Genomic DNA, 72089 nt, shown 5'->3' on the forward strand with positions numbered 1-72089 from the left:
AAGATGAGAAAAAGATATAGAGATGGTTAATCCACCACATGATTCGATTGACTATTAGTTTAGTCATCGAATCGATTGTTTGATCCCTAGTGAAGACCAAGTCGTCTCGGATCAAGGTTCCACTAGCATGAGAGTTTAACTCCACCACAAATATCTTTGATGGTGGCTCTAAACCCTAGTTCAACTCTTATGATATTTATCTCTAAACAATCATAAGAATCAAACTTGAAACGCTAATATGAAACAACAACCATACTAATTAGCTATCATCCTCACGCGACTTCATAAACCCCCTCTAATGGAGGTTTAGCCTTGTTTCATTGGAATCATTAATCTAAAACAGTAAATTAAAGACATAAATAATAAAATAAGAATTAAATATGATGAACTAAAGTTTTATTTGATAGGTTCTAATGGAGGCTACAACTAAACTAATTAACTAAACCTAAATTAAGAGAGAGAGAGAGAGAGAGAGAGAGAGAGAGAGAGAGAGAGAGAGAGAGAGAGAGAGAGCCCTAATTACAACTAAACTAATGGGGAGGAAGGAGAGAATAAGTTTGGCTTAACCCTCTTTATATAGGAGAGGGTTAGGGTTACATTTCGTGCATGGGACAAAAAAGGAGACTTTGGGCCTCTAATGTGAGCCCAAAGTCCATTAGGTTAAGTCTAAAGAGGCTACAGTTGCTAGAAATTACTTAAGTACCATTTTCGTCCACTTTTACAGCTCTGAATGGGGAAAGGGTGGGTCCATTAGAAAGCTTATTCTGAGCCGGTCGTTTTGACATAAAGTAGGCACAATTCTGAGGTTCGAGTCCAAAGTACGCTAATTTGAGTTCTATTGACTTTTCTGTTATCTTTCTACCAGAACTGATTTTGACTTCTCAACTTTGACTGGGCTTGAAAAGATTTTTTCTTCTTGATTCTTGGGCTTTAAACATAGAACTCTTCTAGCAATCATCTTGACTCGCTTTCCACCCAAAATGACATCCTTAAGCACATAAATAGCTTCAAGACCTGAAATACACAAAAACACGTAAACTATACTAACTCTTATTTATTATAAACATAATTGGCCTAAATGTAATACTATTAAAGGGGTTTAAACTATACTTTTAGGTGCTTATCAGTCGTCATCGTCGAAACCGTGCTCGATCTCTTCTACAGCCTCTGGGGACTAGTCGTGTTGAATGCAGTGAAAGTAGATAGGAGTAAATGTGGTAAAATTTACTACCACAAAGTCGCTCAGAATTGCTACTCCCCAACTAAGCATGAGCTTAGTTACAAGAGTAGGAAGGGGAGCAGTACTCCGTCTAGACTGAGAAAACTGGTCCCATAGGAAAGAACTAATATAGAACCCGTTGTTCCAGGTGTGTAAGATCCAAATAATGTGAAGGTTTGACTTACCTATATCTGAAGGTTTTGTCGTCCCTACTAGGTTGTGCGCAATCCAAGTTGCCACTGCCAGCTGGTTCTTCCTCAAAGAAGTTTGCCTCGCACAGGTGGAACCATTGACGTACTCGCCCTCTAACACAGTCGCATGCATCAAATTGAACACTGTGCCATAGAACTATTGACTCTCGGGGACCTCGTGTCGTGCTTTGATGCCCAAAGCCGACCCAACTAACTGCCTAGTCAACACATGCGAGCCACCTCCAAACAAAATGGTAACCAAACCTTCGTTATCGCGAGCTAACCTACGATAGAAAGCTTGAACAAGAGAAGGGGAGTAATGAGCAGAGGATTCTATCAATAGTGGCCTCCAACCTCTTCTAAGGATCTGTCCCTTGAAGAAAACATCAAAAACCCCTGAATAAAATAGATTTGAAAAATCTATTTCTGGTACAATTTTTCGATTGGCAGCCATGAGAGGATGTTTTTGTTAAATTGAAAGTGGATATGAGGTGGGGTGAAGGTTTCTAGAAGTAGTAGGAAAAGTTTTGGATTTGGTGAAGAAAGAGGCGCGACACGGGTTGAGGAGGTGCGAGCGCATGTCGGGTTGATTTTTCTGAGCTAGGGTTTTGTGTGAAAGAGACGGTATATCGGGTGATCGCGTAGTGGGAATATAAACCCGCGTACGATCGTCGGTTGTTGGGTTTTTACGGTTTGAAATTTTTCGCCCAAGCCCATATGAAATGTGGAAATACTGAAAAGGTCCTGTCCCTTCTCATAACTCGGAAAAATGCAAATCTAGCTTCGTTACCGGTCCGATTCGGACAAACGAACTGTGTAAATGATTAGCACGAAAAATCCTATCCAATGGTATATCACATGCTTTGATCCAAGGTTGTAGGATACACAAGATGATAGATGAATGCCTTGAAGTGTGAATATGACATAAGCTATATACACAAATGAGTTCTAAAAAGAAGAGAGTATGCCAACTTGAAAACAAAGTGCACGAATAGCGGAATGAATCAAAAAGAGTTTACGAGAGCAAAGGGAACGGATGGTGAAAAGAATATACAAACGTGAAATTAAAGATTAATTAATTTTTTTGGATTATATTTTGAAAAACTGTAAAAATGTGGGTCGTTTTTAGTTAGATCCCCAAGACTCGAGTCAATCCTAACCAGATGGTTTGATTACTCTATGAAGCTGGGCTCTATGTTTTGGTGTAAAGACACATGTAGACTATAAATATTGAGCCCTTGCTTATCGGCTGAAGCCTAGGGCAATATGGTGTTTGACATCTCAAACACCAGTTCTCCTTGACTGCACGTCGTTTGCAAGCGTAGGAACTTTTTCCTACACCAGGTGTGATGGTGTGAATTATCTTCCAAATATCATGTTTAATATAAATCGGAAGAGACGCAAAAACTTCAGAATCAGAGGGTACACGTCTCCTTTGAGCATTGCTCGGTGGAGAAGAACTGCCTTTAGACATTTTGAAAGGTTTGTAGAAAGAGGGGGGGGGGGAAGTTTTTGAAATAAGGTCCTCCATCTTTGGTCTTCGAATTGAGGACTTTGATTGTTGACTTTGACCATTGAGTTTGACTTTTTCAGCACTTTTCCATAACAGCTACTGGTCTTCGTAATAAGCGTGATTAATGTTCCTTTTGGTGTTAAGACACAGCTTTTATGATAAGTGGTTTGGAATACTCCTTAACCTGAAAAAGGCAGTAAAAGCTATGAGTTGTCTTTTCGTTAAGCGTAAGAAATGTTGTAATGCAGCAAAATACGAGTAATAAAACGCACATTTGGGAGCTGATCACTCACACACTTGAACTTCCTAAGATAATTAAAACTCTAATCCCTTGGTAAGTATATAACTTAAACCAAGTTTAACTCATGTTCATCATAAAGAATCAATTAAAAACCAATTTTTCCTATTTTTTTTTTTTTCGTTTTTCTTTTTATATCTAACTATTACAAACAAGTTCCACTTATTTCTCCTACTCTATTACAAAATATGGGTTCGGTGTGCCACTATTCATCAAAAACCAACTGAGCTGCCAAAAAACTAGACCCACGTCTATGGAGGTGACTAGGCGGTCGCCCCCTACCAAGCTCGTGGTCGCCTGCTGGCACCAGTGAAGGTCGGTCGTCTTTTGGCTGTGTCTTCAGCTCCTCTTCAACTTGTTGGTCCCACACCCTGATTTGCAAGAAAGTGGATCAGTACTGAAAAATAATAAAATGAAATGATGAAAAATTGAAAAAAAAAAATAGAAATTGAAAGATGAGAATGATGCTCCCTTCTTAGATTCTCAACCAAGCACTCTCACTCCATCAATCCCCGGCAGCGGCGCCATTTGAAGTTTTAGATATTGGTGGATACTTCAAAATAGTTTGTTTAGAAGTGAGGTTCATCTTAAATTGTTTAGAGTTTGAGTGTGGGAGTTGTGAAGAAGAAAGGTAGACTCTTGGTATAGATTAGATTGGTTCTAAACTAATGAAAACATGAAAGCTTTAGTTGTTGGTATTGAAATGACTTGAAAACATTGAAAGAAAGATTGGTTGAAGATTGAAATAAGAAAAAGTAAAACAAGATTGAAGATTGAAATAAAAACAAGTAAATAACAAGTTTTGATTGAAAGGAAATAAAACAAACAATAAAGTAAAAACTTGAATTGAAAAACTAGACAAGAAATTAAACAAACCAAATGGTTTGGATCCTAAGACAATGGATGCTTTCTCTCTCCCCTACTTTTGGATTATATACCCCTACTTTTGCCTTTTATAGATTTGCCCTTTTCCATTACAAATGAGACACCTCACACTTCACTTTTGCTTTTGCTTTTTGGTTTCTTCATGACCAAGGTAGGTTTTGGGAGAATGTCATATTTTGAGATAAGGGCCTTCATCTCTGGTATTCTCAGTTGAGGGCTTTGACTTTTGACCTTGATCTTTGGCTTTGATTGTTGACTTTGACTTTTTCAGTACTTTTCCATAGCAGCTTCTGGTCTTCATAATAAGCGTGATTAAGGCTCCTTTTGGTGCTAAGACACAACTTTTATGATAAGTGGTCTGAAATATTTCATAACTTGAAAAAGGCAATAAAAGCTATGAGTCGTCTTTTCTTTAAGCGTAAGAAAGGCTGTAATGCAGCAATATACAGGTAATAAAATGCACATTTGGGAGCTGATCAAGCCCCAATACCGACTTTAAAAGCATCAGTACACACTTCAAAAGGAGAGGCGGAGAAATCCGATAGTTTAAGAATTGGTGCCGAAATAAGCTTAGCCTTGAGAAACCAAAAACTCTCTTCAGCTGCCTGAGACCAAAGAAACTTACTACTACGCAAACAGTTAGTAATAGGAGCAGTGATAGTACTAAAGTGAGGAACAAAACGGTGATAAAAAGAAACTAACCCATGAAAATTACGTACTTCAGTTAATGTCATCGAGCTAGGCCAGGAGCGAACCACGTCAATTTTAGAACTATCCATAGAGATACCTTCTGCTGAAACCACATAACCCAGAAACAGAACTGAGGCAGTACACACACTTAGCAACAGCAGCAAAAAGTTAAGCTTGGCATAAGACAGACAACACAGACTGGAGATCCTGGAGATGAGATTGGATGTCCTTGCTGTAAATTAAGATGTCATCGAAGTAAACCACCACACAGTACACTTGCCCAAAAATAGCTTCAACACCTGGTTCATGACTCGCATGAAAGTACTGGGTGCATTAGAGAGGTCGAAGGGCATGACCAACCACTCATATAGGCCTTCCTTTGTCTTAAAGGCGGTTTTCCACTCATCACCAAGACGGATGCGAATCTGATAATAACCCGACTTTAAGTCAAGTTTGGTAAAAACAGCACCATGCACCTGCTGATCAAGAAGGTCATCTAACCTTGGAATAGGAAATTTGTACTTGGTAGTGATTTTATTAACATCCCTGCTATTGACACACATATGCCAAGTACCATCCTTCTTGGGAACTAACAAGGCGGGAACCGCACACAGGCTTAAACTTTCCCGAATAAAGCCCTTATCAAGCTAGCCGGTAACCTGTCTCTATAACTCAGCATGCTCTTTCGGACTCATCCGATAATGCGGACGATTGGGGATTTTATAACCAGGAACCAAATCAATTTGGTGTTGTGTATCCCTCATAGGAGGCAACCTAGCTGGTAACTCATCTGGAAAAAGGTCTGAAAACTCATGTAACAATCCCTGCACACACTCCGGTACTGTGACGTTCAGCGTGTTAGGTTCACACATTAAAATAAACACGCCACTAGCAGCTAGCAATTTGGTCTCAAAACTACGCATAGCCAAACAAGAAGATTTCGGTTTTGCTGGTGCTGTGGACACAGGTTCCTTACTTGACTAACACAATTTTAATACCCTCAAACATAAAGCTATGAGTGTTCTTCCAACCATCATGAGAAACCCGATGATCAAATTGCCAGGGGCGACCCAATAACAAATGACAAACATCCATTGTAACAACATCACACCACACCTTATCAATATACTTAGAACCAACAGAAAAAGGAACCAAACAATGATTAGACACTTTTACCTCTGTGCCCTTTTTCAGCCAAGAGAGAGAATAAGGTGGTAGATGTTTCTCAGTGGATAAATTAAGCTTGTGTACCGCTTCAGAAGAGATGACATTCTCACAACTACCTGAGTCAATAACCAGCTTACAGACTTTCCCAAGAATAGTACAAGTCGATTGGAAAATATGATTACGGAGCCAACCATCACCATCAGTCTCTTTAGGAGTAAAGAACAGTCGGTGCACCACTAGAAGTTCACCCCTGTCACCAGTGACTATCTCTTTAGGTATGTCGTCTGACCCCACATCAAATATGGGAGCACCAAGAAGACCACCAACGGGATTGTCATCAATATCTTCATTCTTAGCAAACAAAACCTTACTAGGAGCAGGTGGTTTTGAACATCTGTTAGCATAGTGACCTATCTCACCACAACGAAAACACTTAACCGCATTAGTGCCATGACCTACAACTTCTGGACCCTGCGGCCTAGTGATAGGAACATTGGGAGTGCGGGTAATAGGACCACCGCAGGGTTCAGTTGTTTCTCCAGAATTAAGGCACGTTGATGTGCCTCAGAGACAAAAAATAAATAGGTTCAAGGCATCCTGCAAGTTAGAACGGAAATCCCCAATAAAACGAGCCACAAACTGATCATCAGACTCTGTCAGTTCTACACGAGACAATAACTGATAGAAGTCCTTTGGTATAGTCATCAACAGATTTGGAACCTTGACGCAAGTTCTGAAAGTGTTAATATAGTTCACGAGTATAATTGAATGGTAAGAAATCTGCACGAAGATGTTTTTTTAGTTTCTCCCAAGCCACGATTTTAGATTTACCTCTTCTGTGATGAGTCGTCTTCAGCTATTGCCACCAAGCCATAACACGACCACGAAAATGAGTTGCAACAAACGTCACTTAGCTTGTTTGTTGTCTGGCACTTCCTTGAACTTCATAACCTCCTCCACAGTACCGATCCAATCAATCAAATAATCCGGTTGCAAACTACCATGAAACTCGAGCAAACCAATTTTAAACCAGATTCCCAATGCCTATTTTTCTCTGTGAGGTGGAACAAGCGATAGGTCATCTTCATCCTCCAGGCTGGCGAAAAGATTAGCATCCTCTGACTCAAAAATGTCCTCCCCTAATGGTGGTTCGCGATCTTGTGGGAGATCGGCCTGCCGATTTAGGGTTTCTAACTGGCGGGTTAGCATTGCAACCTACCTAGAAAGTTTGGCCATTCGCACACGGTCATACACATCTTGTAGAGTAGCTACTCTCTGTCATCTACCACGCCCTCTTCCTGCTATTCGAGGCATGTCCAGTTCGTTACTGATTCTGATACCAACTAATGTATGACTAAGAATGTTAGGTCACAAACAATCCAAATATATGTACTTTAACCAATAAAAGATAATAATTAATCAATCTTTAACCAAGAGTTGATTGAGTGAAGAATAATAATCGAGCCGTCCCTCTCAAAACCCTACACTTAGCCTTATATAGGCAACCTAAGACAGACTCGAAAATATGGACCAAACAAGGGCCCAAAACGACTGAAGGAAATAAAACACGTAATAACATCCACTAGAGGGCGCACGCCCCTTATTTGAACTAGGAATGAGGGCTTCTGCCCTACCTTTTACTGAACAACAACTAATCCTTTGACGCACGATCACGAGCATCCATGAACCCATTTGCTATAGCCTGTACTGCATCAATGAGGGAGAAAAAGATGGATGGACAACAATTACAAGACAGAAAAAGAGTCAGTAAGGAGTAATAAGGGAGACTGGCAAGGACTTGAACACAGGAAGCACAGAGCAGAGAGATGAGGACAATGGCAAGTCTGTGGTCCTCATGAGCAGTGAAAGTATGAGCAGATAATTAGATTACTATGAGCAGTGAAAGTAAAGGAAAATTAGATGAGGTTCGCTGTTGATACAGATGGAATAGAGTGCATGGTGGATAACGAGGAAGAGGAGCCGCCTCATTCTGAGCCGGAGGACAGTGTAGATTATGAAATTTCTCTTCGTTGGATAATCAAAGTTCTAATAGCCAGTCTCACATTGAATATGAAATTTCTCTTCGTTGAACATTTTTCTTATTTTTAGCGTAGAGGAATAATGAAGTAAAATTGGGAAGAGGAGAAAGAAAATAAGAGAATGAATATTTATATATATAAAGACTCAACTTCTTATACTCAAGAAAGTTTAAAAGTAATTTGGACCTTTGGATCTAATTTGATGCGTGATTATTAAAATAAGTCACAAACCATGAGTACTTAGAGCATTGGCAATGCAAGTCAAAATAATCCCCCCCTTATTCACCTCCACGTAGGCACTTATTCCCCTCATTTCACCAAAACGGTGAAAAGCAAGGTGAAGCTGTGCAATGCAAAAGTGAAAAAAAATCTCGGACGGGATGTTAGATTTCGTCTGAAGGCTTTTTGATCGAGACAGAATGTAACATCCCGTCCGGTATTTTGTCTGAAGTTAAAAAAAAACCTAAAAAACACGCGAGACGGAATGTTTCATTCCGTCCGAAAAAAAAAAACAAAAAAAAAACACACGAGACAGAATCCAACATCCTGTCCGAAGTTAACAAGTCAGCCACTATCTCAGTGGAAGGTTTCACCTTGATTTCAATTGGGGAAAATAATCACCAGTTTTTCACCTCTGCATTGCACACCCTTTTTTCAACAAAACTGGTGACTATAGTCACAAATCCCCCTTATCCACCTACATTGCAAATGCTCTAATATGGTTGCTCGGTCTCAAACTAAAGACAAAAATTGGTAATTAACTTTGTTTTTCAGACAAAAAACTGATATCTATTGCCTTTATTATTTACTTGTTAAAAAAATAAGTACCAAACCTTTAGTATTTATGTTTTGCAGTATGATCTACTAAATCACAATAATATTTGAAAAAACTAAAGTAGTAAATCACTTAACCAAAAGAATAAACTATAAATCAAAATAAAATTTGAAAAATCAAACAAGCCGATAAACTAAAAAAATAAATACTTGGAAAGTACTTCTAAAAAGAAAAGGATTATGAAGCCGATGCGACAATGGTTTAACATCACCTCACATCAACTACATAATTTCTAATTCATAGTGACTGCAAAAAACAAAAATTGACCCAAGATGAAACAATCAATATAACGTTGATGCACTATGGCTTAAAGACGCCAATAACAAATCCATAATCTATAAGAGGACGACCTAAAAGTGAGATCAAGCTTCTAGTTTTGCAGGTTGCTTTTCTTGTATTTATGAGGCTTTTTGGTTTTATTTAAAATGAATTAAAAGATCACCCAAGATGTACTTATTCTTTCAGGGTTAACGAGTATTACCCCCACTAGATGTTTTGTTTGGTACACTTCGTTGGTGCAATATCTTGGTATGTATAGAGCTACTCCCCTAAATTATTGTATGATTCAATAATAAGAATTTGGAGGAGTTCAGGATAAGGACATATATGTTATGCTCATGGATTCCGCCCATGAGTTGTTAGAAGTTTGAAGTCAAATGTTGATGGTTTTGTGAATGGGGCAGGGAATGGCCATGGGAATCATTAGGGACAATGAGGGTAGAGTTGTTTCAGCTTTTACTGGTACTGAGTGCATGTACGAACTCGATCTATCTTGTTCCAGGCTAGGAATTGAAAGCTATTGAGCTTGGGCTACTAACTTGTCTAGCTATAGACTTGAGAAGGGCTGTGTTGAATTCAGGTTCATTCAAAGCTGTGCGGTCTATCAACAAGATTGAAAAGCCACCTTGGTATGTATTGTAAAAATTTGGTAGCGGCTATAGTTCAGATGTCCAGGCACTTCAACTCCATTTCCTTTTCTAATGTGTTTAGAGAAGCAAATAAGGCTGCCATATCACTTAGCCTCCCTTCCACGTAGCAGAATCCTTCATGGATATGTAGAGGATGATGCCTCACGAACACAATATATGTAAGAAGTTGTTGATTTAATGAAACAAATGGGTGTTAGCAATTCAGCATCAACTTATATTCTTTTAAAAAAGGGTTAACTAGTATTACCCCCCACTAGATGGAAAATTAGGGTCTCCCCCCTAAACACACGGTCAACTTGATTTGACCGTTAACTTTCAAGTCAAACAATTGAAAATTACACAAATGCCCTCATTGTTTTCAAAAAGAAAATGTTCAATTTTAATTAGGTGGGGGCATTTATGTCATTTTTAGTTGTTTGACTTGAAAGTTAACAGTCAAACCGTGTGTTTAGGGAGGAGACCCTAATTTCCCATCTAGTGGGGATCCTAATTGGCTCATCTAGTGGGGGGTAACACTAGTTCACCCTTTAAAAAAAGGATTTTGGAGGAGCAGTAACTCTTTTGCGACACTGTTGATTTGTATCCAAATATTAATATTTATGGAAAACAAAACCTAGGGAGTCTCATAAAGGATTCCAGATTAAAAAAAACAATGGCTAATTAATAACAGTTCAAAATTATTTTCATTGGAGATTGTAGTGGAAGAATTGGTGACATGAAGGATTGGTGTAATATTGGCCCGAGGTAGGTTGTTGTAAGGGAAACCAGGGTGCAGAGGATCAATAGAAGAATGGGCCCGAGGCAAGATATGCGGAGGGTTCACGAGCACTGGATCAGGCCGCGAACTCTCGGGTACACAACAGAAACCCTACACGTGGGGGAAGGATGAGCGTGGGATGAGGGAACAGGTGGATGGCTATGATAGAGGGTTAGGGGTATAAAAAGAACAGTGGGAGAGAGAAGGAGGGAGGAGGAAAAAAAAGTGGGCGAGACCTAAGAAAAGCAGGTGAATAGTGTGAGGTATAGAAGGAGTAGATCTAAACAGTTGGAGAAATGGCAACAAGAGTGAAGAGAGGAGTAGGAAGGCCAAGGAAGGTGGCGGTTGCAGAGGAGGAGGTGGAGTCAGTGAGGAGTAATAGGGGAGAGCAAGGCGGAGAAGAGACCACCGTGTCGGTTTAAGAGGAAACGAGACTGTTACATGAGGAAATAGCGAGATTGAGGGAAGAGAATGACGGACTTCGGAGGGAGAAGGAGACCATAGAGGAGTCAGAGAGAGACGCGTCTGAATCGGAGAAAAGGAGGAGGGGAGGCCCAACTTGGTGGACAATGTGATGCCTGGACTCACGAGGGAGCAAGTAAGGGAAATGATTGTCAGTGACCTGAAAGCGAATCTAGAGCAAGCTAAGGGCATAAGTGGAGTGGCGAACCAGGTGGTGGCGGGGTTGAACCGCAACCCATTGGCTGACGCAATTTGGAAGTCGGAGGTTCCAAAGCGGTTCAACCAGCCCAAATTTGAGAGGTATAATGGGAAGGGAGATCCGGTAGATCACATCCACCACTTTCGACAATAGATACCGTTGTGGAAAGAACCTCGGTATGATGGACTACGATACATGATGTTCCCCGCAAGCTTAAAGGGGGGAGCTTTTGACTGGTATTACCAGTTGCCGTCAAAGAGTATAAACAACTTTCAAGAGTTAGAGCAAGCTTTCGTGGATCACTTCATACACCAGAAAAGGCGGGTAGTAGATATCACAGCTCTGTTCAATGTAAGACAGAGATCCGCAGAGTCAGTGAGAGATTTCTTATGCAGATTCAAGGCGGAGACATTGAAGGTAGAAAACTTGGACGAAAGAATTGCGGTGATTACATTTGAAAAGGGATTACGCCTGGGAACTAGGGTACATGAGTCTGTGGCCAAGAACGAGATCTCGACATTACAAGACCTATACCCGAGGGTGGAGAAATATATAAGTATGAGGACACTATGAAGAAAGAGACGAAGAGGTTTGGGAAGGTCGTATTGTCATTAGAGAGAAACGAGGATCGCGGAAGATACGGGGCGTCAGACAGGGGAAGCAGTGGATATCGGGGATACGTTTTGCGGCCCGAAACGGGGAGAAATGAAGTCAGGAGGGAGAATAGAGAGAGAAAACCGTATTGGGAAATAGAACAGACACCGTTAAACATGCCGCTAAGTGAAATATTGCCACTGATTCAGAATTTGCAGGGCTATGAAGGGCCGCGAAACAAACCAGAGGAAATACTAGGTAAGGCTTATTGTGCCTACCATCCAATATAGAACCATGAGACGAATGAATGCTACTTGCTAAAGTGGATAGTACAGAGGATGATAAGAGTTAATAGCGGGAAAGGGGAAAAAGGAGCAGGTACCAAACCAGGGAAGGATACTGGGGACAATCAATGTCATTTTCAGTGGAGAGATATTGAGTCCCAACGCCCACCGAAATAAGATAAGACTGACCGCGAGCATACAACAAGTCAATGAAACATTAGGACACTCGCGGCCAGCCCCATGATTCGCGACTGAAAGGGGAAGCATAGTGTTTACTGACGCGGACTTGAAGGCGGTCGACTCCCTGCACGAGGATGCGTTGGTAATCACAGTGGCAATGAGTAATTATATGGTGAAAAGGGTACTAATTGATTGCGGCAGCGCCGTGGACTTGTTGGTTAGAGGGACAATGGAAGAGATGAAGATCGATAGGAAACAGTTGAGACCATCGCAGACAAATTTGTACAGGTTTAATGGAAGCATGAATGAGCCTTTAGGAGAACTCTTGCTCCCTGTGACAACGGGACCGGTGATAGTGTTCTCTCGATTCAAGGTGGTGGATGCCAATTCGTAGTATAATGCCATTCTAGGGAGGATGTAGATTCACGAGATGAAGGTGGTACCATCCACTTACTACCAAGTGATCTGATTTCCCGCCCCAACAGGGATGTATGAGGTTCGCGGCGATTAGGTGATGGTGAAGAATAGTCATCAGGGGACAGTGAAGAGGTTGATCTGAGGGTATGAATTGAAGGAGAGACATCGAACCCTAGGAAGAGGCAGGCATAGCAATTACAGTGTGCCTCTGCGGAGGGGGAGGCGGAGTCATCGGCAGTACCGAAGACAATCGATGAGATTGAGATAGTGAATTTGGGGATGGGGGAGGAAGAGCAGTTTACGTCAATAGGGTTCAGTTTGCCTGAAGAGTGGAAGAACAAACTGGTACAGTTCCTCTCTGAAAATAAAGATATCTTTGCTTGGACAATTGAGGATATCACTGGATTAGACCCAGGTTTCGCCTGTCACCGTTTGCACATAAGGGAAGATGCTAAGTGTCACACCCCAAATTTCCAGAAAATTTAAAATAGGGAATTATCCACACCCTATTCCATCTTCTAAAAATCCAGGATGAAACCAAACCCTAATAACCCATTATCAACCATGATATTAAAATATGAGATCAAATTAAAACCAAAAGAACAACTCTTAATGTACAAATTCAAGAATTACGAAACAACTCTATTACATCTATTTCAAATCAAGACTTTATACTTCATATAACTTATACCAGTAAGACTCCAAGAGCAAATCCAAATCAAGCGTTTTCATCCACTGCATTCTACCATCTATGTTTCTAAGAACACACCCACGTTGCAAAAGAAAGTAAACATGGGTCAGCAAATTGAATTTGCTGGTATGAGTAGACCAACAACATAAAAACAATTCCATACTTTAATTATCTAAACAAACACTTTGTATGTACTCATAACTTAACCATTCTCAGCTTGGAAGATAGGTAGTTCCGTCATTTTAACCGACATAGTTTCTTCCCAAGCAGGACATCCATTCTATTAACTGATGATAATAACTTATTTTAATAACTTAGTAATTGAATTAAATCTTACCGATATCCCCTTCTGTACAAGGGTAGGACAGCGTCCCTGCACAAAATATCATTAAGTCCTACCCTCCTGCAAAACAAAGTTAGGTTTCCCAAACCTAAACATCTAATTCATATATCTACTTCTCTCATAATACCCATAAGAATATACAATCTGACATAATATATCATCAATACTAACATTCAAGTCCAACAACTCGCTCATACTTAAAGCCAATATTTTTCTTAAAAATCACTCGTCTACTTATGAGAACAAGGAAATATATCACAACTAGGGAGTACATTCATCCCTCATGAGTATTAACTCATATAAACCACATATACATTTCTCATAAGATATCATATACATCATAATACATAAATATTCATATGCAATAACTCAGTCAACGTAAAAATCAATATTTTACTTTGCTTATTAATTATATCGTTGACTCATTTATTAAAAGACACAGCCCAACCTTTAGTTCCTACTCTACGATTTGCACTACACACATTTACCAAATCACACATATCCGTGTGCCTCACTCACACCGAGTACCACTACAAGACATATGTCCCAAGTGGGGATATCGCCTCCAGGAAACATATTTTCATTTTGTAAACTCGTAACTTGTGAGTCATAGCCATCTCTGGGCTTCCCATACACACAATCTCAAAGCCTTTTTTGGGCATAACAAAATATCAGGTCATTCATGGAACATTCAATGAATACCTTGGGTCATTCCAGCCACATTCAAAGAATACCCATCATAACACTAACAGGTCATTCATGGCACATTCAATGAATACATTGGGTCATTTCCGCCACATTCAAGGAATACCCATCATAACACTAACAGGTCATTCATGGCACATTCAATGAATACCTTGGGTCATTCCCGCCACATTCAAGGAATACTCATCATAACATTAACAGGTCATTCACGGCATATTCAATGAATACCTTGGGTCATTTCCACCACATTCAAGGAATACCCACCTACATTCCCATACATTCAAGGAATACAACAAACCCGCAAGGCGAATGCCTTAGTTCCTCTCTAAGGTGGCTTTTCACATGACATCATTAGTCATAAACATTTCATTTCATTTCATTTCTTTTCATTAAAGAGGCATGGAGAGATCTAAAGATGTGGGCAACACATTAAATTTTCACCGGACACTTTTACACCGGATTTTAACACTCAAGAGTTCTCAGTTATTATAATATTTCATTACAAAACAAATATCGTCTCAAACAATAATTCATTACTAAAGATTCCAAACACAATAACTAATCAACTGACCTCATTATCAATTATATAAATCTTAGATATCAAAATATTCAATCAAGAATAACGCATTAGTTAAATGTCTCGTGAATACATTTTAAACAACAACAATCACGTACACAATTAAGTACTAACATTGTACACATATAATTATCACAAAAACTAATATATAATATATATAATATAGTGTAGTGTAGTGGCTACACTTTTACTCAAAGCTGCCTACGTATCCAAATCTTTCAAGATTGGAATCAAGCATTCGTAGTTCTTATTAGCCACATTGTCAAAGCTATAGTTTTTCCTATATTCATCCAAATGACATGTAACTTAATTATTTAGAAACTAGGGTATATAGACATACTTTTTCATGTATAACTCGAAGTCCCAACCTCAGCCCATCTAAAAGAAAACTTAGGTTGAAAACGGTAAAAATCCTAATTTCAGCAAACTAGATTTATGACGGACTATCTTCCGAATGTCACAACTCTTTCCACAGGAATCCAAATACATCAAGGCTTTTTGTGTTGAAAATATAACACAGAGAACTTATTTTTTTATGTTATAAAAATACTCAATCTCATCCTAAGTATACGAAAACTAGGTTAGAACACAGTGTACAAAAACTGATTTCTGATGCACTGTTTTCTGTCAGTCAAACTTCCAGACATCATATCTACCTCCACAAACCTCGGAATATTACGAGTCTAATTGATTTAGAAAGAAGACTTATAAAACTCACCTTTTCATGTTTTACAAAAGCTCTAACTCTCCCCCTAGCTTTATACAACTTGTGATCAAACCCTATGCAGAAAACTATTTTCTAACAAATAGAATTTCTGACGCATAGAATTGTCGAGGATATATCTTTTCCGTCACTCATCCAAATTAAGTGAGGCTTACTGCTTTGGATAAACGACTCTCTAAGGTTTCATTAGGTTTTGGTTTCCCACAAATCTACAAAGTATAGTGTCCTATACACTTCCTACAATGCAGCATATCCAGAATATGTGCACAAACAGTTATCATATATTGAAGTCAATTTTCATAATCTTAAACACAAGTATGAACTCAGGTCAAAGTATGAGGTTGTACCTCTGTAAGTCTAGATTCTAATGGTTTTGGAATCAACACAAAAGAGTAAATATTTTATTTTATATGATTTTATTACTGCAGACTACTCAGTTTCAGTCCCAGTTTCTGTATTAGACTTCAACTTAAATTTCAGTATGTAAAACGACTAGATATGAAATTTTACAAAACACAAAAGTTGTAGATATGCGTGTCTACAGTAGACAGGCGTTAGATTCATATAAAAAAGATCAACAACGAATTTTCTATGCTTAAATTACTAAGAACAGTTTTGAAATTCTAAAAATCTAAACCCTATAACATAAATCCAATGACTTCACATCATTCAAAACAGTTGCAGGCCTATATAATACTACCAATCAATCAATAAACACATGGTTTACTCACTACCGTATACAAGTACTCCTGAACACAACAAGACCTATATATCAAAGCTAAACTTTTGGTGTCAGTAATTCAATATATCGAAAGTCTCTGATTAAACAAATAATTTTGATCTCAAAGTTCTATATCATTATAGAGAATTAAATACGCAACTAATCTAAACCATAGTAATAAATCAATTATATAAAAATAAGGTGTAGACTACTCACCCGAAATTGAATTTGTAAAAGAATACCCATATATGCTTCCTTTTCTCCAATCCCTTTTCTTCTTTTTCCCTTTCTTTTTATTTCTTTCAATCAAAAATATTCTTTTTAATGGAGGCTAGGGTTTTGTTTTTGAATAATGAGATTTTTACAGAGGAAATTCGCAGGTAATGTTTATTCAATGTTTTAAGTCTGTTTAAGTTAACCTATGGGCCTCAAATGGGTCTAAAAACACCCAAGGTACATACCTATATCAATGGGTACATTTTAACAATGTTTTCAAGCCCAACAATGATTCTAAAATACCCACACAAGTTCTAACAAACAATTCAAGTAAAAACAATTTTGAAAAATCAACAACAACCAAACAAATTCTAGAACAAGCTAAACTTCATAATATAATAATTATTTTCAATTCAAATAATGCAATCTATGTTGTTTAAAAATTGGGGTTGTTATACTAAGCCTATGAGACAAAGGATGCGAAGCATTAAGCCGAAGTATGCAGAGGGAATCCGCAAGGAGGTTGCAAGGTTAAAAGGAGAGAGAATAATACAGGAAGTGGAGTTCACGGTCTAGTTGTCCAACATCGTCATGGTACCAAAAAAGAATGGCAAGGTGCGTATGTGCGTCGACTTCACAGATGTCAACTCAGAGTGTTTGAAAGACAGCTATCCTATGCCGCGAGTGGATGAGCTAGTGGACCGAACGGCGGGTTTCAAAATATTCTAATTAATGGACGCGTCGATGGGGTATAACCAGGTCACGATATATGGACCAAATCAAGAGAAGACGTCTTTCGTAGTGGAAGGGGATACATATTGTTATACGAGGATGCCATTCATTTTGAAGAATGCCGGGGCCACTTTTCAGCGGCTGAGAGAGAAAATGTTCGAGAGCAAGATCTGGAAGGGAATCGAGATATATATAGATGACATGGTGGAAAAGCAAATTACTGTTTAAACCAAAAAAAAAAAATTCTAGTAACAAGAGGGTGGGTGCACTCAGAGTACTGTTTTGAAAAAAATTCCAGTCGGCTTCTAGGAGAAAAAATCCTATTTTTTGTGAAAAAAAATAAACACAGTGAGAACACAAACAATTGAGTGGGTGGGTGAAGTTGGATATTGGTAGAATTGAAAACACTAAGGAAAACGAATTTAAATACAACTAAGATAGCAACGACGCCATTTGATAATTCTAAAAACACACTTTTACTCCTAATTAACTAATTAAACTCGATAGAAGTAAAAACATGGATTAGTCTCTATTTATCAAAGTTCTACTCTCAATTATCATGTAATAACAGGAGTCAGAATTCGTTCCACTCCTAGTTGTTTAGACGTAACAATTTCTCTAACTTAACCAATTCGACAATATCAATGAGAGCAATGGTTTAATTATACTAATATGGTGAAAATAACTAATTAAGATGTTCTAAATTATACTATGATAATTTAATGAGAAGGTGTGAATGAGAAGAAGAGATTAAGGGGATTTTATTCCACCTTGATTAATTTTTAATATGCTAGTATAGATTTGTTGCAACCCTGATCTTTATGTTTTAACATAAAAGTTAGGTCTTTTTATCCTTAATTATTCATGGCATCTCTACCAACTAATAATTAGCATGTAAGGCAATTGAAATCTATTCTCATGGTGAATTAACTACTCTCTAGAGTGGAATATCTTACTACAACTATTCTATACTAACACATCAAGTCTTCATCAAAGCTTTAATCAAACCCCTCTAATGGAGGTTTAGCTAAGATTCATTAGACTATCATAATTAAAATAATAATAATAAGACATCATAGAAACAATAACAATAACTTGGCTTTTATTAATGGTGGCTAGGCTAGAAAACAATAATTAGGTTTAGACTAAAGAGAAGAAAAACTAATTTATTATCTAATAGGAGAAAGTCTAAGAGAGTTAATTAACTGATTTTTAAGAGTTTTGCCTTAGTCCCCTTTATATAGGAGAGGGCTAGGTTTACAATTTCGTGCATAGGCTTTGGAGCTATATTTTAGGTCATTAAATCAAGCCCAAAACCTAATTACTTAAGTCCTAAAATTGTTTCTCTGTTGAAATTTCCTACAACATCCTTTTCATCCATTTTTACTCCTCTAATTGGATCAATGTTAGGATCATTAGAAAGCTCTTTCCGAGCCGGTCGTTTTGACATAAAGTAGGCCTAATTCCGAGGTCGGAGTTACTTTTTCTCCTTAAAATTTGGGCTTTAACCATAGAACTTCTTACCAACCAACCTTTGCTCCTTTCTCTTGCAAAAGTGACATATTTTTTCACATATTTAACTCTAATACCTAAAATACACAAATATACGTAAATAGTACTAACTCTTATTTATAATAAACATAATTGGTCTAAATGTAATATTATTAAGTGGTTAAAATTACAGTTTTTGACTCTTATTAGGGCCCTAGGCGTGCCTATGCTGCCTACCCCTCAGAGCCGACCCTGAATACCTTGGTGGCGTCTACTTACATTTAGGAACTTGCTTGTGCACCAAACTGATTTGAAGCCCCAAATCCTATCAAGTAATATATATACTAACAATCAAATTCGCTTCCACTGGTCAAAACTCCTTGGTAAAGTTATAAGCGAAATTCCGCTATCTGTAGTAGCCAATAATGTTTTCTAAACTTTGGAGTTGTTTCTAAGTTGTGTGTAGTACTTCAGGTTGGTTGCACTTCAAAGACTAAAAGAAAAGCCATAGAAATCCATAGGTTGCACTCTATGGTTTAAAAGAATTGTAATTGGCTTCCTCCATTATTGCTATGTTAATATCCTTCTTAATCATGAGCAAATTTATGTTATAACAATGACAAGCATAATATCAATATATATCATATTAGACTGTACATTCCTGATAGATCTTAAAAAATATCACCGTTGGCTTAACTTGCGCTTCTTTGCGTCTTTTCTTAACTTCTTCTCTAGCCTCTCCAATTCTTTGTTGTGCTTCTTTTGTTCAGGAATTTTGTTTTGGCCCAGACGAATGCCCGTTTCACAAGACGCTACACTTAATAGACATCTCAACTAGTAGTATCTCCTATAATCATTCTTGCCTCTTAAATTCATCAGGGTATTTTTCTTACGCATAATGCCCCTGAATGAGTAATTAAATCAAAACACCCAAATACCATTTACAAGGGCAACTTGGTCTTTTTTATGCTTTTATAAATATATTGTACCCGTATTGTCCATAAATGAAACTATTGCTTAGCCCTTTAATTATGAGTAATTGGTCATTTCATTTCATGTGCTGATGAATAAAAAAAACCCCACGGTGTCATTTCAATTGTATGCCACCATAAATGCTTTTAATTAGCAATTTAATTAACCAATTTATTAGACATTAAAAAAACAAAAAGTCCTTAAACTTCTCTCTCACCAACTAAAGGTTGCTCTCCTCTTTTCAATATTCCATGTGACTAGAAAAAAAGAATAGAAGAAGAAAGAATCATCATATATTCGTATCCATCACTCCGTCGATTAACAAGTTGCATAATTTGAAATCAGGTACGATTCTTTTTTTTCAATTCTCTTAGTCAATCTATTTTCAAAATCAATTAGAAGAACAACCTTATTTGTCTTGGTCCCAATTCAATACTAAACAAGTTTGAACCAATTGAATATTTCTGTGAGAAATTTTGTGAATTGGGTCTTCTCACTTCCTAATCTCACCTGCAATCATCACCTCTTCAATTTCTATCCTTTCACTTGCATAGATTCCAAATGATGAACCAAACCAAGTCTTGATTCGGCATCGTTACCTCATCATTTTTTTTGGGTATATAGGATTGGTTTGTTTATGATGTGTTTATTGGGCTTCGATTTGAAGATATGTATGACCCTAAGGAGGACATGGACATTAAAGAAACGCTTGCCAGGGTTCATTGTGAAATCATTGATGCTAGGAACGAGCGGCTTAAGTGTGCCATGGATCTTTCTGATGATTTGCAGGCATTTATTCACTTTTATCTGATTGTGTTTCTATTGATTGATTTGTCTAATTTTTAATCAAGGAAATGGTGGTTTGATTAATTTTGTAAAAGATTAATTAGTTTGATTTCTAGCATACCTTTTTCTTCCGAGAAAATTATTGGCTAACGTATTTTACAAATGGCACTGTGCTTTGAATATGGAGCAGTGTGAAATTACTCAACAATTGAGCAACAAACTTACAGAGGCAACTCTGATGTGCACCCTCAAAACATTTTGGCATTTCATGTGTCATTTTGATTTAGGTGGTCTACCATGGTCATTGTTATAGCAATACAATAGCAATTCCAAGAACTTTTTGTGCTCAGGCAAACCTCACAATATCCATTAACTAAATCAACTGCCTTAGCAATAATAGCATTTACAAGAGGGGTTTTATAAAATAATAGTAGTTCTTTTGGAGTTTGTTTTTCCTAAGGTACCTAAAGACCGGATTCTTATTGGCTCCACTTAACAGCAAAAGCCATAAGAAAAAGACTACAAACCATACATAGCAGACATTAGGCTTCCACCAGAACTTGACAAAGAGTCAAAGACTCCTTCGCATGTACTCTCTCTCTCTCTCTCTCTCTCTCTCTCTCTCTCTCTCTCTCTCTCTCTTTCTTGCAGTGTATAATTAAATCCAATAAGCATATACACATCAAATAAAATATTACTTTTAGTATCAAAGGAGGTGATGTTTTAGATGAGGATGGGAATACACTGGTCGAAATTACTTATATAACTGAGGAAGCTGTCGATTGAGCAAGCTTTCAAGTTATAAAATCTGGCTATATATTTGAGAGGTGTGAAACGTAGTTGTGGGAAGCGGCTAAGCTATAGGATTTGAATGTATAATTAATTTGATTAGCTCTTAACCTTGGTCTTAGTGAATTGGAATTAGTCTTAATTGTTCAGAAGTGATTGTGTTATGAATTCCACTTTCCCAGAAATGTGAATCGTGGGATGAATTTGTTCGTAAGAAAAATATGGTGAACATTGTAATACCAATAGGCTTTGTGTTAAATTTGGGTCAGAAGTGGAAACAGTTAAGAACACATGAAATCTCTTTAAATTTCACAGAGATTGAAGACACACCTCCACTCTACTATTCATTTCCAAATTACGATTTTTGTTTTTGTTTTTACAGAATGAGTATACAAGTAGGAGAAAAATGTTGTTCCAGTATGCAAACAAATAAACCATTTTCGCTTTTTCATGAATTTAGTATGTTTACTATTGTGTTTATTATTCGTATAATTAATTTCTTTGAATCTATTACTCACCAAAGCTATATTTTATTTATATATTTTTTTCCATTGGTTGGAATAGAAATGAAAGTTGTAAAAGTGATATGTGGTTATCATAATATCGAGGAAAAACTAAAAAGTGCATGTTGAAGTCTAATATTGCTATATGATCGTCTCGCTTAAGGTATACTAGAACTATATATAGTCAATACAAAATATAGTGTAATAGCTTTTTTACAAGCACACTCATTCAATTAGGCTATATTGTGATGTGATTGATTCTACGTTTGTTACGAATAAGTCTCAGTCGATTAGTCAATCCTAATTTTTTCTGTTTGGTTCAAGAACATAAATTTTGATTTAGTGCGTATTTCCATATAATTTTTATTTTTCTGTTTGGTTCAAGTACTCTATACAAACGTAGGTATATCTATGGGATTTTATTGGAGCACCACAAAACTACAAAGAGTCGCATTAGCATAAAGGAGTGTCAGAGGCACCTGGATTTTTTGTGCAGTAGGAGAGCATGATTCCACCAAGTACCATTGTAGGCACTTTGAAGTCTACTATATTTTTGTTAGCGCAGAAAATAAAAGTTGTTTGTCTTATTCATGTCTTTTTAAATGTAGAGAAGCCTGGTTTGTGTTTTAGCTGAATGAATTTTACTGAATTTGCTTGATTTTGAAGGATCGGTCTTTTGCAGGGCAACTTGGTTATCTTTTGCATGACTCTTTTGCAGAATGAATGTTTGCAGATTGCAAAACAACAAAGTGAAACATGTGTTAGGTATGGTTCAATTATTCAATTTTTGTTGTTTGTAGTTATGACATGGTGTGACATTTTCTGGGCAATTGCAGTAATGAAGTTCTATTTAAATTTTTCGTATATATATGCTTATTAAAAGAATGGGTAGTTGATGTACTTTTTATGGTATTAGTTTGGTATAGATATCTTTGTGATCTATAAAGTAGAGAACAATGAAAAGAAACAAAAATAAAATTGCAGAAGGGTGTTGACAAACATGGAATAGCTTGACTGATTTTTTTTCATTTTGTCTTATGAGTAGGAGATTTACCATGGCCAAGTGAACAACCTGTGGTATGCATACTAGCAAAACCAAATGATGCTACTTTACACCAGTTGTTGAATTTGTTTTGCATACGATTGAATCCATAATAGTCATGCAAGGTCATTTTTTCTCCATCCCCATTCTAACAAGCAACATGCATGTGACCTACTAGCAATCAGAATTTTTGGTTAATCAATTGGAATGGGTAGTGAATCAACCCTGTCATACTAAGAACTGTTAATTAGTATGAGTGAATTAGCTTGCATTTATCTATTTTTTTACGACTGAATTAGTTTGTAGTTCACATTTCTTTTACTTGGATTCATGTACCAGCAGGGTACTTACTTGAACATAGGCTAGTACACCTTTTCAGTTTAGGATCCAGAGTTTTTTTTAGCTTATATCGTTGATAAACTAATAATGTTTTGTTTTAGTTCCAGGTGCCTTTGATTGGGAATCATTTCTGAGATAGATTGAACCATATTGTCTTACCATTCCAATTTCAAAGGTGTGAATGGCAAGCATCGGTTAGATGCACTTCTTCCATTCAGAATTTCTTATATTGTTTGTATGCAAAAAAGGTAAATGATTGTTGTGATTAAGTTGCAACTTTGGTATCATGTCGAGGATAAGGTGGAGAAGTACAATTCACTAGAATTGTCCTAGCACGTATGGACTGTCACAGGGGAATCTAAATTAGTCTCTGTGTCCTTTGTTTTTATGCATATCCTTAATGGTGACAGTTATACAATCACCATTTATGAATCTATGATACTAAATTTTGGCCCGTTCTGCAAAATTCTACCCCAAAAGAGCCTAAAGTATGCAACTTGACAACATTAGTGGGTATTCGTATATCTAGTTCAGCGGACCTTAAGCCAACTATTAGCTAATTTAATATTTTAACATACTGAGTTGCGTATTAGATCTTACATAATAGAGTTATATATGTTTCTTGAGTCACCAACCTATTTTGTGGCATAATGATATTATTATGCACTCCATTGTTTGTTATTTGTTTTATTATAAATTTTGTTTTAGTGTGTTACTGTAGTATAAGTGCGAAGTGTGATGCCCTGGAGTGAGTAACTCCTACTACCCGAAAACTTCACCATTTTAGGAATAGCATTTGTCAAAGGGACTTTTCCAGTATTGAGATATGCTTATCTTCCATTTGCTTTTACTTAATATGTGTATACTTATATTGAATCACTAGCATAGATATGTAAAAATTCAAAGAGCAAGGGCATGGAACAAATCTTGCTCGAATTGGAGAAGCTTTTGGGGTTTGTATAAGTTCTTTTTAAGATTTGATAGTTAATATGTATAGAATTAAAAGTACTAGATAATTTTTGCAAGAAAAAAAATTGATATATTTCAAAGTACATACTGGCTATCTAAAGTGTATTTGGGGTGCCTTCGTTAATAGATTTAAATGTTTTCCTCATAGTTATGACTAGCTTCTAATAAGTTGTTTTAGTTGGCTTGAACTTATTGCTACCTTTGGTCGGTTTAACGGGAATTCCTAATTGTACTATTATGGTAGTTAACTTGCCCACAATAAGGCTTTTTGGTTCTTATATCTATCGCTATGTTTCAAATGTTCAGTTGTTATTATATTTTCATTTTATTTTTGTTGTTATGTATATAGTACTGAATTCTTAGTCAACATTAAAATTGATGTTATAAAATAAGGGTTGTGTTAATGGGTGCAAGAAATTAATGAGCTTCTTCCTGAATATATAGTTAAGTTAGAAATTTTAGTCTTGCTTAAACTTTTTACAGACAAGCGTACTAGAAAACTTGGGCAACCCACTTTGTGAGTTACACCTGAAATAAAGGACACACTTTTTGTCTTGAAATTCAAAATACTATGTAATTTATTGGAGTCTTATGATGAAAAGTGTTGTTTGTACTCAGGTGAAATGTATGCAACTCATTGAGTTAGCGGATAACATTGTACTCCTCTAATTAGTTAATTTATCAATAGTACGTAAAACCTCGAGGTTTTATTCTGCATCAATATTGAGTTTTAGATTAATAGTTTGGAACTTTGGATTGAGATTTTTTTTTTCTATTTGTGGTTAAAGGAACATCCAGGCCGCCTAATTGTTGGGCAGACTGTCACTGCATATCACCATGAAGAAGTGCTTAAGGTTGGGATCAATCCATCATTGGTAGGAAGTGAATAATTTTAATAAGTTTCTCTATATCATCTATCTTCTGTGCTCCACCGTTGCAAACTGCAAACTTTCGGGTGATGTTAGGTACTGTTGAGAATGTATTATGTATAGTTATTTATGTAAAAAATTTCTGAAATTAATTCGTTCATCTTAAACGTTACAAGAAGTCACCTTGGTTCTAGCAACGCAGTTTGATTTGTAACTTACACCATTGATGAATTGGAAGGCCTACTAACTTCATATCGTCTTTTTATCATACACCACACCGTCATTGACAGTAGAATCCCCATTCATTTTCTATATTGGCTCCACGAGTTAATTGCTTTCTTTTATCTTTGTAGAAACTTGATTGTGCAGCCAAATAATCATATCAATCCCAATATAACACCTCGTTTTTTTTTATATATTTTCCTAGTACAATAAATAATAAAAATAATAAGAATAGATAAAATAAAAAAGGATAAAGATTAGTGGAGATAGGAAAGGTAAAGATATAAACCTTCATCCTTGTTTTCGGGGGGTTTTAAAAAAAAATGACACATAGAGGAGTTTACACAGAAGTTCACATGGAGAGTTTTTTTTAACACAGAGGGAGTTATACACAGAGAAGAAAAAAGAGAGTTTTACGCATAGAGGAAAAAGGAGGCTTCTTGTTGGAGATCTACTGATAACAGGAGCGTATCACGAGTGAGTAGATATTTTTATCTTTCATTGAACCTAGATTTTTATGTCTGCTTAAAAACTTTATTGTCAAATATATAAGGTTTCTATTCATTATTTTCTGCTCATTCTCTTTAATGCTTATTCTATGTGCTGTCGAATTAGAATACATACTATCGAGATTATCCTATCGAATATCATTCTGTCAAATTGTTAAAAATTGTTAACTTTTGAGAAATTTATTTGTTGAACTGTTAAATTGTTTGGATATCATATGGGTTGTTAATTTGTGTCAGTTGGTTGTTGATTAAGTTGGATATGTTGAATTTTGTTTTGGTTGAACTGTTGAAGCTCTTTAAAGGTTATTAATGGAGTCGAACTCGATTTTGGGCAAGTGAGGAGAATCGAGTTTTGAGTATATCAAAGTGTTGGGTTTTGTTGGTGATCAAAACCCAACTATTTCGATGGTTTGTATGAGTGTTGTTGAAGCTCCCAAGGGTGTTAATGGCGTTGAGATCAAATTTTTGAGGAGTGAGGAAATTGGGTTTTGATTATACCTAAAGGTTGGGTTTTTGATGGGGATCAAAACCGAACCGTTTGTGGTGTTTGGTGGTCACGTTGTGGTGGTTGATTCGGTGGTGGTGTGAGCTGTTTGAGGAGGAAGAAGGAGACTGCGGTAGTGCTCCAGTGCTTTGATTTCTTTTAGTTGGGCTTGGGCAGAAATAGAACTTGTGGGCTTGACTTTGTTTTTAAGATATAACCTTTTGGGCTTGGGCCTATTTTAAGTTAAAAGACTTTTGGGCTTAAATTTTGTTAAGTTAGCTTGGGCCAGGTTATAAAGACTTTTGAACTTAAGTATTGTTTAGTAGATTAGATCTGTCAAATTTTAGTGGGCCGGTTCTGATCTTGTTTAGTGGGCTAGTTCTGTTTTGGTTTGTTTGATCGATTCCTATTTTTTTGTGGGTTGAGTCCTTAATATTTTAAAGTGGGCCGGTTCTATTGTTAAGATTTGGATCTGTTGGTCTTTGAATGACTTGGCGTGCTTTAGATATCTTAGCGCTGGTATGATTTCGAGCTAAATTTTGATTTAGTTAGAGTTTGAACTAGATTTTTATGAAAACATGAAAAAGTAAGATCTGGAAATCTTCTTTCTATTCCAATTGGCTTCATCGCATTCCGAGGCCCGTGGAACTAATTATGGCATCTGGAAGTTTGACTAGCAAAAAAGAGTGCGTCAAAAATCAGTTTCTGTGCACTGTGTTCGAACCTAGTTTTCGTACATTTAGAATGAGATCGAATATTTTTGTAAAACAATAAAAAGTAAGTTCTGTGTGTTAGCTTTTCAACACAAAGAGCCTCGATGTATTTGGATACCTGTGGAAAGAGTTGTGTCATTCGGAAGATAGTCCGTCAGAAATCTAATTTGTTGAAATTAGGATTTTTACCGTTTTCAACCTAACTTTTCTTCTAGATGGGCTAAGGTTGGGACTTCGAGTTCTATATGAAAATGTATGTCTACATACCCTAATTTCTAAATAATTAAGTTACATGTCATTTGGATGAATGTAGGAAAAACTATAGGATTGACAAGTTGGCTAGAAAACCTACTGTGTTATCCTTTATGTGCATGAACCTATTTTGGTAAATATGTCTAGTAATGAACTAAGAGTCTCTTAAAATCTTCTTGGGTGTTTTATATAGTGTTTGTAGCATATTTTTAGATTGTGGTTTTATTTGGAACTGACATGGTTCATAAGATCGTTTTTTTTTAGAATCAAAAGTAGAGAAATATCCATTTGTAAGTTTTTGGATTTAAAGGTTCATAGTGTATCTCTAGGTATGAAACTTTACGTATATGATTGTGGGAGTATTTGAAACTTATTGTATGTGATTCTATATAGTATAAATTATTGTTTTTCTTAAAGGTACATACAAAGATGTTGATATTTATTGGTTAAGAGTTACGTAAGGCTTGATTCTAATCTTGAAAGATTGGATACGTAGGCAGCTTTATGTACATGTGCAACCTCTATATTATATATTATATATTAGTTTTGTGATAACTATATGTGTATAATGATATCATTTAATTGTGTACGTGATTGTGGCTGTTTGAATTGTATTTGATTAATGACCATTCATATTGTGTTCAATGATATTTAAATACGTGATTGATTTGCATTGATGCGTGAAAATAACCATGCACGTGTGATCAATTGTTGTATATGATTAATGCTAGTACAATGATAAGTGAGCTGAGAATAATATTTTCAACTAGTCGACCACACCTTTAGAACTCTCCATGCCTCGGGATTTGGTAATGATATATTATGACTTGAGATGTCATGTGATAGGAAGGTATTAATTGAATGTGTCATGAATGACCTGTTAGTGTTATGATGTGTATTCCTTGAATGTGGTGGAAATGACCTAAGGTATTCATTGAATGTGTCATGAATGACCTGTTAGTGTATGATGGGTATTATTTGAATGTGGCGGAAATGACCCAAAGTATTCATTGAATGTGCCATGAATGACCTGAGATATTGAATACCCATAAAAGGATGTGATTATGCAAATAGAAAGCTTGGAGATGGCTGTGACTCACAAGTTATGAGTTTGCAAGATGTAAATATGTTCCTAGATGCGATATCCCCGCTTGGGACATATGTCTTGTAGTGGTACTCGGTGTGAGAGAGGCACACGGGTATGTGTGATTTGGCAAATGTGTGAAGTGCAAATAGTGGAGTAGGAACTAAAGGTGAGGTCAGTAAATAAGTGATTAATAAACAAGATGCATTGTGGAATTGAATGAACTAAAAGTATGAAATTTTGTGTGATGTTATGGATGTGAATAATATTAGTGAATGCTTGTGATCTTTTATGTGATTGTGAAATGACTATAATTTGATATGTTATTACGAAAATATTAATGACTTGTGGTAGTTTGAGATCTATAGTTATGCATGCAGAAACTTTATGATGTAATGATGTCATGTGAATGACTACCCTTGATATAGGTATTATGATAAGTGGTATTCTCCGAATATGCAGGATGAACCAAGTTGTATAAATTATACTTAAATGTCTTAAATGAGGTTTGATTATGAATGGAAATTTGACTGGCTGAGATAAATCATTTTATTGTGATGTCTAACTCTATTTTACAGGAGGGTAGGATCTATTAATCTTTTATGCAGGGACGTAAATATCCTACCCTAAGACAATGTGTTGGCTTAAAAGTAAGGTGTATCAAACTCATATTTAATTAGGTTATCATATGTGCATTTACTAAGTGGAATATAAGTGGTATTTATGTTGTGAGTTATTTTCAAAAGTGGAAATGCTGAATACTGTTATATGAGATTCTTGGAATTATATATCGGGGGTGAAATCTTACTTGGGAAGAAACTATATGCCATTTTGAAAAAATGGAACTAACTTGTCTTCCAAGTTGAAATGATTGTAATAGTATATTCCTTTATTTGAAATATTAAACATATTGTTTTTATATTTAGTCTTACTCATACCAGCAAATTCAATTTGCTGACCCATGTTTGCTTTGTTTTGCAACGTGGGTGTTTTCTTGGAAACATAGATGGTGCAGTGGAGTGGATGAGGAAACGTGATTCGCATTTGCTCTTGGAGTCTTCTGGCTTAAGTTTTCTGAAGTGGAAAGTTTTGATTAAGAATAGATGTAATTGAGTTGGTTAGTTATTTTTTTTTATCCGTGAATGAAGAGTTGTTATTTTGATCTAATTTGATCTCAGATATTAAATATTGTGTTTCATAATGGGTTATTAGGGTTTTGTTTCATCCTAAGTTTTCAGATGATATATTGAATAGGGTGACGATTGAGATATTTATAAATTGGATAATTCCATATTTTAAATTTTTTGGAAATTTAGAGTGTGACACCCAAAGTGAAGGAGCATAAACAATTGAGGATTGAGGACCTAGGATTGAATCATAAGGATGTTGTAGGATTACATAATGTGGGAGACTTGTGTGCACAAGTCCATAACTTTAGAACTCTAGTAAACTTGCAAAAATTGCAGTCACAAGAGCACCAAACAAGGAGAAATATTCGCAAACACTGAGAAGGAACTTCAAATTTTTTATCATTAAGTTCACCTGCGCAAATAGGGTAATGGATGGACTTAGAACGACATGTCAAATTTTTTTATAAGTAACCACTGAGACACACAGGTCATTGAATGTAAGGTTACGTATTTGCAGAACTAAGATACATAACTAATTAGATGCCTAACTCAGTCGGTGACAATTAACTGCACTATTTAAGTGTGAAATATCAGGTCCACATATGTTGTTATTCTAACAATGGTTATTTTTCTTTTTTCATAGAGTTCTGCAGCTTTAAGGAACTCATTCTTTCAATTGTGTCTACTTCCTATTTGTACGTATGTATGGTATTTCCATCATTGAGTAAAATCCGAATAAGAGCAAGTCCAATGGGGGGCTATATGGGCTGCTAAAGGCAAATATAGCACCCCAACCACAAAAATGTCATTCCAATGGGGCAGCTAAAAGGGTCTTAAAGTTGAAAGGATTCAAAAACCCGGCCAAAGTTAAGACCTTCGCTAGCAGCTACCATAATAAGTTCTGGGAGACGGACGACATAGTTTCTGTTGTCTATTGGTTATTTATGTACAAACGGAAGAAACTATGCCGTCTGTCTCCCATTTTAATTAAATGGATGGACGTCAGATGCTGTGCCGTCCGTACCTTCCAGGCACTCAACCCGATTTAGACTTAGCTAAATTCAACCAATTTTTCACTTGCATGTATTCACTTGTCATCAAAGCCTCAACCCTCAACTCCTCAACCCTCAACTCCTCAACCATCAAGTTTTCAACCACCAATCTCATTTTTTGTGTCAACTTTATAGACCACAAATTTCTCAACTTTGCCTTCACTCACACTTTTTGCATTACTATTCTCAACTTTGTAACCTTTCTTCTCACATTCATTCTCAACTTTGTAAATTTTCTTCTCACATTCAAAATGGCTTATTCTTCTCATTATGTTGAATCAAGCTCCTCATCCGAAGATGAGAACATGATGAATGGCGATGAGAACATGTTCATACCTATTTTCTCATTGTTACAATACATGCACGAAGCTACTCGTGATCATCGAGGTTCGGTTCCTGGTAGAAAGTACATTTATCGTGATCGAATTGACGCTCACAATAGGATTATGATGGATTATTTCATGCAATACCCGAAGTATCCCCTTGATATCTTCCGTAGGAGGTTTAGGATGCACCGCCATCTCTTCGTCCGAATCTTGAAAGCCATCTCTGACCAAGACAAGTACTTCACATACAAGGTTGATGGCATTAGAAAGCCATGTTTGACGGGTATGAAAAAGGTGGTTGCTTGCATTCGTTTGCTTGCATATGGTTGTGGTACGGATGCGTGGGATAAATACGTTCAAATCACAAAGAGCACCCTTTTTCGAAAGCTTGCGGCATTTTTGTGATGCCATGTTGGCGGTCTTCAAGGAAGAATATTTGAGGGCTCTAAATGAAGAAGACATTCAATGTCTACTTGCGCAAGGTGAAAATCGTGGCTTCCCGGGTATGCTTGGAAGTTTGGATTGTATGCATTTGCAATGAGAAATGTGTCCTACGGCATGGCAAGGTACACATGTATGACATAAGAAGAAACCTACAATCATTTTGGAAGTCGTTGCCGATCAAGACTTGTGGATTTAGCATGTTTTTTTTGGTATGGCGGGTTTAAACAACGACGTCAACATGCTTCAACGTTCTTACCTCTTTGACAATCTTATACATAGTGATGCTCCTCGTTGCAATTACACCATGAATGGTCGCCAATACAAAATGGCTTACTATCTAGCCGATGGGATTTATTCTAAATGGGCTACATTTGTACAAACAATCCCTCACCCAACAACTCAAATAGAGGGATTCTTTGCTAAGATACAAGAAGCGTATCGCAAAAATGTGGAGCATGCATTTGGTGTCTTACAAGCTAGATAGGGGATAATCAAGAGGCTGGCGCGAATGTGGAGTAGGGATGACATTAATTGGATAATGAAAATGTGTATATTTTACATAATATGATTGTCGATAATGAACGAGAGATTGATATCGAAGACTGACAAATTGACATGGATTGGAAGCCACCAGTCGCATTGCATGTTGTCGAGAATCAAAATGAGGAAATTGCAAGAAGACTCAACACACTTCGTCACATTCAGAGCAGAGAAACTAATGTTCAACTAAGAGTTGACCTCATCAATCACCTTTGGCAATTTCGTGCGGATCAAGGAATGTAGTATGATTATTTCTATGTTTGAAGTTTGAGTATTATCTATGTTTGTTCTATAGTTTGAGTATTATCTATGTTTGACTTTATGTTGTTTCAAGACAATTCAAATTAAAATTGAAATTACAATATTGGAAATAAACTAACAACAATAATGGAAATGAAATAACTAAAACAATATTGAAATTAATCTAAGTAGTAGAAGCACCACCCCCACTAGAAGCACCACTTGGAGTTCTAAACGTTCCATTCTCTCTCTTTTGGCGAATTATCTCCATTTTCATCGTCTTGAAGTATTCGGCAACTTCTGGCTCAAGAGTAGAAGTATCTTGTGCTAATATTTTGTTGTCTTCTTTCCACTTCTTGAGCTCCATCATCTTCACCCTATCTGTGGCGGCATTCATCATTTATGCGAAATACTTCTCCATCATCTTGTAATTCTCTCCTCCTTTCTTCATCCTTTCTTTCTCACCCCTTGTTCGGTGGTCGATTTTTCTTGGTTCCACTTCCACTTCCATCCCCAACTTGTGTAGGAAATGGATCAATTGGAACACCACCAAGAGTTGCCGATGGCGTTGTGGGTGTTGAAGGCATGACTTCGTCATCTACATTGAGAATGACATTGGTTCATCTCCTCGATGTAGTTGTGGACCGTCTCTCCAAATCTTCATTCTATTTTGGGCTATCTTTGAGGAGGACCCAACAATGCTCAAATTAAAAGTGTGTGTTATGAGCCAACATATATGTTGTTTTTGCCTCGACCAACCAATTTTGGATCATTGTGCCACTTCTTGCGGTCCTCTCCGAAGAAGAGATAATTCCCACCCACCGATTGCAAGCTTTTTGGATGTGTGCAAATCGAGTGGACACCGAATCCTTACTTCTTTTGTTGTTTTCGCCAACTCTCTCTCGAAATTTCTCTAATATTCTCTCCCAATAGTGTGTGACTCGTTGCCCCGTACCAACAATCGGATCTTCATTAACATATATCCACGCTTTGCAAAGAGCCTCATCTTCTTGAATTCAAAAATTGGCAGACCTTGTAGATTTCTTTCCTTTTGATGTGGGTTGCATGTTCATTTGGATCCATTGTTGTACTTGGAGTAGTGATTGTTGTAGTTGGAGTAGATAGAAATTGTATGAGAATTGGGAGCAAATGGTGAGAGAGTTGTGTGAAGTAGTTGCTATAAATTTGCAATTTCAGAAAAACTAGCCGTTTCTAGCCGTTGGGATGTCTGGACTAGACAGACGGTAAAGTTTATGCTGTCCGTTGCAATTTAACGTACAGATGGCAGAAACTCTGTCATCCGTATCTCGAACTTAACAACTGCTAAAAGTCCCCATTGGGCTGATTTTTTGAATTTGGACTGCCAAATTTGGCTGGGGCTGCTAAAAGGCCTATGTGGCACCTTTTAACAGCCCATTATAGCTGCTCCCCATTGGACTTGCTCTAAGGTTTAATCATTTTTCAAAAACCCAAAGCAGTTTACCAACTTGCAGATTCTTCCTCCTCTTTTTGTCAACATAAGTGTAAAAACCATTGAATAACTAGATTTAGTAAAATAAAATGCGTCAGGACTCAAAAGGCAAATATCCTTCATAGGTCCCACTTAATAAATGTGTTTGTCAACCACGTGCATAGTACGTGCATCTTGTTAGTAATATATAATGTACTATGTCTATTTTTGCACTTTAGGTACTATATTATTTTCTATGCAGTTTCCTACAATGTACTATTAGTTTTGTTTCAAGTGACGACCCATGACTCAAATTCCATTCAATTAAAGCTAAGGTGGCCTACACGTGTCATGTTTTTGCTTACACAACATAGAGTCATTGTTTATATCAGCACACAAGCTCAAGAAACATGTCATCACATAATACGATTAAATCTCCATCGTCCAATTCAATAGTAAAGATCTTATCTCAAAACAAATTATAGATCTAATCTGAACCGTAGAATGAAAAATCAAATTATGATATAATGTTCATACTTTAATTATAGCTCCATCTTCTTCCTAATCAAGCCCTTTCACCAATCAGCCCTCCCACTATTAAATAATTAATTGCCCCATTTCCTATCATCATCTTCCACTACAAGAATACTGAGTATTCGCCACGGCCATTAACCGTGGCTAAAGGCCTTTTCCCACGGTCAAAAGCCGTTGCACGACCGTAGCCAATACGCTTGTGGCTAACCTATTGCCACGGCCAATGGCTGTGCCAAAGCTTGCCTTTTTGCCCACAGTTTTGAACTGTCCCAAGAGCTGTGGCAAATATTCCTTTTGCCGCAGTTGATGTCTGTGGCTAATCCTTACATGAACCGTGGGGATTTATTTTTTGCTAACTAAATGTATTGTTTGGCCACAGTTTAAGGCCGTGGCGAATGTTTTAAACTATTTAAAAAAAATTTGGTCCCACACTTTTTTATCACCCCTGCTATTTATACAAAATTCTAACAATCTAAGCAAAACCTACTAGAATAATAATTCTCTACAATTAAACATGGTTTTGTACACAATATGTATTGTACATAAACATTGAACATCATAGAACCAATTAGCAATCCAAACTTGCATAAAGAACAAATATAAGAAATTGGAAATATACTATTAAGAATGACTCCCAAAAAATATAAAAACATCACCATAAATGGCACCTAAACTCATTGGACTATGTTCCCAGCCATATATACACAATGCTCTCAGCTATATATACACAATGCTCTCAGCTACTTTTGATCAAAGTCTATATATTTTGGTTTGCTTCTCTGTACCTCATCATGTATCTTGCCTTAGAGAGTAGGTTTTGAAAATATATCTACAGCCATATAAAAACAAACATTAGAACTTCGAAGACAAACATCTACGCTATGCGCAATGGTAACTTCGAATAGTAAATGGTTAGTTTTAAAAAGTCATTATTCACGAATACTTTACTCTGCTATTTTACCCATTTTAAGCAACTCGGTTTCCCTATAATATTGTTAGTTTTATGTTTATATAAAGGAAATGATCAAACAAAACTTTGCTAACTATTCTAATTCAGATGAATTCGGAGAAAGGACTTGTCGTAGTTGTAGACATAAGATCTTACTTGACAAGTGACAGAGTGTGACACAATTGAGTCTTTCCACCATGGAAATCGCCATACAATTCAGTTATAGAGCCGGTCTAATTCCACCTATTAAGAAGTACCATGTTAAAGCAATACAATGACACTTTATTAGCATTTTATTTGGTTCATTTGCTTGGCGTATACAAACTAAAATTCTTATCATACATACTAGATACTTACCCTCTAAAATCTTGTCCAACTCCCTCGATCCAGTCGTAATCTGAATGATTTCAAGTCTTTGTGCATGGATATTGCTAGCCCTAGTAAACCCCAATGGAACCAACTTTGACGCTGTTGAAAATGAAGACACAAGACAAAATTAATTGCTAATAATCAATGGATGCATGAAGCAGGAAAAACCAAAAAGGTTAAGCACTACGATGCAAAAGAAAAATAATAAGAGCATGCTTCACCAATTTTGTCAACTTTATTCTCACCAATTCCTTTTGTTCTATCTTAGAAAATGATCCCGGCCTCACAAACATGCAAGTTCAATCAAAACAATGATGCCATAACCCAAGCTACAGAAATTTCATCGAATTTACATTGTACACTAATAGGTTTTCTTGAAGTCTAGGCGTTTTCTTAGTATATGTAGCATCAGATCTAATATTCTATAGCAAAATTTTCTAACTGAACTTCTTACATCTACTTATCATTTTGATGTATATAAGTTATACATTAATATCACGAAGGGTTATTTCAAGAAGAAGCACGACCATTCAGGATAAGTACAAGAACACCATTAAAATCAAAATAACGATAACAATAACAATTATATAGATTATTCAGTAATCTATATAATCAAACAAGCTGCATATATAATCAAACAAATGGTTTACCCTGCATAGAATCGATTAAAATGAGACCATTGTGATTTGTAAACAAGCTTCATATATAAAATTGATAATGGGAGCACCAAGGCGGTGGACAGAATAACTGAATAAACTAAGTACCTCAACTACCAAATTTTCCTTTATCCTTCTCTCCTTTTCAGTTAATTCAGTCCGAGTCTTAGCAAGGTCATGCTCCAAGCATGCAATGGAATTCTGCTTCTCATAAACAAGTTTTCTTGTTTCATCCAGCTCAGCTTCTATCACTCTCAAGTTTGCCTGAGATCCAAAATAAATCCACAGAATAAAGCACCATAATACTAGTACATCAAACATAAGGTACAAAAGAGGCTACAAAACCAAGTGGAGAACTCTAGATGTCTAGACCACCTCTTACTCCAAAATATTAGTGATGAAAACATGAATCCTACATCAAGAATCAAGATATCACTACAAGTTGTGCCATATCCTACAATAAGCACCTTAATAAATTTTATTTACTAACTGCGTCAATGAAATTCGGGCATCCGCTTTTGGATCCCCAGTTCGCACCGAGGTCTTACTATGTTCCATACCAACCGTACCATGTTTCCAATGACATTTCATATTTCGTTTGATGAAATCCTTGTTTCCAGTCTCTAATGCACTTAAAAGGATTATCTGTCATTGAGGTTACTAATATACCAAGCGCCCTCAGTCTTTTGTGTTATTGAACCATAACATGGCACTGCAAATGGTGGAATTTTTAATAGGTACGTTTACAATATTTAGGCTGTTGTCATACACTTGTACTATGGTGTTCCTGTGTCTATGAAACAGATTTAAAATAAAATTAAATACATTTATTACAGCTCAATTGAGTAAGGAGCTATGTTCCAAGCACACATTCAAGTATAGTTATATGGTAGTAGACTCACAGCTAAAATGCTAGTCACCTACAAAGCTGTGATATTTCCATTCAGTTGCAAGCCCTCCAAGCCTTCCACTTGGAGTAAAATATATTTGGATAATGTTGGGCTAGATTCTTACAATTTAAAAATGAATGGTACGACCCTATACCACAAATCTATCCAGGTAGAAATGAGCAAGAGAAAGGATGCACTACAACAAATATGACATATGACATCACTAATTTTAGATCACTTTCAGTGAAGTGATGTCATATGAAAACTATGACATCACTTTTCTCAACATGTGATGTAATAATTATTACAATCTTTTTTTAACATCACTTATTTAAAAGACTGATTTAGTAGAGTTGTACAACATCATTTTAATAAGTGATGTCATGATAGTGATATAGTAACACTTTTTTACGTCACTCGCCATATCACTTATAAAGTGATGTAATATCTATGTATTCAACATCACTTTAAAAGTGTTGTTACTCACCGTGTCACTTATAAAGTGATGTAATATCTATGTATTCAACGTCACTTTAAGAGTGATTTTGCCAAGTTTTTGAAATCACTTGTGATGTGACTTCGGAATGTTATTAATGATATACCTATTAATTATTAAGTTAATTAGTTAGAAAAACAATCAAAAAAAAAATTAGGTTAAATAGAAATGAAATAGGCGCGTGATTGGTTTGCTAGACCAAGGTCCAAAATATTGAATTCGGTGAATATTTCGATGTACCTAAAAATCGATATATATCGAATATATCAGAAATATCAGAGATATCTATTTTTTTGTTGACCAGTCAAAATTTTGTTTTGTATGTTGATATATCGAAAATATCGTCGATTATATCGGAAATACCGTCACAATATATCGGTCAAAGTCAATACTTTATATCGGAAATATCGGAAATATCGTATATATCGGTCGATATATATCATTATATCGGAAATTGCGATATATATTGGGAAAAAAATAATTCAACATGGTTGAGATATATCGAATATTTCTATATCGGTGTACCAAAAAAACGAGATATATCGGATATATCTCCGATATATGGGCGATATTTTGGGCATTGTCCTAGCCGAGAAATAAAAAAATAAAGAGACCGCGGTTTTTTCTAGTTAATATATTTTGGTTTCCCTTTTGAATAGAAAAACCAGAAAAATTAGTTTAAATAGAAATTAAAAAGCCACTGGTTTGCTTTCGACTACCCTTAAACCAAAATTAGAAATAAAAACCGCCAATTCGATCACGAAAATTTTGGTTTGCTAGAACTTGGTATAAGTTATACTTAGGGCAAACTATTATGGGAAAAATCGAGAAAAGTCGGCTGAAAATTATTGCGAAGCGGGTTTGTTTCTTCCTCCTTTCTTCCTCCCCTCTTGATTTTCTTCTCATATACCGGTTTGAAATTAACTAATTTATACCTTGTTTTCATGATTTCTTCAAAAAAAAAAAAATCTTCTTTTCAGTTACTGCGTGAGCGAAGGAAGAACATAAAACGGGTTCCTTTTTTTTCTCTCCCTCTCCATACTTTCGATTTCCGATATTTTTTGTGTCATTAAGTAGTTTTTTTTGTGTGTGTGGAATTGGGCATGATGATACTGCAATGGTGATACTTGATGTCTAGATGGTAGTCATGGAATCCGGTTTTACAAGTTACAAGATAACTCATGGTGTGTATTCAAAAGGCCTACATGTAACTAAACTTACCAGACATAAGTCATTATAATGTCTTACTACATTAGTGAGGCAAGTATTTATTGATTTTTAATGCTGAATGCAAAGGTAGTTTAAGCCTTTAAAGTGATCTCTTTGAAATCACCATTCCTTTCATGTCGAGTCGAGTTTCTTTTCTTCTCTAGTAACAAGTTTTGGAGCAAATCCCCCTCTGTTATATAGTTCTGGAGAAAAGGTTGCTTGTACATTTTTGGCTTCCAGATTTTACTGTTGTTTGAAGTTCAATATTCCAAGTCACGGACCGGGCTACATAAAAACAGTTTTGTATTACATATCCTTGTTAGAAACTTAAGGTTGTCATAGGATGCATCTATTATTTTGTCTCTTGTAAATTATTCGGATAAAATAGCTGATTTAGTACAATTTCCTTATGGGTCTTTGGAGCGTTATAATTTGTAATCTTGAGATGTATCTTCATTGGGTGTTAAGCCATCGTAATTTGAGTAAGTTGGGGCGTATGTTTGGAAAATGTTGATAGCACTATCCATGGTCTTTGTTTTTGAATATTTTATACTATGAGATGGGGGTAGTAGAGCAAGTTCGACATTGAAGCGGGATTAGTTGGAATTGAATGGAAAAGCAACTCCATTTCTACTGGCCTAAACTTTGGAATAAAGCGATTGTGACCTTGTGATAATTGCATATACTCGGTTTATGGCTTAGTGCGGTTGATGATATCTGCTCTAGTGTTAATTACCGACCTCGACTATCAACTCTGAGAGGTCATTTTGGAGGAGAAACCATGCACTTTTGGGATCTCCATTTCCTTGGTTTGAACCTTTAAGCTCTTATTGATGTGGCCACACTTTGGAATAAGAGAATGTGACCTTGTGAAGGTCTTAATTACATATACTCTGGTTTATGGTGGGTTAAGCGGTTGATGATATCTGCCCCAAGTGTTAATTACGACTATGACGTTCAACTTCTGAGAGGTCATTTTGGAGGAGAAACTATGTGTTTTGGGATCTCCGTCTCCTTGGTTAGAACCTTTAAACTCTTATTTATGTGGCGGACTTTGGAATAAGAGAATGTGACCTTGTGAAAGTCTTAATTGCATATATCGTGGTTTTATGGTGGGTTAGCGGTTGGTTGATGATATCTGCCCAAGTGTTAATTACGACTATGGCGTTCTCTGCAGAGGTCATTTTTGGAGGAGAAACTATCGTTTTGGGATCTCCGTGCTCCTTTGTTAGAACCTTTATGCCCTTATTTATGTTCTTAGCTTAATTTAACAGCATGTAAATCCCGATTCGGGGGGGAAAAAGGGCTAAGTGGCAATTGAAGTGAGTGAGCTAATGCCTACTTCACATATCTCAGGAAATGCCTCGATAGACATCTTGTTTCTGCCCCACGATCATCTCAAACACCACAATCAAAAGCATGTCCGGTGCAATGTGAAATTTCAGCTCTATGGTTGGGCATACATGCTTGGGTATATTTGTTTTACACTACAAAAGATAAGTTTGTTTGCTTTCTTTTCGGTTTTGTGTTGGTTCAGTTTATTTTCAGCACCGTAATCTATTTACGTGAAGATCACGGTGGTGCGGGCGGACTTCAGTGCCCTTTTGGGTAATTAGCTAAGTGGTTAGATGGGCTACTTCAAATTCCAATAATGGGACTTTATGCTAAACGGTATGTGGCAACATTTTGTGGTACATTTAACCGTGCCTATGGCTCTGTATTAAGGTGCGGGCAAATGTTTTGAATGTCGGACATCATAAAGAGCTTTTCAAGTAGTTACTAGTGATCTTCCGTTGGTAATTAAGTGCTTTCGAGGTTAGGTTGAATTCTTTAGTGAGGCTGATATATTCATCATGCCCACCGCTTTGTGCTTATTATAATTGGCTTGAGGGATTATAGAAAGCAAATGCAATCCATTATAAATTGCAGTTGGGATGAAAAGCTATTTTTAATGGAGTGCAACCTGAAATCATGGGTATCCTAATTCCTATCGAAACAACGGCAAATTTGCTAATAGAAATGCCAAAGATGATTTTGTCGGACCACGGTTTTCGGTCCACCGCCCGGTGTTATTGGTGGCCTTGTTACGGTTAATTCACCTCATTATAATGAGAACATCAAATGCCATTAATTTTGGCTCTGCTGGTTAATTAAAACTGACTATCTTTGACATTTACGTAGCAAAAATTCTTTGAACGGGGAAGCCTATTGTCTCTCTTATTAGTGCAGAAAAATGGGTGATCCGCTGAATGCCTAAAAATGCTCAATTAGGAGTTTAGGGCGCACCAAAGTTTAAAAACGCTGCAAGATTAGGACACACCAATGTGGGTGATCGTTGAATGCCTATAAATCTTTGCAAGATTAGGACAGACCAAAGTGGGAGACTAAATGCGAAACCAGCTGCGTCGATAATTGCACCTCATTTGGCATGTTATTCTGTATGCAACTATGTTTTGATGAGGCAAAAACTAAAAAATCTAATGATTGGCTAAAATTTAGGCCATAGAAAATGCTTTGCCGGACCAGGAGGAACAAAAATTGTAAAATTTATGTACTATTTCAAATGTTATTTGTTATTTTTCTCGATAATTCAAATGTTGATTCTTCGCGGTTTAAAGCTAATCGAGCAAGTCACTCCAAGAGCTTATAGCGATTAATCAGAATTAATCGCCTTAGTTAATCTATAATACATATGTCGATAATCTTAATACAACAAAGTGAATAGCTAAGTAAACCGTTTAATGTATGAGGTTGTTGAACAAGATAATTTTGTTCAATTTTTCCAATTATCAAATATTTGGACAAGATTAATTTGTTGAATTTTTTTCCCCTTCGTTCATCGTTCAGCATACCACTTAATGAATTTATACTGCAATGATAAATATCATTGACACAGGAATTTTATCTCATAAAATAAACTGATATCATAGCCTTTGTATGATCCCGCTTCCTAACATGAGAACTGTGAGAGTTTATCATTAGTGAGAGATTAGTTAAGCATGATCCCCTCCATTTTCAAACGGATTAGGTGGGTTTTTCTGTTTTGGGTTTTTGTGGACTTAAATTTAAAAACAAACATACAAAACTGGCGAGAACTATTAAGCGGGCTTTTGTTATGCCGATTTCTTGAAATCGGCCGATTAAGCGGAACAAATCTCCCGATTTGTGGCACCCGCTCAGGCCTCTATTTATTTTATTTTTTTTGTTCAGATCAGTCGAGTGGCGCATAGCGCTTATGCTCCAATTAAGCGACGATTAATAGGCACTTAAACTACCCAGCATAAGAGTGAAATATCTGAGTGATGACACAAGAGAGAAATAAAATCCGAGTAGAGAAATCACACATCCACTTGCTTGATCACTATACCATATCCTAAGCGAGAATTTAGGCCCTCTTTGGATCGATATATCCATAAATTCTGACTTAAGTATATTTTCCGCTAGTTGCCCCACTAAACCTTTCATTAGCCTTTTCACAAACCACAGATATTTTACCCAATAAAACAAAATAAAAAAATAAAATCAGCCTACCTATCTGGATAAGTCTGAGAAATAGGATGAGTGGAGATAGAATTTTGGACACTGCAGTTCTATAGGAAAGTGGAACTTATAAATAAGAACATGATCATTAAATACTAGGAATTTAGAAGTTTAAGAAAATTCGGACGTCAAAGAATTATAAAATATAGCATTTCTCAAGATTCAATTCACATTAATGTAATACCAATAAGATAGATCTTCTCGTAATGAGGAGGCGGTCGCTACATAAGAACAAAGGTGTAACTGTTAGTGGTTATAGAATGTGCCATTGTATGCTCCTTCTATTTTAAATTACCAAGTAAGCCTTGAATTGCTGAAATTCCCGGGTAATTTTCGTTGGTTGAAGATTCTTGACTATAATAGGTGAAACTTCAAAATTAGTAGAATATCAAGACCTCAAGTATGGTGGGGCTTGCCTTGTGTTCATACGTACCAAACAAACTTATGGATGTTTAACACTTTCTACTTCATAAGTTTTTGTAGTACTACATTTTTTCTGTATTCTTTCTTTTTTGCTGAAATGTGGCTCTGTGCCTTAAGTTCTGGTCATTGATTTTGGTTGAATGGTAGTATAATTTGATAGAATTCCTACCATTAAGTGACCTGTTCACCATGACCAGGTCATCACAGCTGTCAATAGATCCAGTTTTAGTTGTAACTATATCTTAAGATTTATGCAACAACATCTCAGCTGTAATATACCTCTTAACTGGTACACTCAAGAGTCAAGAGTGTGTAGACATTTGAGATCTACATATTTGTGGGAACTGCATCCCACGATTGCATCACTTAATTTCTCACCGATTTGTTAGGATTGACTCTGCTAATGTTGTTTCGATTCTTATACATCTAGGTGCTCCTCTTCGATATAGTAGGTTCAATATAAGCAACGTTATGGACAAGACTTGGAGAACTTTAAATAGGTTAAATAGTTTACACTTCTATTGCTTTATTTGAAACAAGTGCTTATTACTATGTACATATATCATTGACTATGCTGAAATTTTCCAGAGCTAGTGATCGGTCGACGAAGATCTTTGTTGATGAATTCATCGCATTTCGCTTTGGCTCCTTTGATGGATAAAACAAGCATTAGATGTCCGTGCATTAGTTGCAAAAAACTTTAACCATTTGAGTCCCGATATTGTAAAAGACCATTTGATCATTGAGGGTATTGATATGACTTATGATCCTTTTCGTTTTGCATGGAGAAGAAGGGCAAGTGCATGTAGTAGATGAAGGAGTTGAAACTACGGACTTTAACCTCTTTGAGACTTATGAGATGCTTAAAGCGACAAATGAGAGTAATAAGAAAGAAGAGTTTTCGGTGATCCAAAAAAGAGGCCAAATTCCAAAAGGCGGTTGAGGAGTCCGAAAGGCCATTGTATGAAGGTTGTAGCAAGTATCTGAAGTTGGAAAGCAGTTGTTCTGTACTGTATAGCATAAAATCTAAACATGGTTTGTCTAATAGAGGTTTTCTGAGAGTTTTTAGGCGTTGAAGGATATGTTTAGGAGGAGGGTAATGTTATTCCAAAGTCAAATAATTCAGCAAGCGCTGTTATTAGGAAGTTTGACTGGATTATAAGCAAATCGACGATGTGTAAATGATTGCATGTTATACATCGGTGATTTTAAAAATGATGTGAGCTGTCGAAAGTGCAAGACTACACGATGGAAAACTGATCCTCATACAAAAAAAGTACGAGAAGGTTCAAAGAAAGGTTTTGAGGTACTTTCCTATTATTCCAAGGTTCAAGAGGATGTTTGATCGTCGAAATGGCAAAACAGTTGACGTGGCATGCATCCAATGAGAGTACTGATGGAAACATGCGTCATCCGGTTGATAGTCCTGCATGGAAACATATTGATAGCAGTTGGCCCTCTTTCGGTGATGAAGCACGAAATCTTCGACTGGCATTGTCTTGGACTAGCTATTTTGAGGCTATGCCATGTATTTAAGACAATCATTTCTTGGAATTAACCACACATCTTCTATATCGAAGGAAAGTATGACTAGGATTATATAATTCATGGATTTGACTTGGTGTCATCGGAAGGCTCTAAGATAAATTCATCAAATACAATATATTAACCATGGATTCACTTCTCTATGAATTTGCTTTTAGACAAGTGTCTAGATTTTGGGGATTGCATTAGATGTTTTCTTTTTTCGTTCGTGTTTTCAAATTTCATTTTTTCACTCTTTTGATGAAGATTCGTATCACAAAAAGGCAGTTTGATTATAATCTATGCAATACTCAGATACTGATCATTAATAAGTATTTAGCTTGAATAAGGTGCAAGTCTCATGCATTCAGCTTGAACTTCCTTAAGATATAGACTAATACAATGAGGAGTCGAGGACAATTCATATTTGAGTCATCTTGTTTATATCGTTGACCAGTTCATCGAGTTTTCCCAAGGTTATTATATGACTTTAAAACTTACCGGTTGGCTCGGTGATTCAAAAATTAGTGGTGTTATTGCTTGGGATTTAGGGATTTCTACTACTCTCTACGTACGGGAACATTGTGAGTGTTGTTCTCCTCATAGAAAAGTTGAATTTTGTTTGTTACGTGAGACCATGAGAGATAAACGGGTACGATGTGTTGAAAAGCTTAAAATTGTCTACTGAGATCTTTGTATCTCCTCCTCGAGCTCTTATTCCCCTACCTATTCGATGTCCCTTGTCTAGTCATTTAAGGTTCGAAAGTTCCTTAAGAAATTGCTGCATTTTTTTCCGTTTGGCATGTGCTCTTAGACCGTGTTTTCACCACAGATAACCTTAAAAGAGATTTCAAGAAGCAATTCTCAATTTTCATCCGTTGTGTTTGTCGATGATAGTCCATAAGTTATACCCGGCCTCATTATTTGCATTCTCTTGGCGGTTCCGGAATACCATCATTATGTTGTCGAGGGGTCTATGGGGGTCCGAGGTTTGATGAAGGGGATTCTAGCCTTATGGAACTTAAGGGTTTACTCCACGTAAGGGTATTTGCACTTGGAGAGTTGGAGTATGATTATGTAATTATGCAGGCCCTATGGTTGGAGAGGAATAGCGAGGCACTTTAATCATGTCAATAAAGGGTTGTTTTTCTTTGGGTCTAAGGTACCTTTTGAAGGGATGCAAGATATCTTTGCTAGTATTTTGTTTCTTTGCCCTGCCGTGCTTAAATCTTTGTTGACGAAGTCGGACTTGCCTTCATTCTTCGACCGGAATGCAGACCTTTTTTCATCGTTGTGCTTTCATGTTCTTTTTCTTTTTTATTAGCTTTGTACTTCATGGATTTTGATTGATTTATTGTTTGTGATTAAATTTAAATAGAGAAATGAGCATATTTATTCCAAAGATGAGGCTTACGCCTCATAACGCCTCGAAAGCCTTTAGATTTTTTCAAACATTGGGTTGAGGATGGCTATAAATAGTATTTTATTAACCAATAACATTGAGGAACTGATCTTGATTATACTAGTGGTGAGGCTATCATCTTAAGAAACAAAAAAAGTAGCTACTTTGTTATCAATAAGGATTCCATTTAGTATGTTTAATCTCCATAGTTTGTCCATGACCAAAGATTTCAATAATGCAGGTCAAGGTTTCAATTGGGAAGGAAAGTAAGGATACCTTTATTGTTTTGATCGCCAAAGATAGAAACCTGCGATTATCAATTTCAAGGATCGATTCCACACAACTCGAAAGAAGATCGATTCCACACAACTCTGCAGACCTATTGCTCTTGACGCAGGGGTATGAACAATGTTATCTCATGTTTGTCTTGTAGTGACTTTTATGTTTCATCGATCTAGCTATCTGTATAATAGAGTTTTGAGTTCTTAGATCTAGCTATATCTATGAGAGTTCAAGTTCATAACCAAATTTGCTACAACTTTACCTTTGCAGGCTCATTTATATACTATCTTGGAACTTTGTCGGGCATTTGACCAAATTTTCAAGGAACATCTAGATGGAGGGTAAGCCCTTCTCAAAAGCTTTGATCTTCCCTCTATTTAACCTAGCCCCATGTCCCCACTCGCTGATTTTAAAAGTAGACCAAATAAGAGTTTTTAATTTTTTTTTTCTTTAATCAAACTTTTCTTTTATGATGCAAAGTAGAAGGAAGACGAGTTCATATTTCCGAGAGTTGTTAGTCATGGTGTTTTATGCTTTAAGAGATGGGGAAACTTGACTTTTCTCGACAAGATGGGTGCTATCTCTCTGAATGCCTTCTTGGATTGGCTTTTTGTGTCCAGGTTCTACCTTGGCGCACGAGGACTGGTATGATACATTTTTACTTGATGGGGGCATTGAGAGCCTATTGTGTGAAGTTGTGTTAGTATATTTAGAGTCCTAACGAAGTCACTTTCACTGTTAAGGCACTTTCTACATCTTTGGTTACTTCTTTGTCAGCCTTGGTGCTCTTCACTCTCCTCTCAAGAAAACTTAACCAAGCTGGACCTGCAGGACTGTTCGACGCGACAGCACTGGTTCGCCCTCTCTTGCATAGAAGGTTACTGCTAAAATAGGTAGATCCATATTGATTTCTCATCAAAACAAAGTACATCTTTGTCAGTCTTACTGTAATGACCCGGAATTTTACCTACGGGTAAACTGGTCATTTTACATGTTAGTTCAGTGCCACTCTAGGTAATTACGTATATGGAGAGGTTTAACATTTATCTTTTGGCGGGCTTGATTAATTGATATGGGGTTTTTCATTGGGTTAATTTTATTTTGGGCCTGGTTATTGTATTGGGCTTGTTATTCTGTTGGGCCGTTATATAATTATTGGGCCACTTCTTAAGCCTTGTTTTATATTGGGCCTGCTTCTAGTATGGGCCGGTTTGAATGGGCTATGAAAAAAAAAAAAAAAAAAAAACACCAGGACCGGATGGGTGACGGGAATTGGGATAGGAAGTCCTTTTGATATTTTCAACACCTGGAGTTAAGAGAAAAAAAAAAAGAAGGAAAACAAGCTTTGGTGTCTTATGGCTATAATCAATAACCGAAATGAAACTAAGACAGTCCATCAAGTTAGAAAGATAGAGTGTTATAATTGGAAATATTGGGTTTGGTGTTGCTGAAATTGAAGGATTAATCCACTCAAGTTCTTTTGGGTAGTTAGGCGACCACTTTTACATGTCTAGCTAACTAGTAATTAGGAGAAAACCTGGTGTTTATTCATTTAAGTTGTTTTGTAATAATTTAGTATTTCTTTATTGTCTTTAATAATGAATCCATATTAGGATGCATCAATTAGTTAGAAACTATGACATGGATTAGCGTCAATTGTGAAAGACCGATATGAGGAATGAGATTTGTTTTATTTCTGCTGACTACTTGATTTAACCGGCATTGTCGAGATGGTTAAGTAGCGGTGCCGCGAATCAATATCTTTAGTAGTTGGGTTTTACGGTTGAGGTCTTAATATGATAAATGAAAGTGTGTTATTTGATTTTTCAGGTTAGGACGGGTTGTAAATTTATGAAATGTTAGAAAATGAGAGGAAATTCTCGCCAAATTTTTGTTAGAGCGGGATGTTCATGGGGGTTTATATTTTAGTTTAGTTTGGACTCGTGTGAGTCAAAACCCCACGATCTTGGTTTATTAGATAGTTGAATATTTGGATTGAGCTCTTTTATCCGAATATTCAATTGTCCGAAAATCGGGGGACGTAACACTTACAATTTGGAATAAGTTACAATGCAGGATTTGTTACTCATTAGTTCTAACTACTACTTGATAATTTTTAGGAATTCATCGCAAAGGTGCTTACTCTTCTTGGAGATGGGGAGATCATGGATATGATGGAGGTTGCAAATCCGATGTTGTTCATGTCGACTCTTTCATCGAAACTTCTGCCCGAAATGAAAGCTGAATTTCTTAGCACAGTATGACATCTTCAAATATAAATATATGTTAAATCAAAATAGTATTTGCTTTTATTGTTTTTATTCTCTATTCATTTGGTTTTCCTCGCTTCATTTAACGCATCACATGTTCTAGGTCGAAAATAATAGGAGTATTGAGCCTTACATCTTTGACCATGCTAATATCTCCAGACGTGCTTTGAAGAATATTTCTCTTGGTGACTCTCCAAGGGTTTTGTTTGTGTAAGATGGATGCAAGAAAACTTGTTATGCTATCAAGTACATTATCTGACTGCCTGGTTTTGTTCCTTGTATAGCCTATCTTGCTTCTCATGAAGATCCAGACATTGTCAAACTATTCTTGCATGAGTACAAGTCTGCATTGATTTTCTAGTACAATGTTTCGTACTGTAGAAAAAAGAAAACAGAGTGGTCTGTTAGGCTATGATAGGTTCTTGGATTAAATTGATTGCATCAAGTCAGGTTGTGATAGGTTCTTGGTTGGGTGATTGTGTTCTCTTTGGCTCGGTTGATCGCAGATTAGATTTTGTTGGTATATGTTGGCTCGTTACAATTTTTTGTATTTAGTGTAATATTTGTAATTGGAGATGGTATTTGTGTGATGAATGTGATTTTAAGATCGTTTCATCTTTATTTGATGATAAATGACTAGGAAAATGGTATTATATTGGGATGATATTAGCAATTTTATTTTATTTTTATTATTTATTTTATTTTTTTAATTATTTTGATAAATGGGACATCACTTTTAAAGTGATGTATAGAGTTATTTCACATCACTTTACAAGTAATTTAGAATCTGAATGAGGCGTCACTTCCTAAGTGATGTTAATCGCCTTAATGATTTCACTTAAAAAGTGATGTTAAACGTTATGACATCACTTGTGGACATCAATTAAAAAGTGATGTAACGTTATAACATCACTTGTGGACATCGATTAAAAAGTGATACAAAGTTATAACATCACTTGTGGACATCAATTAAAAAGTGATGTGAAGTAACATCACTTGTGGACATCGTTTAAAAAGTGATGCAAAGTTATAACATCACTTGTGGACATCAATTAAAAAGTGATGTGAAGTAACATCACTTGTGGACATCGTTTAAAAAGTGATGTGGAAAACCCTGACTTTTCACGTCGCCACCAGTTACATCACTTGCAAAAGTGACGTCGTATATTTTTGACATCACTTATGGAGTGATTTTAAATGTCTTTTCTGTTGTAGTGATGTGCGGTTCTTTTAGAATAGATCCTCCTTTTGATGTGTTGTACACTCGTACTTTTACTGCTTCATTAATAGAATTTAGTTTTATCAACTAAGAAAAACTATACAGTGAACCCAACCTCACAGGGAGATAGCGATAGGAATTTTGTTAATTACAAAACTTTTAGCACTAAAGTTGATTCTTTCTTTATTGAACTTCTCCGCATCTTCCCCTTCCCAATTGAACATGATATCTAATGTTGCATTGCTCAGATATATAAGAGAGAAACTAACAGTTCATCTTCCTAATCGAACATGACATACATTGTTGTATGTTGTGTAACTCAGGTATATAAGAGAGACTAGCACAATTTCCTAATAGAACATGATATCGGAAGACACTAATTTCTGGATCTTACTTGGATTTAGGGGACCATTTCCTAACTGTGTAAGTGTGTATAAAGACCATGCAAGTTACGGGGCTATTTGGCACAGTTTTAACACCGTACAAATGTGGTTATCCACTAATCTAACCCTCACGGACACTAAGAACACATTTACCAGGGCTTCATCGTTAGATCTCAAACATAAAATATGACTAGAAAATAATAGAATCAAAACCTATAAACATACCTGCATCTTCTGACAATCATCCTTCAGCGGACGATACTCCTCCAACTCAACATTTTTGCACGCCCCAACTAACTTCAAAAAGATGAATAAAATAAAAGTGTCGCACGATCAAAACAAAACATGCTCTAAGTCTCTAAGATGTAGTAACAGGAATTTACCTCAACAATCCTAATTTTTAAGTTCGTAATCTCTTTTTCATACAGCAATCCTAATTTATTATATAAAATTATAATAAATAACCGATTATAAGGTTTAATAACAATAACAAACAACTATTTAAAATTAAACATATCACACACTTTTATGCTTAGCCAAAACCTCACTTTAAAAATATTGAAACCCTAAATATTTGTTACCTTCGTTAAAGCAAGCTTTCTTCCAGATTGAGCAATTTTGCGTTGAAATAATGAATAAAGGTTTGCCCATTTTGGGTGCCCAAACAACTAACTTGAAAAACCCTAGCGGATCAACCAAAAATAAATATCATCATGAATTGAGAGAAAAGAGAGAGAAAAAGGATGAAAAATACCTCGGTTGGCTCTTGGTGGCAAAGCCTAACACGCCCATTTTCCCTTTTTGTTTACTCAAGAGTAGACAAGGTGAAAGAATCACTTGACCTTAATGGCGAGGTGAGGAAAAAAAATATATGCTTGTCCGGAGTAAGAGCGAAGGGGAAGCAAAAGAATTGTTAGGAGAGAGAAGATAATTTCATTTTAGAGAGGAAGAGTTTTTCTGGAGCCCTCCTTCAATATTTGATAATAGTTTTACAGCTCCGCTTATTTTCACGACGGTTTAATGTGATCTGAACCAGAGATCGAAAACCAAGTCTAATCCAACGGTTGAAAAAACAATGGACACAACCGTGGCCAAAATGGAAACTGAGACCCAAATACACAAACAATACCCCACGACCACCGAAAAACTTGGCCACGGCTATGGGCCGTTAAACCCTGGCAACAGCTAATAACCGTGGCTAAAGCTTGTTTGTACCTGTGGCCAAAGCTCAATTTTCTTGTAGTGTTCCTTTACGAGAAACTCAGTGCTCAACAGAGTTTCTACTTCCAAAGCCGCACTCACTCATAGAGATAGAACTGGGTATTCAAGATTCAAAGGTGTGTAATTATTTTTCTTGAATGCTTTAATTGGTTGTCAAAGATATGTTTAGACTGTTGCGTGGCTGTTGATTTAGTGTCGTCCTGATTCTACAGTGTTCTTTTGGTTATTTGATTATTTTTTGGTGGTTGTTATGAGGTTGCTTGAAATTGTCTTAGATTCAGTGGTTGAAGATAATGAGTTGATAGCAATACAGTTAGTTCTTTATTGGGTTGAACTGTTGAAGATTAATAAAAAAAAAAATTGTTGAAGATAAGGAGTTGTTATGGGGTTGCTTGCATTTCTCGCGTGTGGAATGAAAAAACAGTTCACGTGCACAACTATTGCCACATGTTGAAATGGTTGGACACGTGGTAGCCTCTGATGGCTACATCAGCACAAAATGATGGGAAATATTGCTAAGTATCTAAGTGCAAATTATTTGATAGTACAATGTAGTATGGTGTTTAGAAAATTGTATAATAGGTCCCTATTGTTCTTTCTCGGAAGAAGAGAGATGACTTTGAATATTTGGTGGACAAGGTTAACAATAAGGTTAAAGGCTGGAGGTCAAAAGTTCTTTCTCAGGCTAGAAGAACAGTGATGATACAAGCTGTGGCACAAGCTATCCCTTTGTATGCTATGTCTACTTACATGTTACCCATCTCAACATGTGACAAGATAGATAAAGTATGTAGAGATTTCTGGTGGAATGGTACCACAGACTTTTCTAGTATTCACACCATTGGGTGGGATCACATCTGTACCCCAAAAATTTGGGGTGGTTTAGGGTTCAAGAAAACACATGACATGAATCTAGCTATGCTCTCAAAACTAGTTTGGAAAGCTATAAGGGAACCTCAATCCATTTGGACCAGAGTGTTCTCTAGCATATATGGGACAAACTGGATTGATCAAAAAGAGGAGCCCCCTCCATATGCTTCTTGGCTCTGGAAGGGGGTACAGAACTTACTCCCAAATAAAAAATGGGCTTCTTAAGTCTATTGGAAATGGCATGGGTACTAAGGTTACTGATGATCCGTGGTTGGTCTGTAATGGACTACCAAAATGTATAAAAGACTTGGGTTACTATAGTGCATATTTGGAAGGCATGGAGGTTAAGGATTTGTTTACTGATGATGGGGAGGGATGGAATACTGATATGATCTTTAACCACCTTCCCCATTACATTGATAATCAAATTGTGAATATGGTAATCATACTAAAATATGCAAAGGCATATAAACTTATCTGGATGCACAACAAAAATGGGAAGATTACTATAAAATCAGCTTACAGTTTTCTATGCCAAAAATCATGGAATGAACATGCCTTAAGTTTTGATATCAACACCATCAGAAAACTATGGAGACTAAAACTCCCAGCAAACATTCAGATGTTTCTGTGGAAGACCTATAATTTTGGGTTGGCCACTGGAGATAGTCTTGAGAGGAAACACATGGTAGGGGACTTCTCTTGTCCCTACTATGAAAAAGAAATGGAAGAGCCAATGCACCTCTTCTTTGAATGCAATTGGGCAAGAAGCCTATGGTTTGCTGGTTTGGGAATCAGGGTGGACAAGATGCCATATAATGACATCAAATCTTGGTTGAAGGAGTTCATTACATGGGCAAGCAGTAAGAAGGAAGAAGAAGTTGAAAGGGGGAATCTAGCCTTAAATTTATTACATGCTTTGTGGGAAGATAGGAATGACATCAAATTTGAAGAGTCTACTATGAACAGGACAAGGGTTATAAGGAGAAGCCATACCCTCGCTCTTAAATATAACAATGTGTTTAAGGAGCCACGAGATATAGCTTCTTCCTCATCCTCAGTCCATAATCATACAGACAACTCAAATTTTGATGGGATGTTTCCTGTCAGTAATCCATTATCTGCCAATGTTAAATTCGATGCTTCTTATGACAGGGAGACAGGAAAAGTTGGGGCAGGAGCAATTGCTTGGGATCATGACGGCAAAACATTAGGAGCAGCAGAGAGGAGTTTCAAAGCTAGGAGCCCAGAAGAAGTAGAGATACTCGCTGCAGAGGTGGCGGTACAACTAGCACTGAAATTGGGAGGAGTAGCTTATACTTTCGAAAGAGATTGTTAAGAAGTAATAAAAGCTCTTTCTGACATCAATGCTGAATGTCACTGGAACCTCCAACAAGTTAGGGATTCAATATGTAAGACTACTTTTCTAGAGTTATCATTTTGTAAGTTTAGATGGATTCGTAAGATCTTTAATGGGGAGGCCCACGACCTAGCCAGATGGGCTAACCACAAGCAAGGGATGGGTCCTCTTCCAAAGTGTATGCAGAATCTCAACATTGTTCCTTTTAAGTTCTAAGAAAGGTAAGTGTAGATGTTGGTTGTTTTGGGACTACGACCTGATGATTTGTGGGATAGGGAATGGCTGCATTCTTCTTAGGATAAGAGTTGCCTACGTATCAAGTTTCTCAGGGTAAACTTGAATCCAGCTTTATGTAGTTCATCTCTCTCTATTTATAGATGTGTGCTTGAACCGTTATGGATTGCAGATCCACCTTGTGTGCTATCTTGATGATTCGTCATTAATGTGTTGTTACAAAGTTAATGTTTCCTTGATTATGGTGTTGATTGAGCTTCAAGATTGTGCTAGTTGATATCTTTCCATAAATGGTTGTAACTGCTATTGGTGACGACTTGGGTGCTCGGTTGTTAGTACGATCTGATGTTGTAGGATGAGCTGAAGTAAGACGTCCTGCCATGCGGATACGTGCTCTGTAGTGTAGAACGGATGGTACTTACACAACCCCCTTTATTTTTTATTCATTTTGTGGACAGCTGTTGCTTGGAAGAAGAAACGGTTTAAAAAGTAAAGTTTTGAAAGCACGTGTCTGACAGCTATTTTGTTTTGAAATAAGGTTTTGGGGAATGTACGGGAAATGTTTGGGCTGGATTTGTGGGCCCAAAGTTACGGCGATTTGTGGGCGTGTAATAATTTAGGTTTTGGGAACATGAAATGTTTTGATTGTCTCGAGGTGTTTGGGCAGTTGAGGGGTTTTTGACTTGTAAAAGCTTTTTGTTTGTTCACTTTTCAACCAAAGCAAAAAAAAAGGAAATATCCAGAGCGAAAGGAAAGGAAAGAAAACAAAGAAAAACTTCTCATCCCTTGCCATTAGGTTCGTGTTTTCAACTTAAAATTTTGAGTTTTCCTTCTTTCTTTGATTGTGCAATGTCTATGACTAGTGATAGTTTGAGTGGTGAGGTTGAAGTTGGTAAATGGAGAGAGAAAATGGTAAGTGACGAAGAAGTTGAGGAGAGGGTTCGTAGTGGTAATGAGGCTTCATCGTTGAAGACGGTGGATGTGAGGAAGCATAAGTCGGAGGATTGCTATGCAGCTTTGAGGGAGGAGTTTGGCTGGGTGGAGTCCAACCTGGTCATGTACGACCTGAGGGGAGAGAGGAATTTGTTTCAAAGTGACTACGTTCCTTGGGGTGGAGGAGTAGCTATTTGCTATGAACAGTTGAAGGCTGGGATGAGGTTGCCTTTTTCCCTTCTTATTGTGGAGGTGTTGAACTTTTTGGGGAAAGCCCCCCTTGTCACTTCATGGGGAACAGCTAGAGGATTCTCAATGTGTTGGACTTGTTGAATGACAGGGGCTATAGCATCTATTTATCGGATGTGATGGAGCACTTTGTTGTGAAAAGGTCCGGTGCTATGAATTTCAGTTTTCATGCTTATAAGGGGAAGTCTCTTATTATCGTGGGGGTAAGTAAGGAGGACTAGGGTCGTGGGCCGTTGTTGGCTGCGAGTAGATATTGTCCTCCTGGTTTGGAGATTGAAAATTGGGCTATAAAGTTGCCTGGTAAGTCGTTGGTTTTAGGTCGTAATGTGTGTATGGTATATCATAATTTGGACGTTCTGATTTATTTCGTTTGTTTTTGCAGAGATCACTATTCGTTTTCGTACTAAGGCCGGTGTTATTGAAAGGTTCACTTGTTTGAGTTTGGAGGAGAAATAGGCGTTGTTGGGGGAGGTTGCGCATTATTTTAAGAGGCGTGAGGAGAGAAAATCAACCGTAAGAGGCTGGAGCAAAAGGCGAGGGCTCACAAAGCTGCGGTTGTTATCTCTGATTCTAGCTCGGAATCTACCATGGAGAGGGAGAGTCAAAAGAAAGCACCTGTTTCTGGAATGAAAAGGAGTGGAGGTGCTGGTGACAGCCGTTCTGGTGGAGCTAGGACGTCTGGTGGGGTCGCTAAACACCATTTTGGCGCGGTGAGGACAATTTGGAGGGTGATGCCTTCGGGCGCCCCGAAGTTAGGTGATATAAATTATTTGTTATCCCAAAGATTCGAAGTTGGGTGATGCAAATCGTTTGGCACCCCAACATTCAGAGCTGGGGGATGGAGGGCGCTCTGCGTCCAACCGCTTCTCCTCTGGTGGTGCAGATCATTATGCATCCAACTGCTTCTCCTCTGGAGATGCGGGTGCTGGAAGTGCTGATGGGGAGGGTGATGCTCCCATTTCGTTCCGGAAGCCTAATCTGAAAAGGCATTTCGAAGTGGTTGAGTCGGAGGGGGCTAAGAAGGCCCAAACTGAGTCTGAAAACCCACCTGATACTGTTGAAGGTCGTTCGTCTTTAGGTTGGGTTCATCTGAAGAGGATGAACCCGATTGATTTGGCTACTGGCTGAGGCCCATGGAAAGAAGAAAGTTGATGAGGCTGAGCCTGTTGCTGAGCAGGGCAAGGGGTCAGGAAGTACGGACCCAAGTAAGAAGAGTGACAGTGCTGTCCTTGATAGGATGGTTATGTATGAGGACCCCTATAGTGGGCTAAAGAAGTTTGTTGAGAATGGTGAATGTAGCTTCAAGTCTAAGTTGGTTGGTGGGGCGTTGTTGGAGAGTATTGTGCTTGACGGGGATAGGCGCAAGCTGGATAATAAGGGTCTGGAAATGAATTTGGTGGAGATGGAACGATCGTTGTGCTATGTGAGTATTCTTCCATTTTGAGCTTGCTTCTTTTGGACCTTGTTGATTTTGATCCACTCTAATATCTATATTTGTTATCTTGTTTGTTAGGTTTTGGCAATGTATAGGAAGCTGAAAGATATGGCGTCTATCTCCAATCATTACAAAAAGGAGTTGGATGTCAGCAAGCAAACTTGTAGCAGGCTGGTGGATGAATAGCAAGTGGAGAGAATTCAGGTTGCAGGGCTGAGGGATCAAGTGCAACAGTTAGGTGGTAAAGTGGCCCTGTTGCAACCCGCTCTGGACTCTGCAAAGATGGAGGTTCGGCAATGGGTCGCTGAGTGTAAAAGGTTGCATTCCGTTGCTGAACGAGCTGAGACTGCATATAACGGCTTGGTGGACTTGGTGGAGAGTGGCGACGCTTATGTTGATGGATGATTACATTGAGGTATTGGATAAGTATGATCGTCTTAAGATGTCTGTTGAAAGTAGGGCTGCAATAGTGTCTGCTGCAGATGCTGGTGTAGATGCTAGTAGACCATCTGATCTGCCATCTAACCAAGTCGTTGTGCTACCGATTGCTCCAGCTGTTCCTTCTATTCCTCCTGTTGTTTCTAGTTAGGATGTATCTGAAGTTGTTGTTGATCAGGCTACCGGTTCTGGTGCTGTAGAGGGTGGTGATCTGGACCCTTTGAGTGTGGAGAATCTTCCTTGTGTGAATTAACTCTAGACGTCTTGTGTTTGCTCTTGGGTTGGGAGGTCGTTGAATAATATTTAAAATGTTCTTTGTTCTTGATACTGATACAATATTTTTTTTTAATGGGGATACTGAGGTTATTTTCCACGGGATAAACTGGGGGCCTCGGTATCTAACCGATTTTGTATTGAAGTAGAAATATTTAAACTACTTACTTGTTGAAGTTGGCTTGAAGTATGCATGTGATTCCCTTTGTTGCTACTGATTTGTTGTTTGACGACCTGTGTTGCAAAGTACTAGTCCTGATGAACTGCTTGACTTTGCTAGGTCGTCTTTTATAACAAGTCGTATGGCGTTTGAGTACGACCTGATGTATTTGCGTAATTGGCACCTAGGGTTTCGTCTTGTCCCCAAGTGTACGCCCTGATTCGTTCCTTTTGGGGGAACTTCTGATTGATATAATTAGCCTTTGAGTGGCCATTATATTTGAGTTTGTCTTAAACCCTTTGTGAGGTCGTACGTTGACTTGGGGTCCTTTTATTGAATTTTGTCTGATAATTGGCCTTTGAGTGACAATTACAGTTGAACCACACTTAACCTTAGCGTTGGTGTTAAGTTGGTTTAGGGTCCTTTTGGGGGACCTTGGTTTGAATTGATTGAAAATTAACCGCTACATGGCTGTTGTTGTTGAGTCATTCTGGACTCCGTCTTTGATATCTGACCTAACACTGTGATGTCTTAGGTCGGGCTGCGTAGTGTGACATGCAAGGTGTTCATGTAATGCAAAAATAATAGCTGCACTCAAAGTGTTGATGAAATTTCATTCATATTGACTTATGTACTTGGAGAAAAACTTATTGATAAAAGCGCTTGAGGAGAGCTGTACTTGGGAGTACCACATTTAACAGGCAAGGGTAGAGTTCAAAGGTTTTCTCCTCTTTTGGAAAGATTTCAAAGGAAACTGGGTGGTGGAAAGTTTAATTGTTTATCTAAGGTGGCCGATTTACTCGTAAATTCAGTTTTATCTTCACCGCCTACTCATATGATGTCCTGTATAATTTTACCTCGCGACGGATCCCGGATCGAATGGAGATTATCCGAAGATCTTTCTTATGGGGTCATACACCAGAGACAAGGAAACTACATTATTTTCCGTGGAGGGTAGCATGTATGTCAAAGAATAATGGTGGACTGGGCATCAAGGAATTACAGTTACAAAATTATGTTTTACTGGCAAAGAAAGGATGGGATCTTCTGAATCCCACATCTTTATGGGCACATCAAATGAAACAGAGGTACTTTCACAACTCCAGTTTTTTTATGGCAGAAGTCAAATCTAATTCATCTGTTATGTGGAAAAACATTTGTGCAACATGAAACATTCTCAATGCTGGATCGGTCTGGAAACTGGGTAATGGTACTTCTATTAACGCATGGGAGGAAAAATGGATTCCACATACTGAGGATTTGCCTGAAATTACTGGGAAACCATTTGACTGTCCTTTTAGCTTTGTTTCTGACTTCATTAACATGGACACTAATACTTGGGACTGGGAGAGGTTAAATGAATTTTGGCCTGTAGAATATGTCGAAAGAATTGTTTCGATAATTTTAACACCAAATGAGAAGGATACTTTGATCTGGAAATGGGAGGACCATGGAGAATACTCGGTGAAGTCTGCATATAATGGTTGCATTCAGTTGATTACACCAACAGACACTTTAGATCGGGATAACAATTTTTATAGACAGGTTTGGAAGATGAAAGTCTCATTCAAACAAAGATTTTTCATATGGCAATGCTTGCAAGGTGTCGTCCCAACAACGGATTTTTTGGCATCTCATCATTTTCAAGTTTATCCGAATGCACAATGTGTGAGAGCTTTTCACTGAAACTCAAAATCATGTTTTCTTTGAGTGTTCCTTTGCTAGAGCTATTTGGTGTGGCACAAATTTTAGTGGCCTTGTTGATCAGAGGAGTATGAATGTTGGTAGTTTTAAGGACCAATTATTATGTTTATTAAAATATATAAGGACAGGGCAAAATGGGGAAGTCTGATCTTTGCTACTTTGTTGGGGTTTTGTGGTTTATTTGGATCGATGAAATGAAACAAGGTTTCAAGGTAAAGCGCCCAGATCCGTCTCGATACATCCACAGAGCATTGAAACACATACAGCTGGTTATGGAAGTCATGTTCCGTCAAAAGCATAAAGAACAAATGCTTGTATATATTAAATGGTTTCCACCAAATGCAGGCATGGTTAAACTGAATACAGACGGGGCTTCTATTGGGAATCCGGGGATCTGTAGGGGAGGATGTATTCTCGGGGATCTTTGTGGGTTCGTTTCATTATGGGAGCTTCGATTCCAATTTTCTTCGCAACCAGTAATGAAGCGGAATTTGTAGCTCTCTTATATGGACTCCAAATTGTGGTAGAAGCGGGATATCGGAATGTGGAGGTAGAAACATATTCTCAATTGCTTTATAAAGTTTTAAAGGATGAAATCCTGAATTGTAACTGGTTACTAGCTCGAATTATTATTCAGATTAAGTTAGTGTTGCGCAAATTCCACGAAGTGCACTTCAGTTGGGTTTATAGGGAAGCAAATGGTGCTGCAGATGCACTGGCTTCGCATGCAACTCATCAAGTAAAGAATTTTAGTCTGACAGGTCAGTCCAATGTACACTTTTCATCGGACTGTTTGAGAGATCATCTTTCCTTCCGCCTTTCTCGTCGGTGTGGTGGCATGATCCCCCAATGGTTGTAAATATGCAAGTCCTTTATGATGTATTAGGGTTATGTACATTACGTTTGGTATAATAAAGGTTTATTATTAATAAAAAAAAAAAAAAAAAAAAGGTCGGGGAAGCCTATCACCGAGCTGGGTTTTGATCCAGTATGCGCCACACATTTTTTCCCTCCTTGTAAACTACCTTGGTCTTCATCATGTTGTTGTTGCTACCCTCAGCTTTGGGTTTTGGGTTTGCAACTCTCTCTATTCTTGAACCAGTTCTAACCCATGATGCAATGCCCCTTTACCCTTACTAGTATTCTCCTTGTTCTTCCCCTGACCATTATTGTCCTTCTTCTTGCCAGTATCCATTGTTTTTTTTTTTCTTTGAGATGTTAGCAATGGTTGGTTTATCTTGGTTTTATAGATAGGATAGCATTGAAGAAGTCCACCAGTTTAGTATTGGGTAGGGAAAGATGTAGTTGAAATTGAATGATATAGGCTAGGCAATGTATAGGCTACAGAGGGAGTACTTCTTTGGGTAATTACGAGAATTTGGAATTGAATTGACCCTATGCATGGGGTTATCTGAAACAAAACTAGAAGCAAATTTCAAACTAGAAATAAAATAAGAAACCCCAAACCCTGAACAAGAAGTAAAACGAACATTTTATAACAAGAAGATAACAAGAAATAAGAAACAAGAAATAAAACAAGAAATAACAAGAAGATAAAACAAGAAATAACAAGAAAATAACAAGAAATAAAACAAGAAATAACAAGAAGATAAAACAAGAAATAACAAGAAAATAACAAGAAATAAAACAAGAAATAACAAGAAGATAAAACAAGAAATAACAAGAAATAAAACAAGAAATAAAACAAGAAATAACAAGAAGATAACAAGAAATAAGAGCAACATGCATCAACAAACTATTTTAATGTTTTCCATGTATCCAAAACCCAAAAGAAACATCTAGAACAAACTCCAAAATAACCAAAATAAAGATACATGAATAAACATGAAACATCAACATAAAGATATCCCAAAATAAACAAATTCTGTTTGACTAGAACCAAGCTACAACATCAAATTTTCCACTGTTGCTTCATTGGGCTTGCAGCAGATCTTGTCTTCACACCTAGAGTAGTTGCTCTTGTATCCACAGTTCTTTTTCTAGTTCTTTTAAGACCCATTGTTGTAGGTTTTTTCTTGTTAGGGCTTTTTGCAGGTACCACATTTGTAGTTGTGGAACCTTGTGTACCAAGATGAGCAAATACTTGAGTTGATGCTATATCAATTGTTTTCTTTGAAACTCTTCCCATTGGAGCAGTTGAAAATTGAGCTCCTGATCTGGTCCCTGATGATGGTCCTTTAGAAATTTTAATAGGTGGCCCTTCTTGTCCTGGAATCTGCATGACATAAGCATAAAACAATAAACTCTAGAAACTAAGCTCTACACTACAGAGAATGGCAGCATCAAACATAACTATATAGAAATTTCTAACTATATATTATCTTCAACAATTGAGGCCCAGTGTATTCAGAATAATACATTACTGTATTAAACTCATTCTATGATGCTTTCTCTGTCCCACTGGATGCTCTTGCCTTCCCTTTGTCCTTTTGAACAGTGCTTGGTGTTGCATCTCCCTTATCCTTACTAGTACTTGGTGCTGCCTTCCCCCTCCCCTTATTAGTGCTTGGTGGTTTATTTGTCCCCTTAGCAGTACTTGCCTCCTTTGCTTTTCCCTTGGCAGTGGTTTCTTTTCCCTTGGCAATGGCCTCTTTTCCCTTGGCAGTGGTTGCTTCCTTATCTTTTCCCTTTGCAGTACTTGCTTCCTTCCCCTTCCCCTTAGTTTTAGTTAATCGCTTACTCTTAGTTTTTGGCCTTGAACTTGGATCTTCAATTGGAGTAGTTGTTGGTTCTTTGTCTTTTCTTGCTTTCTTGGTTGGCCTTGAACTTGGATCTTCAGTTGGAGTTGTTGTTGGTTTTTTTTTTCTTGCTTTCTTGGTTGGCCTTGAACATTCACCTTCAACACTTACATCCTTCTGACATGTTGTCCTATTATGGCCAGGTTCCTTGCACTTTGAACACCTAATCAATGTCCCCATTTTACTTAACTTAGTGCTACCATTGCTACCTAGTACTTCATGATACTCCTTCCTTCTTGCTTTCTTAAGCCTACCTGGCATTCTCTTTGAAAGAGGAGGCACAATAATCTCTCTATTTGTAACATGCCATAACTTCTCACCATTCAAGGGTTTCATGAAGTGATTGTATGCCTTTTGGTAAACTTCAACTGTGTAGCATATGTGTACATATTTGTCAGGGTTCTCCTTTATTGCATAAATTGCAGCTACTGCATGACGGCAAGGTATGTCAACCAACTCCCACATCCTGCATGCACAACTCCTAGTTGCTAAGTCCACCACATATTTGTCATCTCCATGACTCACTTCAAATGCATGTTGACCACAATACTAAGGTACCCAATACCTAGAGTGCATTTTGTTTTCATCCAATTTCACCCTTGCAGTGGGAGTAAGGCTGTCATGCCAACCTTCTATTATGTCTCTCTTCTTTTGCATCCTAACCATTGTATCCACCCTTATATCCTCCAACATTGCAATAATATCCTTTGACCTGGACTCAATAATCACACCATTATAACACTCACACATATTGTTTTCAACATTTTCACAAGTAGAAACAAATGAGAAATAAGATCTACTCCACTGCTGAGGATTTTGCTTCTTTAGCGAATACTCTTTTGCATTTGAATCGTATGTTGCAAATGCAGACATCACCTTCTGAAACTCTGCATGAGTTGCAGCTTTACTTGCTTGCCAAAACAAAACTTTGAAGTGAGCACCTACAATAAAGCATAAATCATATTAATTTGAATTTCTATTAATTTCTTAAACTGACAAAACAATAAAAACTTAATGTAAAAGAAGAATGTCAAGTTACCTGAGGAAGTCTTCCTAAAATTTGCATAAATATGCCTTGCACAACATCTATGTTCTGTAAAAGGCAATCTTTCTTTTATAACTCTGTTTAACCCCTTTTGTTGGTCTGTTATCAAAGTCAAACCAAGACCTTCAGCTAAATGTAGATCATTTATCAACAAGTCAAGAAACCATCCCCAGCTCTAAGTGTTCTCTCCCTCCACAACAGCCTAAGCAATTGGATACATCTGGTTATTACCATCCCTGCCAACAGTTGTTAATTGTTCTCCTTTAGAATAACCCTTAAGAAAGCAACCATCTAATCCTATAATAGACCTATAACCTTCAATAAAACCTTTCCTGAGAGCATCAAAGCAAATATACATTCTCTTAAACACTGCTGGATACAAGAGCATAGGGTTCTCTGGGTTAGTGTTCTATTGACATTGTCTCTTCACTGAAATCTTAATAGTTAAACCAGGATTCTGCTTTGATATTTCAGCACCATAGTCCCAAAGCTTAGCATACACCTTCTTTATAACCTCATTAATTTGTCCAAAAGCATGCTGCTTAGCTCTATAACACTTGAATTTTGACACATTGATTACGAATGTTTACTTGACTTCTTGTACCATATCCTTCACTTTTCAACTTGGGTTCAGCAAAATCCTATCATACAAAGTCATGCCCAACCACTTGGCATCAGCAATTTGGATAGTCAAATCCCTAGAACAAGTGTGCACACTGTTATAACTCTTTATCTGGAAGCTATCTTCTAATTGCATTTTACTTGCCCACAACCTCCACTTACAACCCTCAACACATTCAACAAGTATTTTACTATTTTTATTCACAGTCATCCAAACAGGGCAGCCTTTCGCAACATCATAGTCTTTCAAAGCCTTTTTCAGTTCTTCATTAGTCCCAAACCTCATCCCTAACTGAAACTCAACAAGTTTGTAATCAATGCTTGGATTAAATATGGGAAACCTAGACTTCTGTCTAAGGATGAGTTCACCTTCATCATCTTCTTCAGAGCTATCATAGTCAGAACTATCTGGACATTCAATGTCTTCAATTGTTGTATCACCCACACTAACACAACTTGGTCCACTACCACCTTCACTTCTATCTCCAATAATTAGCTCACATTCCACATCTCCATCAGTTGGTTCAACACCTTTCTCATCACCATCAGTACCCTCAGTCACTTGTTTCTTCTTTTTATTCTTCACTTCTTGTAGTTTTTTCTGCCTTACTTCAACAAGCTCTTCATCTAAATCACTTAGATGATCCAAACTTGTAGCTTCACTCACATCCTCATCACTCTCATCATCTACATAGTGTATCTCATCTTCAGAGCTAGAGTCTTCTGGTTCAGGTGCTTCTTCAGGTTCAATAAAGACTACACCAAGTTCACCAGGTCCACCATATCCACCATCTTCACCATGTTCAATATACAATTCAACCTTACCAGTCACCCTTGCAATTTTCATCATTTCATTTGTACTACTGTCATCAATGACTAATCTATTAGAAGATGCGAAAGTCTTTCCAGGATGGGCATATTACATCTTAATCATGTTAGTAATCCCTACAGACTTCACCATATCCAGTAGCTCAAAGAAACAGAACTTATCATAATCCACTATGTAAAAGTATTCTACTTTATATCCCTTATAATAAGGTATCGGCTCAAACACAAACTTCCCCCCATGGTAAAGTTCTATGCAAAAATTTGGTTCCACTGGAAATAAACCTTCCAATATATGATCCACTGAACAAAAATAAACAAAACAAAAGAAAATTTTAATATTATTTGACTGAAAACCTACAAATATAATTGATTAACTATTATAATATACCCCACATTAACGAACAACAAACCAAAACATACACTTTAATATTATTTTACTGATAACCTACATAACTAATTGATTGACTATTGTAATATACTCCACATTATTATTCAAATGAGCACTGAGAACAAAGAAGCTAATTTTCTATTATTCTAGAGTGGGAATCAAGAAGCTTTACGATAAATAACTCAAAATCAACTATTATTCTACTAAAACCCTAGAAAATTGCACAAACCACAAAAAACAATTACTCGATAGAAATAACATATTTGATTCTCCAACGAAATCACAGTCTAATTGAATATTAATTGTCATTCTCTTCGAATTTGTCCCCCAACATGCACATTTTGATTTTTATTTGGAAATCTCTCAAACTAGGGTTTTGTTTCCCTCTCAGACAGAAATTGGTGGTTTTTTTTGTGCTCAGACAGAAGTAGTCGGGTTTTGTTTCATGTTGTTTCAGGTTTTGTTTTGTGTTGGCGTACCACATGTCAAGTTAACATAGCCACATTGGAAAATAAGGCCACGTAATTAGAGAAAAATATGAAAAGCGTGACACGTATGAAATAAATGGACAGAAGTGTAACAGAACCAAACGTTGCAAAACGTGGTAGACATGGATACCCAAACTTGCTAAAAAAAAGTTTAAACCCCAATGTTTGATTAAGGGTATAGTTCATTACCCATCTATGCATTTTTTTTCTAAAAAAAATATAAACCTGTTATTTAACAAAATAATATAAGTAATTACCTGAAGCTTATAAGAGTAGAATGCTCGACAACTAACCTGTTTCAAATTTGAAGTGAAAATGGTTAAGTCCCAACCAAATGTTCCATAAGGAAATAATAAAGGATATTTTAAAGGGTTATAGAACCCAGCAGTGTCCGGAAGATGAAATAGATGTCCATGTGCTGTCTCAATGATGATATCTCTGTCATTCCTATCAAAAGGGTCTTCCCCTCCATCCAATATTGCTGCAACTTGTGATGTTGTCGGCAAACTATATTGCGGCAAATCATCTAGATGGTCCTTTATATGCAACCTAACATTGTGGTAGTCATCCCGTTGAGCTATTTGTCGTAGAATACCAACAAAAGGATTGCATGAATCTAACGTTCTTTTTAAAATTGCCAGAACTTCTCGATCTAGTAAATTATTTTCAACTAAACGGTTATCAATTTCATGATCAGTATCATAAACATACATCTGAAGATATCTTGGCCACTATCCATCTTGTGGTAAGAGATCTCCAATTCTGTGATATATAGATCCTTTAGCACGATATGTATAGATACCATTTTGATCACTTGCCAAGTTTTCATCTACATGAACACCAATAGAAGTAAAGGCATGCACATGATTATATGATCGAATCTTCTGCCTAAAATCAACTGCTTATTGGCAATTTTTTTTTAACAAATCCAATAACTCATCCGGAATAGGTGGTGAAGGTAAAGAGACTTGACCATTTAAGCAACAAAGTTCTGATGTTTCATGAACAAACAGTTTTGCAGAATAGTGAGGACATAGTGTTGAAGGTGGCAATTGAAAAGACTGCATAGTAGAAGAATCTACATAATTCCTTGCACAATTATGATATCCACGACGTCGATAACTTGATGGAAGTGAACAATATGATCTCTGATATGCATATATATATATATATTATGAAATTGAAAAATAGTATTACATAAAAAACACGGTTACTATATGAAAATATGTATAAACTCTGGATACAAACCTGGTATAACAGACACAGTCTCATGAGATTGATCACTTGATAACTGAAGATGCTCATCTAAATTCATAAGTGGTAACATAGCGATACCTATACATGAGGAAGATGTATCTATTAAACAAAAAACATAAAATCATAAATACAAATATTATACATGCATATATATATAAACATAAAAATGAAGATGTTAATAAAAAGTTAAGCATTATATACCTTGTGAAGCCTGATTAAATATTGACGTATCAACATGATCATAACTTACTTTAAAATTTGAATTAATATCTAAAATAATGTCAAATTCCGTATTAAGAAACAAAGTAAAAAAAAAGACAAATAAATTAAATAACTTATATTATTATTAAATTTAGTAAAATTAATGAAAATTATACTGAAAGTATTGAATGACACAAATAGAGAATATAGATATGTATACCTTCCTGAGTAGGATGCAATATTGATGAATAAAGAATCATATCATCAATAAATTCACTGTCACCTTCATCCACACTGTTAAGCTCTTCATTAGAAGCATCTATGTTAAGATGTGGATCAACATCTAAATCCGTGTGAGATTCCAAATTCAGTTCTGAAGTGGACGTTCCTTAGAAGAAATGATATAGAAAGTGCGTCAACAAAGATACGACATCAAATTTGATTATAAATTAAATAAAAATAATACATGCACATCCAAGAGAAACTTGTATAACGTTGTTGTCAATATTTAGTAACGGACCAGTGGAAGTTGCAGTTAAATTTGATACTTCCGATTGCAGATGTTGTTGCATAATTGGAAGAAATTGGTCTACACTTGTCGTATCCTTTGCCATACGCATTCTTTGTTGATTCTCTCTACTTCTTAGACGTTCACGATCCCTTTCTTGAGAACGTTGTTCCTCTGACATACACTGATGATGATTTCTTTTCCAAATACGGTCACGTGCTCATTGAGCGTCTCTTTGTTCAGCAGATCATATCTCGAACATGATGAGTAGAGTGATATCGATGTTGTTCGACACCTTGGAAGTTGTAGGCTGATTATTGAACACTTCGATTACAAAGGAAAAAATAGGTAAAAACGCATACATGATGAACACACTATTCGAACAATAAATAGTAAATTTAGAAAACAATAAATATAGAATAATCGACCGTGATATGAACTTGGGCGAAGTAGTTGCTTTGTCCAGCCAAAGCACAAAGTTATGCATGTTTTTTATTTGTTCGAGTGAGTAAGGTTAGACATCATCTTGCTAAGATGACCAACGTTAAATATCCTCTTATCAATGTTTTAATTTTTAAAATATGTTTGAAGCTTATTCATTGAGGCTAGCATCTATGCATGTTCTGTTTAGTTTAAGAGTCATATAGTTTTGAGAAGATCAGAAGATCTCAACGACTTTTTTAATTTTCGTTTTGAAAATTATGCCGTGACTCAGAACTGAACATTTGTTGATATCTTGAGGTTAGGTTTAACCCGTATAGAGTGATTTGAAGTTCAAGTGTATGGAAAAACAAAAATGAGCAAACCACTTGAATTCCTGTTTTTTTAATTCAAAACCCAATTTTAGAAAATACATGTTGTAAGCAATAGACAAACCCCAATTTCAGAAATTAACAAAGTTAATGCTCGTTTAAAAACAATTAATCAAGATTTAAAGTCTGACCTTGTCTAAAGAAGACCTAGACAGAGGAAGGGAGCAAGAAAACTCCATGTAGCTAAACCATGAGCTTCAATTTCGATAGCCAAAGAGTGGGAGATCTGCTTAAGATATCACGTAATCTTTATCTGTTCCTGGATTGATAGTACAAACTATTAATTATGAGAGGAGGGAATTTCCAAAAGCCAAACAATTGCTGAAAGGGTCTAGGGTTGCCTATAGGGATATAGAGGGATAAGAATGGAGGGATATGGAGGGATAAGAATGTGCAGGGTAATTAAAATTGGAAGGATAAAGATGGAAGGAAAACCGGTGTGGAGGCTCTAGGCGCTCAAGAGCAGTGCTCTGATTGGATGAAAAGCCCAGACGTACAACCGAGAGGCTTAGAAGGCTAAAATGGATAGCTGTTAAAATCTGCTTAGGTAATTGAGCGGTGGAAGGCTAGCTCGCCCACGCCTCTATGTGGTGGCGGCTAAGCGTGGGCTTAATATCTTGGGCAAGCCTCTTTAAAGGTGCTTAGATACCACCTACCTGTCCTTCTCATATATTTTGAGTATGGCCGAAAAAATAGAGTTCCAAAACATTAAAATTTTAATAACTTAAATATAACAAACACCCACGTTGCCACTACCCACCTTTCATTACACACAAATATGCGAACCGTGCTAGGCATCGGTATTTTTTCAAGTCTTTAAACCTATCGTTCTAACATCTCTCGGATAGTACGATTTTTTCAATTTTAGTTCTAATATAAAAAATAATATAAAAACATTAGGAGGGGTTGAATATAATTTTAGTGTCGTGAAGGAGGTTTTCTAAATTATTTTAAATAATATGAATCTAATTCTAATTTCAATAAAGTGAGGGAGTTTTTTGTAAATTGTTTAAAAATGAGGGAGCTGATTAGAATAATTAAGGGAGGTGGTTCTAAAATCTTAAAATAGAGAGATTAAAAATACACTGTTCGGTTGAGAAGTGTAACTCCTAAAGACCCAGCTATCATATAGTGTAGAGATGCTTGTTTTTACTTTAAAAGATCGTATCCAAACTAACTACAATTTTTTCAACCTTAAAATTTGACGTGGACAACTTTTGCAAAGAGCTACTTCAAGTCAATATTATTTATTGAAACACCCAGTTAGTTCGTGTGGCTGTAGATTTTTTTTGCTCTCAGCGTTATTTCCTCCAAGTGCTCCAAGCCCAATCATGTGGTTGTGGTTGTGGTTGTGGAACATTATCTTCTTATCATTGATACCAATAAAAAAATAATAGGGATAGTTCTGGAATTAAGTACGTGCACTAGTATGTGGCATGCGCTCACGCACGCGTTCTATATATCTAAAGGACTTGAGAAAGAAAATAAATGGTGGGGGAAGTGAGGCCGTTATTGTTGACTAAATTTAATATATAATATTTTATAATTACATTTTTATCCTAAAAATTTTAGATATTTAATCATATGTGAACTAATGTGCTCGTTGGAGTTTAACTTTTTTAATGGGGGCAAAACAATCTTGAGAAAAAAGTGACCAAGAGATTTAGAGATACATAAAAAATAGTTTTTCACTATTGCAGGACTGTAGATGAGGGTCACAATTATTAAAGTAGTAGATATTTCAACCAGAATAGATATTTGAGTCTAACGATTTAAACAATAGGGGGGTTTAATCTAAACTAGTACATATATACTTTGGGGGATTTAGTCTAATTATTGATTTGGAAAGAAAACAAAAAACAAAAATAACAAAACAAACACAAAACACAAAAAACACTACTGTATCAAGAAACAGAGAGTAATCTGACTCTCAAGGACAAAACGGATGAAAAAATCACTCTCAAATCCACCTTTTTTTCATAACAAGTCAAAAGGACGGGGTAGATGAAATATCCAATCTACCCTTAAAGCTTAAAAAACCAACTTTTGCTCTTCAAAACCCTCGAAAACTGAAAACCCCCGTAACGGAGCGCACAACCCAAAACACTGAAAACTCCAAATCTAAACCCAATAAAAAACCCAACAAATCAACAAAACAAACAGAGAAATCAACCAATGTCAAATTGATCATTAAAAACAACTTTTATCGACGAAATCTTGTTTTGCTAAAGTTTCCAACTTGTGATCTTCAATTTGGAATCTAGATGTTGAACCGACCCTATGAAATTCTTCCTTTCATACTCCCAAATACTTATCTTAAATGAGAAATCAAGAAGGGGCCCCACTATTTGAGAGTCACTTATTACATTTTCGTCTTTTTGTATGGTTTTTGCTTGCCCATTGTTTCTGTTTCATATTTCCAGTGATGGGTTTTTTGTTTGGGTTTGTGTATTGATGTGGATTTTGAAATTGCATTTAGTTTGTTTGTGTATGAGTGTGTGTTTGAGTTGCATTTTGATCCGTGGTTGGTGTAATCATAAATGTAGAGTTTAGTTCGGTTTTGATTCCGTAAGAACTCAAAATGATTGTTAACTGGTGATATGATGTGAAACTAAAGTGGGCAATGTAAGAAGAATTCACTTCTTTGTCAATAATTCACTACTTACTGGTAAATGGAAGTTCATAAAATTTGATGGTACGGATTACACAAAGACAAAATAAACATTCATTTTGAGTTTCTGAAAATCTCAATCCCAATAAGCGGTGCTTTCATACTGTCAACCAATTCTAGTTTTGAGAAACAATGTCTATTAAATTACTAGAGTAGCACGAATTTTTGGTTTCCAAATTTTTGTAACCAAACATTTAAAACACGTACAAATTAAACACCTTATAATTGCTGTATAGAAATATTTGACTATACCATTTTTTTGGGTCACTAAATAATTCTTAATTTATTCTCATATCGTAATTTGTCGTATCCCGAATTGCAAAAAACATGAGGAATGATCAGTGTGAACACCTATTGGACTATGAACAATCATTAATTATTCATACCCTATTTGACTATGAACAATGATTGTTCATACAACAACAACATGAGGAATGACCAATGAGAATACCTATTGGACTATGAACAATCATTATTCATACCAGACCCAATTATACTATGAACAATGATTGTTCATACCTCAGAACACTTATTGGACTATGTACAATCATTGTTCACACTAAACAATCATGATTCAACTATGAATAATCATTGTTCACACTGAACAATCATTGTTAGTTCATACCCCTCTTCAACTATGAACAATGATTGTCCATATACCTCAACAACATGAGGAATGATCAGTGAGAACACATATTAGACTATGAACTAACAATCATTGTTTAAACCCCTATTGGACTATGAACAATGATTGTTCATACCTCAACAACGTGAGGAATGATCAGTGAGAGTACCTATTGGACTATGAACAATCAATGTTCATACCCCTATTAGACTATGAACAATGATTGTTCATACCTCAAAAACATGAGGAATGATCAGTGAGAACACCTATTAGACTATGAACAATCATTGTTCATATGCTTTTTGGACTATGAACAATCATTGTTCATACCCCTATTAGATGAGTGACATACTATAATATTCTCACCTAAGACTACTTTTCAGGGAGTGTGATGATTTCTAATTTTGAAAACTTTTTTGTTTGCATATAACTATTTTATATTATTTTTTTGCATAATTATTATATATACATATGCATATATTTTTTGAATCAAAATCTACAAAAGGACATGAAAGATTATAAAATCAAATGTAATTGATTCCTAGAGACTTCTATGAACTTAGATGTTAGTTGTGTTAACCTTTTGGTGGGACTAGATGCCTCTATATCAAATAAACTTTCACTTACAAAGTCATTTGTTTCATGTCTCGTGCACTACATGCAGTAAAATTAGAGTATAACTGTGAAATGAAATATTTTATAGGGAAACAAATTTGACAGTTACAAAGTTCAATGGATTTGAACCATGTAATAAGTAGTTCTAGTTTTGATAAAACTCAAGTGCAGAAACACACACAATATTGATATAATTATTAAGTAAACAATGTATTACGTATTAATATACAAGCCATACAGGAAAGTTGATCTCCTTCTTGAAGTCCCTAAGCCCGAAAGTAGTGTGCACATGTAATGCATTGCTACGATCCTCTGCGTACTGCTTGAAGCCGAATCTCAAATCTGCACTTGTCTTTCTATTCAAGTTTGATACCCATAAAGATGTCCAGGCCATCCATCCAATGATAAACCAATGTTGATCAGTATGTGCTTGAGTGAATTTATACGATTCTACACAAATATTAAATTATCAAAGATTGAAAAGGCATGAGCTAACATCACATAATTCTGCACCACATAGCACCAATGAGGCTATGAGACCATTTATTTACTAAATTTTGGTTTTGACATAGTACAATTGTATAGAACCATTACACAGAAACTCTATATGAGAAACAAAACAAAAAACACAACTTCCACCCGACCCATATTATGAACAATAACCCACCAAAGTG

The 72089-nt window shown here is 36.6% G+C and overlaps 3 protein-coding genes and 1 long non-coding RNA gene across 4 annotated transcripts; 3 read left to right on the forward strand and 1 right to left on the reverse strand.

Annotated features, from left to right (window-relative positions):
• Positions 1 to 5461: 5461 nt before the first annotated feature.
• LOC147481711 (uncharacterized) lies at positions 5462 to 30689 on the reverse strand. Its single transcript, XM_086579014.1, has 3 exons — positions 30614 to 30689; positions 5886 to 6526; positions 5462 to 5776 (listed from the first exon to the last, which is right to left on the reverse strand). Exons 1-3 carry the CDS (start codon positions 30687 to 30689, stop codon positions 5462 to 5464), a joined length of 1032 nt encoding a protein of 343 aa, XP_086435140.1.
• Positions 30690 to 30825: 136 nt separating this feature from the next.
• LOC147481712 (uncharacterized) lies at positions 30826 to 31305 on the forward strand. Its single transcript, XM_086579015.1, has one exon. The coding sequence runs from the start codon at positions 30826 to 30828 to the stop codon at positions 31303 to 31305; it is 480 nt and encodes a 159-aa protein (XP_086435141.1).
• A 15113-nt stretch (positions 31306 to 46418) lies between these two features.
• On the forward strand, positions 46419 to 48039 carry LOC147481713 (uncharacterized). Its single transcript, XR_015206430.1, has 3 exons — positions 46419 to 46493; positions 46626 to 46741; positions 47969 to 48039. It is a non-coding gene; the product is annotated as an uncharacterized LOC147481713 (long non-coding RNA).
• Positions 48040 to 51932: 3893 nt separating this feature from the next.
• Positions 51933 to 53150, forward strand: LOC147481714 (uncharacterized). Its single transcript, XM_086579016.1, has one exon. It carries the CDS (start codon positions 51933 to 51935, stop codon positions 53148 to 53150), a length of 1218 nt encoding a protein of 405 aa, XP_086435142.1.
• Positions 53151 to 72089: the final 18939 nt, after the last annotated feature.

The sequence above is a fragment of the Coptis chinensis genome, chromosome 8 (genome assembly GCF_015680905.1).
Source record: "Coptis chinensis isolate HL-2020 chromosome 8, ASM1568090v1, whole genome shotgun sequence".
NCBI classification, from domain to species: Eukaryota; Viridiplantae; Streptophyta; class Magnoliopsida; order Ranunculales; family Ranunculaceae; genus Coptis; species Coptis chinensis.

Bases quoted from the DNA above. Each gene is read 5' to 3' on its own strand.
- LOC147481712 (XM_086579015.1), top strand. From the start codon at position 30,826: ATGGCTTATTCTTCTCATTATGTTGAATCAAGCTCCTCATCCGAAGAT.
- LOC147481714 (XM_086579016.1), top strand. From the start codon at position 51,933: ATGGGACAAACTGGATTGATCAAAAAGAGGAGCCCCCTCCATATGCTT.
- LOC147481711 (XM_086579014.1), bottom strand. From the start codon at position 30,689: ATGAGATTGGTGGTTGAAAACTTGATGGTTGAGGAGTTGAGGGTTGAG. The intron at 6,527-30,613 runs GTGAATACATGC...TTTGTCTCTGAG, and splicing joins GGTTGAGGCTTTGATGACAA to GCACATCAACGTGCCTTAAT. The intron at 5,777-5,885 runs GTTTGTCATTTG...AAATTGTGTTAG, and splicing joins GTGATGTTGTTACAATGGAT to TCAAGTAAGGAACCTGTGTC.